The sequence below is a fragment of the Mustela putorius genome, unplaced genomic scaffold (genome assembly GCF_011764305.1).
Source record: "Mustela putorius furo isolate JIRA1106 unplaced genomic scaffold, ASM1176430v1.1 tig00003845_pilon_pilon_pilon, whole genome shotgun sequence".
In the NCBI taxonomy this organism is placed as follows: domain Eukaryota; kingdom Metazoa; phylum Chordata; class Mammalia; order Carnivora; family Mustelidae; genus Mustela; species Mustela putorius.
The window spans coordinates 85,856,481-85,927,070 of NW_025421998.1; the positions used below are offsets into that span (position 1 = coordinate 85,856,481).

A 70,590-nucleotide genomic window follows, 5' to 3' on the forward strand; every position below is an offset into this window, starting at 1 on the left:
AATGAAGGAGGAAGAACACTGATACACACGTGAGAAAAGATCCAGCTGGGATCACTACAACAGCCCAAGGTCACCAGGATCCCCCTCTTCCTTCCTTTCAGCTTCTCCCTTTCTCTTTCACTCTCTGCACCCCCTAATTGGGCAGCGCCGCCTAAGAGCAGAGGACGCTGCCCTCGCTAGAGCGTCGGCCACGAGCTCGCACACACGTGAAGAACATGAGCCAGTCAGTCAAGTTCAACGGGGCTTGAGCCAGCTTACACAAAAGCACTTTAATTGACAGTATACAGTTCTCCAAAATATAGTTTTGTAAGAAAATGGCAATAATTAAGTATAGTCTTTACAAACAAGTTTCCCAGTGAATTCCAGTGTACTTCAGACCCCTGTCCGCGAAGACACACGCTCCTGCAGTCGCCTGGGCAAACTAACATTCACTACTAACAAAAAAGACACACATCAAATCGTCCTCCCCTCCCTTCCACTCAGTGCTGGGTTTTCACCAAACCTGAGCCGATCAGCTTGTGACAGTGATAAAAGAGAAGTCATTGCTTTACTCTTGCCCCCTCTGCCTTCCTGGAGCTTGTTTCCTTTGATCCACAGCCCTGCTAGGAGAAGATCTGTATGTAAAAGCTCATTCAAAACTGTTTCTTGACAGTAAAATATCAGTCATGTAAGTCTTAGACCTGAATAACTCCGAGCAAGCGTAGACCGGTATGGTTCCTATTGTGGTCCTCGGGCTCTCCCTAGCCTTGCAGCAGGACATGATTTGAGAAGGGAATTCTGTCCTTTGTGTCGTCCTGGTGCCTGTTCTTAATTTACGGGGATTCATTCTGAGGCCCACAGCACTGGTGTTTTAATCCTCTCTCTCACTAACCATGTGATTTTGGCCAAGCCACTTCTGTCTTTCTGGGCTTCAATTTCTTTTTCTATAAGAACAAAACAAAGATTGGACTAGGTCTCTAAAAGCCTCTCCCTAGGACTAGAGTGTCTCCAAGCCTTCCTGTAATAGGCTAGGACTTAGCTGGGGAGGGGGATTGAGGATCGCATTTAAAAATAAAAATGCCTGATCTCTAAGACAAATACTCTGTCATCAGCTTGTCTTATATTTCACTTTTCGTAGGAGAAAAACAAACAAAAACTTGTCATTTCTAGTGAAATAGACATTTACATTTACATTCCTGTTCAGAGAAAAAAAAAGCCACCTCAACTAGCAAATGTTTTTACAGTGTATATTCGCTTAAAGCAGTGCTGGGTAGATTACCATGTGGCTGTGGTATTTACATTATTAAGAACTATGTATGTATGTATCAGCTTGGACTTGTTTTCCAAAGTTTCTTCAGTATATTGTCAAAAAAGGGTTAAAGCTCAAGAAGTGGTTTAAAGAAACTTCCTGCTAGCTTTCCTTATAACAAGGGAAAAAGAGAATCTGGCATCTAGACTAGATTAAACCCGTATTCTGTCCTACGATGCAAAGCCTATTCTGTACCTCCTTCATAAGCACTACTGCTGCCCTCCCCATTCACAGAACAGCGTGCTTTCCCACTGGGTTTCCATCCAGTCATCAGACTCCTGATTTCTGGCCTTTTATGCAGCTTAGGGAAGCCAGTCTGCCCCTGATCCCAAGTTGATAATCTCTCTTTGGCACAACTTGTTGGAAATCCTGCCGAGTTCCTGGTGTTCCTCTTCTTTCTTCTCAGCCCCAAACTCTGACTTACCAGACAGCACTGATCCCAGTGCAGTTGTGGGATGAAGGTGACCTCTGCAGATGCTTGGCTGTATGTCCTTGACACAGATGTCTAGTGGCAAGAGCAAGCCAAGGCAAGGTACTGGATTCTGAAGTTACCCTCAAAGGCTGGAGCCACCCAGCCTGGATGCACCAGAAGGAGCATCTGAACCAGCCCAAAGCTTCCCAAGGTTCTCCTTGGACGGAGCCACCACAGTCATTCCTCTTGACCAAGTGTGATTTTACGCTAGTCCTTGCCGGTCATCATCTCTCTGCCCAAGAAGCTGTGGGGCTTGAGCCTTCGATCAGTTTATGGGGGTGTACTTGCTGCCTCTGTCCGAAGGCCTGGCTGATAAAATGTGACCCAGAATCAGCAAAGGAGTGGTAATCCAGTCTGGCCTCTTCCACAGAAACCCACAGGGTGGAAAGAATCAAATGCTGGGCAGGAAGGAAGCAAACAGAGCTCTTCCAGTATAACAAGATTTCCTTTTTTCCCTCCCAAGCTAGCATTGTTCTCTACCCTGCCAACCTCCAGACGCTAGAGAATCAGGGCAAGGACTTGTGGATCCTTGTAAGTCCACCATCTCTCTAGCTCTTGGGAAACTCACTGGAGGCTCTGCGCTCCAGAACCCTAGGATATCAAAGGGCAACGGCCATGAATGAATAAGGAATCAAGGCAGCCAGGGAGGGACAGCAGTTCTGCCCATCCTCCTCATTCATGCCAGGAGATTTACACCCAGGGGCAAGAGAGACCGTGGGCAATGTTGCACAAAATCTGGGATTTGGGCTTCCCAGAAAATTGGATTGAACCCCACTCTGTCCAGTCCTCAGGTGCCTTCGCTTGGGAACTAGTGGCTAAGCTCCCTCAAAACCCCTTCCCAGTACTGTTTCCCTGAGATGCCACCAGAAACTGCAGAAGCAGGCAGGCTGCTAGGAACACAGAGGAGGGGACATGGCAAGGCCCAGCTGCATGCCCCAACAGTGAGAGGTCACTGGGAACCCCACAGGCACCCCCAGGCTGCTCCTGAGCACCTTAAAATGCATCGCACTTTCTAGGCCTTTCTAGCCCTACAGCACAGGAGAACCAGGAGTCAATAAGATTAGTTAACTGAAAGGTCTCCCAGCAGTTGGAGCTTTGGCTTGTGGCAGTAGAGGGCTGGACAAAAAACAAACAAATACAACAAAACTCTCAGCAACTTGAAAAGTCCCTGAGTTTCCTCTGGAACAGAGAGTAAAGCCTATCCTTCCTAACCGTGTCGATCGATTGTCCGGTGAAACACCACTCTGTGGACTGGGCCCTGGGAACGTCTGCCCTACAGCTGTGGTTCTCTCTTGCTGGATCTCAGGGGGATCTCCGAACTTGGGCCTCACCCCACCGACCGAGCAATGAACGACAGAAACACTTCTTCATAGCTGCTGCAGATTCCAGTCCCCGGTGGGAGTGGGAGGCCAACGGAGTTCCTGCCCTGGTGATGGGCCAGGACCCATCCTGGGGGTGAAGGGCCTCCCCTTTTCTCTTCACCTGCAGAAGGATCCCTGAAGCAGACCTCGTTCACACTGGAGTCTTGTGTGGGTTAAGTCTCAAGGTCCCGAAGCAGATGCAAGGAAGCCAGAATCTGGAGCAAGGGCTTCGAAGCCACGAAGCGACGGTGTGAGTCCCAGAGGCCCTACGACAGAGCGGGGCTACAAACTGTGTGGGGGGCGGGGCAAGCACAAAGGGGGCAGGACACACTGGCAGGCGAGGCTGGGGGCCTGTACTTGGAAGGAATCAGATGCCCCAGAGACAGGATCTGGCCCTGCTGTCCCTTCCGTCCCATCCATTGTCACATCAACGGCGAGCTTCACCCCACTGGGAGCAGCTCTGAGGGGAGGCGCGAGCGACGGCAGCGGTGGGGCGTGGCGGGAAAGCCGCCACACCGAATCGGGGATCTGTGTTTCCATCAGGCCTCTGTCCCCTCGGATGTGAGCTGAAGGGATTCTACCGGATGACCACGTGGGTGCGCCTCCCTCTCGTCTTCCAGCAGCACTGAGCTCAGGCACTAGTGGGTTATTTTACAAGAGGAATCTAGACAGGATGTGATTGGTTCAGTTTGAAAAGGGAAAATTAAGGCCCCGTGGGGATTGGGAGGAGGGGCCCTCCGAGTCTGCTTCCCTCCCCCACCTTTCCCTCAGCTGGGAAGGATGTTCCTCCCCTGTCCAAATGGCACTTGAGGTGGTTCATTCTGGAGCGCTGTGGTCCTGTTGGAGGCTGCCCGCGGACCTGACTAGAGGTGCGTGTCTTCCTCCTCGTCAAGGTCATCCTTGGCCAGGTTGTCCAGAGGGACGATCCAGCTGTCCCCCAGCTCTCCATTAAGGTTGACCACCTTTTTCTCCTGCATCTCGGATGAGGTCTCCATCACTTCCAGTGTGGGATTGTCATGGTAACCATTCTCCACTGTCTGCAGCTCCTCTGTTAGCCGTTGCTAGGATAGGGAAGACGACCCAAGAAAGGGTAATTTTTGAGGGCTCATGGGCTTAATATTAGACAAGTACCCCTACAATCGAGGAACCCCAGTTTGGGTAGAGTGCACAATAAATGCTCTTGGAGGCCATCGTGGCTGCTGGCCCGGCATCCTAGAATTCCCAGCTCGCTTGACCTTTACCCTGTTGGCAGATCCATGAAGTCAGCAAAAATGGACTTCTGTTTTCCAGAAGCCTCCCGGCTCTTTCCTCCATTTCTCCCCCTCCCCAAACTTACTCTCCAGCCACCTGCCTCACCCCACTGTCCTGAATCAGGAAGGACTATAAGAAAATGACATTCATCAGGTCAGGACCTCTCTTAAGCCTAAGTAAGATGGGTACAGCCGGACCTGTGCCGTCTCTGTCATAGAGAGGAGCCACCTGGAGGCAGTGTTTTCTCTGGTCTTTATTTGAACTACAACCTGGGTCACAGTCACGTCACCCGGGAAGCCTTTAGCTAATACTCAGACCCAGAGATTCTGTTTCAGTCGGTGTGTGAGGAGGCAGGCGTGGGACTTTTCCTAACCGTCCCCGCGGTGCACAGCCCGGGCTGAGGACTGCATGTGGTGGGAATTCGGGGAAGGCGGGTAAAGAACTTCCGGTCAGCCAGGGATGCCCCTACCCATTTCTTTCAGGGAATCCTCACAGCAACTCTGCAAGGTGAGTATTATCCCCACATGCGGAGAAGCTCAAAGATGACAGGTGGTGCTCAAGGTCACACAGATAATCGGAGGCAGAGCGAGGGCTTTAATCCCCGGTCTTCTGGACTCCAAAGGCCACGACCTTCCCTTCCCTTCCCCCACACGCCTCTTCCGTCTGCCCTGTAACGGTGCAGTTCCCTCCTATAAGGGATGGTCTCTGCCTGTCTAAAAGGGCCCATGGCCCACTCCCTTTCCTCTAATAGGGGTCACGGGCGGAAGTCATCTGGCGAACTGGTCTGTTTGCTCACCTGGTCCTTCCTCTGGGAGAGGCGCTGGTGGCAGCAGCCATAGAGGGCGGCGACCAGGAGCAGGAAGGACGCCATGCAGACAATGGTGATGATGAGAGGCATGCTGAACCGGTCCTCGGTCTCTTCGGGGGGCCCTTGGTCCCCAAGCTTCATGTTACTGACTCCCACCTGCCAGGAAAGAGGACGTTATGTGGCAAAATACAGAATGGGGGCCAAGCCCATCACCCTGCTGTCCCCTCTCTAACCCCCCGCACTCCGGCTGCTCGCAGGTGGCACTCTTCCACCAGGAGAGAGGCTGCACAGCAGAGGAGCTGCCGAGCCCCGAGAAGTGCTTACCTCTTTCAGCTCATCCCATTTGTCTTTCAGCGATTCATACACGTCACCAGGCAGGAGGTTGGCTGTGGAGGGGAGAGACGCTGCTGGTGGTCGGGCTCAGAGGGAAGTGTAGGGGACGGAGACTGGGCCCCAAGAGGAGGACGTGCCGTACCTCAGTCTCCTGCGTGCTGGCTCTCTCGGGGCGCCCTGCCCTGACCCTTCGCAAGAAGCACCAGCCCTGACCCATCTTCATGGCTCCCAAGTGGTCAACCCCTGGCCCATTCCCTCCCCACTTAGACCCCAGCACCCCCCACCCTCAACTCACTCTGCACCGTGATTTCTTTGATCGCCACTGCTTGGGAGTCTTGAACAGGTACCAGCAGGATATGACACGTGTCTTGAGCTGGGTTGAAGGTGGCTTTTGCTGCTCGGCACAGAAGTGTGACCAGTTTGTCATCCGAACTGCTGTTCCCCGCCTATTGTGGGGAGACCACAAGTGAGTCCTCAGGCATCAGGACAGCAGCCTCGGCTTGTGGGGCTGCCCTTCGGAGCCAAGGTCAGGAGGATGTTATTGCCTGGTGTGAACCTATTTCCCTCTTCCTTCAAGTGGGGCCATTCCCGGGCCTGGCAGGAGTCACGGGTTATGTGCTGTGCTGGGCTGGTCCCTGCCTTCTCTGACTCCTGCAAATCTCTTCCCCCTGGTCCCCTTACCCTGTTTGTCTCGTCTGTGGCTGAACAGTACCTCTCACCTGAGTGCCCCACCCTCTCTCAGAGCTCTTCAGGGGTCATGTCCTAATGCCCTTCTCATCTCCCTAGGAGGGACTGAGGGGGCACTGCCCAGCAGTCTGACACTTGCCATGTTCTGATGCCCAGTTTGAAGACCTCAGGAGGGGAAGCCCCAGCTCTCAGCCAAGGGTTATCTTTCCCAAAGTTGCAGCAGGCGTGCCCTTCCCTAGACTAAGACTCTAGCCATGAAGCCAGGAAAGGCCATCACTGAACAAGGGAATATGGGAGAATCTTGAAGATGCACACGGGACCATCTAGGAGGGGAATCTTCTATACTTCCCACCAGACGGAGCGTGGCCGACATGGCCTTAGGGCTGAGGGTAAGGAAGCAAAGTGTAGACAGCTTTTACCTGGTCCTGCCATGTCATCTAGAGGTGCCCCAGGCTGTGTTTCTCTAACCTGATTTTGGAATAGGGTACAGAGGTGAAGGAAAGGACTTGGCATGGCTCACCTCAGGACCCCAAGCCATCCTGAGTTTTCTCTCTGGGACTTCCTAAGCTTACTATTTCCTCTGCCTCACACTGACAGGGCTCCAGGGCTTCCAACCTTGCTTTTACGGCACACAGAAAAAATGCTTCTCCCACCCAGTCTCACAACCTGGCACGTTTTAGCCCAAAAAGAGAGTGTGAGGATGGCTGGGCATGCATCAGTGTGATTCCTGCCTTGTCCAATAAGCCCAGCTCCAGGGCAACATTGTTCCCTTGAAAAATACAGTCTAAATGCATGCTTTTGGAAAATTCTAGCAAAATGGGCACCCAGAAGAAAAGAACTGTAAAAAAAAAATACAGGTGGCATTAAAATGCTATAAAGCCAAGTTCTCCATCCTTTAGAAACCCTATTGTGGGGCGCCTGGGTGGCTCAGTGCGTTGAGCCTCTGCCTTCGGCTCAGGTCATGATCCCAGGGTCCTGGGTTTGAGCCCTGCATCGGGCTCTCTGCTCAGCGGGAAGCCTGCTTCCTCCTCTCTCTCTGTCTACTTGTGATCTCTCTGTCAAATAAATAAAATCTTTAAAAAAAAAAAAAAAAGAAAGAAAGAAACCCTATAGTTCAGTTCTATTTCCTAGGGGGTGTTTTCAAAAGTAGTCACTGACCAGGAGAGGGCAGCCATGAGCCACCCATAATCCTCAAAGACTAGAGAGTGGCAACAGCAACTGACGCCCCCCACCGCCCCGCCAACACAGCACAGCGCTCCCTCCCAACCAAATGTCCGGGTGCACAAGCAGACACTCCCACCCCAGCACACACACACACACCCCCAATAGGAGCAATGGCTGCCCCGATGCTCAGGAGCTCTGACTCCACAGGCTGGAGAGAGATCATGTCCACGCTATTCTTCCACTGAGACTGTCAGATGAGTCCATGGACCCGCGGACACACAACCCCAGATTATCAGAACAGGGAACCTTAGTTTGGCTAACTGAGCCTCTTGTTTTCAACCGGGGCCTCTGAAGGCCAAAGAGATCAACTTAGCTTAAACCACAGCCTGAACTAGGAAGGAGGTCTCCAGACTTGGAGAACATGTGAATCCTCACACAGTGCAAGCCCAGGAGACCTGGGCTGGGGCCTTCTGGCCCCGCAGCAGCCCTGTGGGACTTGACTTAGGGCAGTCTGAACTTCACTTTGTCTGGCAGTTGGAAGGGGCCACTTCCCACAGAAAGAGCAGGGGCAGGAGAGTGAACACATTCCTCAGTCCGTTTTCAGAAGGAACACTCCATGCCCTCCTACCTTCCCTACCCCTGCTGCTAAACCACAGTTTGGGGGTGTCGATCAGGGTGGAGCCTAGACTGACAGGATACTCACACAGAGGCTCCTTTTCGTCAAGTTCAGGATGAGCATCTTGTCAGTTAGCCCTCCGGGAGATTCGCACTTTATCTACAAGAAGCAGGCACTGGGATTCAGCTTCAGGCTGAGCCTGGCAGGGTCCCATCCCTGACCCCTCCCTTTTACCCCCTGGGTGGGAGACACAAAGGAAGGGGCTCCTAAGAAGCTGGGGGGTGTGACTGCACAGAGTTTTATAGCCAGGTGTGTTGCTGGCTGGCCAGTTGTCTAAGCCAGAATCTGGCAAAGTCAGGGAGAGGGGGTGAATGGGGGACAGTTCCCAGCAGCCCTTGCCAGGGGCTCTGGGCTGGAAGGGCGGGTAGAAACACTTTTTAGAGCCCCTTCCATCTGAGGCTGGGCTCTCATATCTGTCCCACCCCTGCTGGAAGTACCCTGTCATCCACATGAGCCGAGGAAGGAGGCACGCTGGGGACTCGGGGGGCAACTGAAGTCAACTGGGTGCTGGGGCTTCTGGATCCTTCGACAGGAGACGTGGCCACAGGTCCTGATGAAGGGCCTGCAGGATGCGAAGTCTCCAAAGAAGGGATCCCAGTGGTGGAGGAAGAGGTCCCAGTGATGGACGAAGAGGTCCCAGTGACAGCTGGCATCACGCTGGATTTCTGCAGATCTCCTTGTAAGGGACCCAGTGATGCTGTAATTAGGAAAGCAAAGGCTCTGAGAAAAGATGAGTGGTACCTTTAAGAGCAGAAGGCAGTCTTGGGGCACCTGGGTGGTTCAGTGGGTTAAATCCTCTGCCTTCTGCTCGTCATGATCCCAGGGTCCTGGGATCCATCATCTGGCTCTCTGCTCAGCAGGGAGCCTGCTTTCTCTTCTCTCAGCCTGCCCCTCTGCCTACTGGTGATCTCTCTCTGTCAAATAAATAAATAAAAATTAAAAAAAAAAAAAAAAGCAGATAGCAGTCTCCCTTGTTCTTGTTCTTAGTTCCTGGGGCTTCTTTGGCCTTACCCCCCACCGAGCCCACAAGCTAGAAGAAGCAAACAGATGAAGTCATTTCCTGTGCCGTATTCCAGGGTGGGTCAGACTGTGCAAGCCAGTGTGAGCCCCGATGCCAGTGACGCAGCAGCAACAGCTAACACTCAACGGGCACTCCATCTAGGGGTCTGTCCTCAGCACCCCCACGCTTACTTTCTTAGTTAATCCTTACAACACCCTGATGAAGAAGGTACCATAAATAAGCCTCGTTTATAAATCAGGAAACCGGGCTCAGAGGGGCCGGATGATTTGCCCAAGGTCACATGTGAAGAAGCGGCCCATCAGGGACTTGAATCCAGGTGTATCCAGCTCAGAGCCCCTGCTCTGACTGCAGGATGAGACCACCTGCAGGAGAAGCAGGTGCACTGAGCACCAGTACACATTCCAACCACCTCCGGGGTCCCCGACTCAGGTCCACACAGAGAAATTCTGATTCCATAGATCTGCCATCGGTCCATGATCGTGAGGCCCATGATCCACCCGTGGGTTTTAAAATTTATTTAGTGGGTTAAGATCAGCACTTTTAGGGGCGCCTGCGTGGCTCAGTGGGTTAAAGCCTCTGCCTTCGGCTCAGGTCATGATCTCAGGGTCTTGAAATTGAGCCCCGCATCTGGCTCTCTGCTCGGCAGGGAGCCTGCTTCCTCTTCTCTCCCTGCCTGCCTCTCTGTCCACTTCTGGTCTCTGTCTGTCAAATAAATAAATTTAAAAAAAAAAAAAAAAGATCAGCACTTTTAAGGGACATGGGATGGAGCAGGAAGTATTAGGGCCCATCACATACAGGAAGAATCAACCCTGGTCAGTGAAACTATTATTATCAGTTACACGTGTTGTTACGTGTGTGTTCTTCGTTTGTATTCCTGGATTATGGTGTAAAACTACATAAAATATATTTCCTGCTGGTGATTGCTAATTTGAGAAACACTGTTCTGGAGTACTACTGCCCCACCAACGGCGACCACCCAAGTCTTACCCATGAATAGACTGCTGGGTTGTTTGTGTTCAACTGGGCAGGCCAGAACACTGGCCCCTCCTCAGAAGAACCCAGCAGTGTTGGCCAGCGCCTGTCACGGATGGGGGAACCTGGCCCGGAGTGAAGGTGCTGTATTCACAGAATTTAACCCTCAGCATGAATTCCGTCTTCCAGCTTAGCAACTGGATAGAACATAAGCATTCAGAAGGTTCTTGCTTGGGGGGGGGGGGGGGGGCGGAACAATACTTGGGATGCCTAGTTGGCTCAGAGAAGCACGTGACTCTTGCTCTCAGGGTGAAGGGTTCAAGCTCCAGGTTGGGTGTGGAGCCTACTTAACTTAAAAAAAAAAAAAAAAAGAAAGAAAGAAAAAGGCATGACTTACTTGCTGTGGGAAGTGTCCCCCGAGATGTGGAGCTGGGGCCCACCTTCGTGCCTGAACTACTGGGAGCTGCCGTGGGAATTTTGTCGGAAGGGCTCACCGGAGGCTTCGAAGGACCAGGGCTTGTACTTGCTTGGTGAGGGCTTGTTGGGCCGGCGCTGGCAGGAAGAGAAGAAGCGGGGCTGGAGGTGCTGGGCGCGTCTGCAGGCGTAGCAGCAGCCGGTTTCCCGCCCCCAGGGGTCGTGCTGCTGGCGGGACCACCGTGGGCCTCCCCGGCTCCCGCTCCGGCTGCCGGGCTGCCGGTGGCTTCGGGCTTCACGGGGTGAGTGATTGAGGAGACTGTCGTCTTGTCTAAACCTTGGCCATCCTCTGAGCCATCACTAGCTACAGTGGGGTTGCTGGAGGCCTTCGCATCCTTGTCCGCGGAGGTTGGCGTTGTGGCTGTGGTCGTCCCTGAGCCGCTGGGTGCTGTTAGGGATCGTCCGCTGGTGGCGGCGGCCGTCGTCGCTTGCACAGTGGTTGCTGCGGCTGTGCCTGATCCAGGATCGTTCACCTGAGTCCCCCCTTCGATACCGGCTGCCGGTGCTACAAGGGGCTGAGCTGCGGTTGTGGCTGTTCCAGCAGCTGTCGCTGTTCCAGCTGCTGTCGTTGTTCCGGCGGTTGTCTTTGTTCCTGCGGTTGTCTTTGTTCTGGCGGTTGTAGCTTCTTTGGTGTTAGATAATCCTGTTCACAAAGACCCCACAGAAGCAAGTTAGGGCATTACTGAAAGCGTTTCTGGCCACACGTTCTCCTGCTCTTCCTCAGACCTAGAGGCCCTGCTCCCATCTGCCTTGGCTGAAGGCCTGGGTCTTCTATGTGCCCAGATTCTCTCAAGTTCAAGAGGCCTCTCTGGTCAACAAGAGTGAAGCAGAGGACATCAAGGGAGATTCTGCGGACGACTAGGACCAGGCCTGGCAATCCCGCGGCACGTGGAAGCCTGCGGCCAGTGCCCTGCTCCCTCCCCCCACCCCGCTCCAGGCGCACAGCCTTATTCTTTTCCATATGCCACCACAGAGGCGGCCACCAAGGTCCCCTCTGCCTCCTTCACCCCAGCTCCCAGCCACGTGACCCTGCAGAAGACTCAGCTTTTCTTTCTTTTTTTTTTTTTTTAAAGATTTTATTTATTCGTCAGACAAAAAGAGAGAGACAGAGCACAAGCAGGGGGAGGGGCAGAGGGACTCATGCCTACTGAATTGTCCTGTTGTAGGCATGACAAAAGAGCCATGCCTCTGTTCCCCAGGAAGTAAAATTTAGAAGGAGAAACTGAGAACCGTGACAAGACACAAATTGTTGGGTGGCTCAGTGGGTTAAAGCCTCTGCCTTCAGCTCAGGTCATGATCCCAGGGTCCTGGGATCGAGCCCCGCATCGGGCTCTCCGCTCAGCAGGGAGCCGCTTCCCTTCCTCTCTCTCTCTGCCTGCCTCTCTGCCTACTTGTGATCTGTCTGTCAAATAAATAAATAAAATCTTAAAAAAAAAAAAAGATTATATTTGGGGGGCACCTGGAGGGCTCAGTTGGTAGAGCCTGTGACTCTTGATCTCAGGGCCATATGTTCAAGCCCCACACTGGGGAAGAGCTTACTTTTTAAGACTATATTTTGGAGACAGAATCAACTATTAATGTATTCCTAAGTGAGGACGCGAGGGGAATCAGGATTGTTTCTGGTTTTCTGTTCAGAGCAGAAGGGAGAGAGTGGTGGGAAGAATGTAGTCGACCTTTACCATTTCTTTTTTTTTTTTTTTTTAAGATTTTATTTATTTGTCAGACAGAAAGAGAGAGATAGAGCACAAACCAGGGGAGGGTCAGAGGGAAAGAAGGCCCCCCATTGAGCAAGGAGGCTGATGCAGGACTTGTTCCCAGGACCCCGGGATCATGACTCCGCCAGAAGGCAGATGCCTAACCAACTGAGCCACCCAGGCGTCCCATGGACCTTTGTTCTTTGTAGCCAATCAGAACCTATGCCATTTTTCTCTATTTGTGGAACCCCCCACATAATAAAACGTTGATGACAGCAGTATGTCTCCTCCTTGCTCATTATAGGTACTGAGGGTGACAGATACTTCCTTTCCACCCTCCCTTGTGACTAGAGCACAAGCATGTGCTAAGCTGTCATGAACTAGACACTTCGATCCCAGCCACTGAGTGAAGAGGCAGTAGATGATGAGGAACTCTGATGGCGGTAACCATGACCTCATGCTCAAGGGCAAGCAGCGGTGGAGATGATGCTAGAGTATCCACAGCCAAAACTCCAGCACCAGGTGCTTGGCGCTGCTGAGCCGTACCGCCCTCTTTGGACCACTGCTATAGCCTAACTTGGGTGATTAAAAGTCGCCCTAAATGTGGTCTCCAGCAATCCCTGTTCCTCCATAAGCAACACAGTAACCCAGTATATTTCACACATGCATGTGCACACACACACACAAACACACAACTTTGCTACTGAAAAGCAGAAATTTATGTCAGGAGTGGTTGTAAGCAACAGGACTTCAAGGATTCATTTTGGGGCTTACTGGGGTTAAAGGCAGAATTCTGCAAGTATGAGAGGACACGACTCTAGTGTCCTATGGCATCTTGTGGAGAAGCAGTCACATTATCATCTGTCATCTGGAATGAAATGTCCATGAAGTGGCTTGGGTATTCGCTGACAAGAGTAGGAAGGGCATGCATAAAAGGACGTGTGTTAAAAAATCAATGTATGGGGGAGGAGGTCGGAGTTGGATGGCTCAGTAAGTTAAGCCTCTATCTTCAGTTCAGGTCATGGTCTCAGGGTCCTGGGATCAAGCCCCTAATTAGGCTCTCTGCTCAGCAGGGATCCTGCTTTCCCCTCCGTCTCTCTTCCTGCCTCTCTGTCTACTTGTGATCTGTCAAATAAATAAATAAAAACTTAAAAAAAAAAAATATGTACCAGGGGCGCCTGGGTGGCTCAGTTGGTTAAGCGTCAGACTCTTGGTTTCGGCTCGAGTCATGATCTCGGGCTCCTGGGGTTGAGCCCCGCATCAGGCTCCCTGCTCAGCGGGGAGTCTGCTTCAGATTCCTTCCTCACGTCCCTCCCCCAACTCATTCTCTTTCTAAATAAACAAATAATCTTTAAAAAAATCACTTAAAAAAATCAATGTACCATTATGGTTTGTCAGTGGTTTTTCCTTCTTAGCAGTCATAAAATAGCAGTGCTCCCTCTCACTGGGCATACTTTTTTGACAAAAGAGATTGCTGAGGGAAATACCAGCACATTTGAGTAATTAGGGAATGTGGAATAGGGTGGTTACTTCGCACTATGGTGAACAGCTTAAAACAGGGTTCCTAAAACCCCAGAATTACTGACATTATTTGGGCTAGGATGTTTATTTGTTATGGGAGGTTGTATGCATCGTAGGATATTTAACAATATCCCTGGTCTCTATCCAGCAGATGTGAGGAACATATACACACGTCTCTCCCCAGTTGTGAAAAACAAAAATATCTTTATATATTGCCAAATATCCCCTAGAAGAGATAAAAATCTCTTTCTTTAAGCCAATGAAAACTGGCTTAAAGAAAGAGAATAATGTTCAAGCCTTATAGTGGGCATAGACCTCACTTTAGAAAAAGAACAAATTCTCATTCTTAAATCCTCCTATCCAAGCACAGACTGAGGGGCACCTGGGTGGCTCAGTGGGTTGAGCCTCTGCCTTCGGCTCAGGTCATGATCTCAGGGTCCTGGGATCCAGCCCTGCATCAGGCTCTCTGCTCAGCAGGGAGCCTGCTTCCTCCCCTCTATCTCTGCCTGACTCTCTGCCTACTTGTGATCTCTGTCTGTCAAATAAATAAATAAAATATTTAAAAACAAACAAACTTTCTTTTAAAATGGGGCAGGGTGTGCCTGGGTGGCTCAGTGGGTTAAAGCCTCTGCCTTCGGCTCAGGTCATGATCCCAGGATCCTGGGATGGAGCCCTGCATCGGGCTCTCTGCTCAGCAGGGAGCCTGCTTCCTCCCCTCTCTCTCTGCCTGCCTCTCTGCCTACTTGTGATCTCTGTCAAATCAATAAATAAAATCTTTAGAAAAAAAAAAAAAAAAAGAAAAGGCAGACTGAAAACCTGAGACTTTCTGAGACTATAGTAAAGGAATCTTACTGTTTGCAGCCGGAGAGCAGAGAAGACCAAAAGACAAAAGGAGAAGTTTGATCCCATGAGTTGCCAAATTACAGTGTTAGTTTAATTCACAGCTTCACCAGGTCTTTTATGTGAAAAAGGGGCCTTGGGAATTGGAATGGTGACATATGAGAAAATGCAGATGAACCCCAGTATCTGGAAGTCTCAGTCTGCAACAGAACTCATCGCTGGTACCCTGAGCTGCTGTTCTCCTGTCTGCTGCGGCAGCTCCCACCTTGCTTGAAAACGCTGCCATAGGCTCACCTGAGCTCAAGGACACAGAAAGCCACATCTCCTCACCTCTTCAAACCTTCACCTTTTCCAAACCTGTAACAACAGTCAGACTCCAGTACGCCCCGGAAAGTCAAATACAGAGTCTGCCCCAGGAGAAGGCTTACACACAGAAGCGTCTGGCACGATTCTAGCAAACACGTGTGGTTATACAATTGGAGTGTGCTAGATCAAGGATGGGAAGCAGAGCAGGCTGAATTTATCAACATGGGTCTGCATACGAGAGAGTTTGGCGTCAATGTGCTGACTTAAGCAGTTAGAAGTACAAGTTCTCCACGTTTTCTTCGTTGGTGAACTGAAACCTGCACTCAGTGGTAGTCTGCCTTAAGTACAGTTAAGTTCCCCCAAATTTCCTGGAATAACGAGTAAGACGAAATCCGAAATCTTAAGAGAGCAAGAAGTGTTAGAACGGGGGAGTATCACGGCAGCGCCTGGGTGCCTTCGTTGGTTAAGCCGCCTCACTCTCGGTTTCAGCTCGGGTCATGGTCTCGCGGTTGTGGGATGGAGCCCCACATTATGTTCTGCACTGGGCAACGGAGTCTGCTTCCGACGCCCTCTCCCTCTCCCTGTCCCTCCCCCACCCTGCTTGCATGTGCGCTTGCTCGCTCTCATTATGTTTCTCAAATAAGTAAATTTTCTTTTTTTAAAAAAAGAAGAAGAATCGGGACACCTGGGTGACTCAGTTGGTTGAGCGTCTGCCTTTGGCTTGGGTCATAATCCCAGGGTCCTGGGATCTGGTCCCGCATCAGGTTTCCTGCTCAGTGGGGAGTTTGTTTCTCCCTCTGCCTGCCGCTCCCCCTGCTTGTGCTCTCTCTCTGACAAATGGATAAATAAAATCTTAAAATAAATAAACAAATGGATAAATAAACAAATAAATGTCTATCATGTATAATCTGCTCACTTACACTTTTTCTGTTAGAAAAGCTCCAATGACACCTGCTTCACCGAGGCTTTAAAAAATACTGTATTTCATGAGTTCTAAGACGCACATCTGTTCAGGTCTGTGAAATGAGGATTTTTTTTTTTAAGATTTTATTTATTTAGTTGACAGACAGAGATCACAAGTAGGCAGAGAGGCAGGCAGAGAGAGAGGAAGAGAAGCAAGCCCCCTGCTGAGCAGAGAGCCAGATGTGGGGCTCAATCCCAGGACCCCGGGATCATGACCCGAGCCGAAAGCAGAGGCTTTAACCCACTGAGCCACCCACGCACCCCTGAGGATGTTTTATAAGTTACTATAGGTCCCATTTTGACAGTGGTCTTTTTTTTCTAAGTGGTTTATAAAATAATGGATCATCTTACCATTCATTGATAGTATCTTGGATTTGATTAAATTTGGGATATTATTTTTTTTTCTAAAGATTTTATTTATTTACTTGATAGACAGGGAGAGCGAACGAGAGCGGGAACACAAGCAGGCGGAGTGGGGGAGGGAGAAACAGGCTTCCACCGAGCAGAGAGCCCGATGCGGGGCTTGATCCCAGGACCCTGGGATCATGACCTGAGCCGAAGGTAGAGGCTTAACGACTGAGCCACCCAGGCCCCCCGAATCTGGGATATTGTTGAGGAGACCAGTAGCATATCCTAAGAGAACACTGCGGCTGTTCTTCATTGCCAGGTGTGCTATAGGCGGTAACGTGGATTCCAGTGGGGATGGACACTAGGTTCCTTGGGTAGCAGTACAGGCAAGAACAGAATTCCATTTCTAGGAAAAGAGGTGGGCTAGTAATGCCATACTGGATGGCAGGGCCTGCATGGTAATCAGAATAACCTAACGAAAGGCATTTCGGACACGGGCTAATAACCGCGTGTTCTTCAGGAGAAGCCCACTACCATCCCACCTCAAGGCTCAGCAACCTGTGACCTGGGTCAAGTCACCACAGTGGACGACACAACCGGCCGCACATCCAATTCCCAGAACTGAATCTTTCCACAGGTACATTGAACGAAATATGTATTTGTTTCCAAGGCTGCTGTGTCAAATGACCAAAACCTGGGTGGCTTAAGACAACATAAATGTATTCTATCATGGTTCTAGAGTCTAGAAATTCAAAATCGGTAGGGCCATGCTTCCTCTGAAGGCACTCGGGGACAATCTGTCTTTGCATCTTTGCAGCAATCTTCGGTATCCCTGGCTTGCGGCTATATCCCTTCAATTTCAGGCTCCATCATCACAGAGCCTCTCCCCCGCGTGTCTCCCCTTTTAGAAGAATGCTAGTCTTTGCATATAGGGTTCCCCCGACCCCGCACGACCTAACCCAGGATGACTGTAACTTGATTATATCTGCAAAGTCCCTATTTCCAAATGAAGTCACATTCACTGGCACTAAACACTGGGGATTAGGGCTTGAACACATCTTTCAGGGAGCACACTCTTCACCCTCCCAATCTGCTCTCCCACCCCCACTTCTTCACTATAAAAACCAGGGTTCTTCATTTCAAACATTAGAGATCAGTTCCGTCTGCCTCCAACAGAAAACAGAGCCCTGGGCGCACCTCCGTTGAGGAGTGGCTTTCCATGGTCTCCTCTGCAAATGGGCTCTGTGCCTAGCATCCCTGTCCCCGCCACCCACGAGCACACGCCCGGGCTTCTGCCAGCCCACGACTACAGCGGCCGCCCACAGCTATTACTGGCGCCGCCTGGGCTCCACTTCCAGTAACAGCTCCTGCGGAAGTGCACAGTGTCCCGGGGAAGCCATCCCTCACCACCCCGGTTTCCCCAAGGCCGATCGGATTGCTGGCGTGCAAGCTTCTTTTTGGGGAAGTCTATTCTCTCATTCGTGGCTACAACATTAGAGTCCCCAGAAGGCGTGGACTCTCCCCACGCCTGCAGGAGCACGATCTCCTGTGACTTGGCTCCGGAAACCACGGGGAAGCAGCCTGGTGGCCAGCCTGGCAAAGCCAACACCGGGCCCCAATCCTGAGTCGCCACCACCAGCCACCAGGCTTCAGGAGCCACTAGGCTCCTCAGAGGCCCTCCCCTCCCCTCCCTTACCCTCCCCTCCCTGTAGACCAGGCAGGCTGCAGCGAGCAGAAACAGTTGGGTTCTTTTTTCTTTTCTTTTTCTTTTTTCTTTCTTTCTTTCTTTTTTTTTTCCCAGTTGGGTTCTTTTATATCAAAACAGCAAAACACCAAAAAGGAAGTTGAGAGAACCCCATTCTTTACTATCCAAGCCACACACAAGCAGTTACACCCTGTAACTGCATGCCTTCCACCAAGTGGAAAATAAACTCCAAGCACCCAGGAGAAAAGAATATTAATAATCATTTTGCTAATAGAATCACTTAAGATAGCTAAAGAATCACGCTTAGGGGGCACCTGGGTGGCTCAGTTGGTTAAGCACCTGCCTTCAGCTCAAGTCATGATCCTAGGGTCCTGGGATCGAGTCCCGCATCCAGGGAGCCTGCTTCTCCCTCTCCTCCCCACTTGAGCTCTCTCGCTATCTCTGTTACCATCTCTGGAGAAAAAAGCTACCTGATAGGCACAATGAATATCTCACCCATCTGATTATCAAGAGCAAGATAAAAGTGGGATGCCTGAGTGGCTCAGTCATTAATTGTCTGCTTTTGGCTCAGGTCCTGATCTCAGGGTCCTGGTATCCAGCCCCACATCAGATTCCCTGCTCAGGGAGAGCCTGCTTCTCCCTCTCCCACTCATGTACTCTCACTCTTTCAACTAAAATCTTGAAGAAGGAAAAAAAGTGTAAAGAGTGCGATAAAAATCCTTGCATTCCAGATCTATCTGAAGAAGTCCATCCAGGGGCGCCTGGGAGGCTCAGTGGGTTAAGCCTCTGCCTTCGGCTCAGGTCACATCTCAGGGTCGTAGGATCGAGCCCGGCATCGGGCTCTCTGCTCAGCAGGGAGCCTACACTTCCCCCACGGCCTGCCTCTCTGCCTACTTGTGATCTCTGCCAAATAAGTAAATAAAATCTTTAAAAAAAAAAGATATCCATCCATATGCCTCCTCCCTAAAGTTCCTTGCACTGATTCTCTATTCTTGTTTCTTCTAAGTTCTTAAGCTTCTCTCCCCAAATCATTAGCTTCTGCCTGTGAATCTGGCCAGATCCTCACCTCAATATAGCTTGCCTTCAAAAAAAACCTCCCCAAAACCAAACAACATCAACAACAAAAACTGACCATGAAATGTACCATTTAAAGCCCTCCCTGGGGGCACCTGGGTGGCTCAGTGGGTTAAGCCTCTGCTTTCGGCTCAGGTCATGATCTCAGGGTCCTGGGATCGAGTCCCGCATCGGGCTCTCTGCTCAGCCAGGAGCCTCCTTCCCCCTCTCTCTCTGCCTGCCTGTAATCTTTCTCTCTGTCAAATAAATAAATAAAATCATTTTTAAAAATAATAAAGCCCTCCCTGTTGGAAGAACTTTCTATCCTTACTATACCTCAGTGTCACCCCTAAACAGGGCTACCATCCCACATCAGTCCACTCCTGCCTGGCTCCAGCATAGTACATACATAAACCTAACCTGGCTTTATTCATGCCTCAGACAACTGATCACCGTGAACTACTTTCTTTGGGACCTTCGGGGAGGAGTTGACGGAAAGGCGGCGGTACGGCAGGAACAGGCCGCATTGCAATTTACGATGTGTCCTTCCTCAGGACCTGCTCAGATCTGGTCCTATATATACTCTTCAATTTCATAATGGAAAGCTGCAAACCCCCCCCATCCCATAGGAGGAATGAAGTAACAAAGATAAAAGGAGAAATTAGTGCAACAGAAAACAAAATACAATAGCAAGTATCAGCAAAGTCAAAAGGTATTTTCTCTTTCTTAATATAGGAAATTTATTTTTTTATTACTTATTTTTTCCTTAAGTAATCTCTACATCCACCATGGGGCTCAAACTCATTAACTCCAAGATCAAGAGTTGGATCCTCTAAGCTCCCCAGATGCCCCCAGACTTTCTTTAAAAACTAATAAAATAGTAAAGTCTTTGGTGAGGTTGATCAAAGGGAGAAATAACCCAGAATGCATAAATACAAAATATGAGGTATAAAAATAATAAAATATATTTATAGTACAAGCTATTATGAGCAATTGCTGATAAAACTGAAGCAGATTAAACGGACACATTCCTGAGGAAATACAACTCACCAGAGTGACTTAAGAAGAAATAGACATAATAATCTGTCCTATACACATAAAGAAATCGAGTTATTAGTTAACACCTTTCTCAGATAGGAAATCTAAGCCTGGGTTCAAGGGTCCAATAATTCTAGCCTTTTACGTGAACCTCTCTATAGCATAGTATCTTCTGCCTTAATATGTGTCTGTTAAAGGAACTAATTTTATATGCAGTGGTCAATCAACAAAACACAAGTACACGCCAAAGAAAAACTGATAAATTTGGCTTCATCAAAACGAAGAATCTGTGTGCATATAAACACACACACACACACACACACAAACAGGGGGTGCATGGGTGACTCCGTCAGTGAAGTGGCTGCCTTCAGCTCAGGTCATGACCCCAGGGTTCCTGGATCGCCCTGGAGCCCCACATCAAGCTCCCTGCTCAGTGGGGACCCTACTTCTCCTTCTACCCCCAGCTCATGGGCTCTCGTGCACTCTTTCTCTCTCTCTTTCAAATAAATAAAATCTTTTTTAAAAAGAGCCCCAGGTGGGCGCCTGGGTGGCTCAGTGGGTTAAGCCGCTGCCTTCGGCTCAGGTCATGATCTCGGGGTCCTGGGATCGAGGCCCGCATCGGGCTCTCTGCTCAGCAGGGAGCCTGCTTCCCTCTCTCTCTCTGCCTGCCTCTCTGTCTACTTGTGATCTCTCTCTGTCAAATAAATAAATAAAATCTTTAAAAAAAAAAAAAAAAAAAAGAGCCCCAGGACTTCCAGTTTCAGTCAACGAGAACAGAGAGCCAGAAAGAACACTGCTCCTACCCTTACACCAAGAAAAAAGCTGGAAAAAACAGAAAATTTATGACTTTTTTTGAACCACTGGAGAACTGAGATCATGGGCAAACAACTCTCCTGAAAAGTGGCAACTGGCAACCGCGGGGAGAAATGGGACACAAGCATTTGTGTGCACAGGACCAGTGTTTGGTAAGAAAATATGGTTGCTAAAGGCTGAGGATGGGCTACTGTGAAGCCTGGCGGGCTGCAGACACGGGAAGAGCCCCCCCACCCTGTGTAGGCTTTCTCCCGCCAGGAAACCCACCGGGAGCTCATGAGGATGCCTGGCGAGAACCCTGAGAAAGTTCTCCCGTGCGGCCGGCTAGGGGAAGAAAACAGTAGTCACTGCTGAAACGCCATACAGCCCCATGCCCACTAGGGGAAAACAGCCTTACTCCCCGGGAGAAGCTCAAAAAAATCTGTAGCCTGAGGAAGCTGGAGGAAACCCAACAAACCTGGGGAAGCAAAATGCCAGCCACCAATGAGACCCTGCCCAGATTCATCTCTCCTATTTCATCGAGGAAACAGAAGCATTAAACTGCAGGAGAGGGCGCCTGGGTGGTTCAGTGGGTTGACCCTCTGCCTTTGGCTCAGGTTGTGATCTCAGGGTTCTAGGATCGAGCTCCGCATCGGGCTCTCTGCTCAGCGGGGAGCCTGCTTCCTCCTCTCTCTGCCTGCCTCTCTGCCTGCTTAAATAAAATCTTTTTAAAAAAAAAATAAATAAACTGCAGGAGAAAGGCAAAAATCTTTTATCCAGAGGGTACGATGGAAACCCATTGCAGCTGGGAAAGGGAACAGGAAAAATAAAAAAGCCCTTCTCCCCTGGGGAGGGCAGGGATACGTGCTAAGTCCAGCGTAGCTTCTAGAAAAGAGGCTGGGCACCAATGACGGCCACACCCTCAAGCCCCAGGTTCCAGCGCCTTTTAAGAATCACGTTTATCAAAACATCAGAGAATGTCCTTCTCCCTGCTACTAACGCAAAGTGCTAGCGATAGCAAGTGTGACATAAATATAAGTTGGATAGGGGCGCCTGGGTGGCTCAGTAGGTTAAGCATCTGCCTTTGGCTGAGGTCATGATCCCAGGTTCCTGGGATGGAGCCTGGCATTGGGCTCCCCGCTCAGCAGGGAGCCTGCTTCTCCCTCTGCCTCTCCCCCAGCTCATCTTCTCCCTTGCTCTCTCTCTCTCTCTCTCTCTCTCAAATAAATAAAATCTTGGGGCGCCTGGGTGGCTCAGTGGGTTAAAGCCTCTGCCTTCAGCTCGGGTCATGATCCCAGGGTCCCGAGATCGAGCCCCGAGTTGGGCTCTCTGCTCAGCGGGGAGCCTGCTTTCCCCTTCTCTCTCTCTCTGCCTGCCTCTCTGCCTACTTGTGATCTCTGTCAAATACATAAATAAAATCTTTAAATAAATAAATAAATAAATAGAATCTTAAGGGAAAAAAAAAAAAAGATGAATACAGCTGGAGGGAATTGTGGTCCCAGCAGCATGAAGGAAGACTTACAGCCAAACAGGGAGGCAGACAGAGGGGTTACTGGGGGATTTGCAGCCTGTGGCGCAACAAGTTTAAAATGAAGGTCAACTCTTCACTGAATTAACACAAACCCTCACCCGGAAGACGCAGCAGAAGAAAAGCTGTGTGCTGGGCACACACCCATCCAGCCTTTGTCTCTGTGGATCTGCCTGTTCTGGACATTTCCCAGAAATGGAATCCTACAGTGAAGAGTCTCTCATGACTGGCTTTTTCCACTATAGTTTCCCCCAGGTTCAAGCAGGTGTCAGTCCTGTATTTCTTTTTATTGCTAAGTGACGACTCCATGTTGGGACAGACCACAGTTTGTTTATCTACTTATCAGTCGATGAACATTTAGGTCGTTCACCTTGTGGTCATTTGAATAAAGCTACTACGAACATGTGTGTCCAAGTTTCTGTGTAGACACAGGTTTTCATTCCTCTTGGATATGGACCCAGGACTGGAATTCCCAGATCATATGGTAACTCTGTATTTAGCATCAAGGAACTGCCAAACTGTTTTCAAAAGTGACTGCACCGTATTTCATGCCCACTTACCCACGAGCAGTGTATGAGGCCTCCAAGGTCTCCTCCTCCTCACCAACAACTGTTATCATCTGTCTGTTCCATTGCAGACATTCTACTGGGCATGACGGGGTATCCAGTTGTGGCTTTCATTTGTATTTCCCTAATGACTATCCAAACCCAGCAATATATTACAAGGATACTACATCATGATTAAGCAAGGTTCACCTCACGGCTGATTCAGTACTTGAAAAGCAATCAACCCAATCCACCATATTAACAAGAAAAGGAAAAACCATATGATCATCTCAATACGTGCAGAAAAATCACTTGACAAAATTAACCGTTCACTTATGATTTTTTAAAAAAATCTGAGCAAACTAGGAACAGAAGGGAATTCTCTTAACCTAATAAGTGATATCTGCAAATTAAGCCAGTAGCTAACATATTTCATGTGGAGAGACTGATGCTTCGCCCTTAAATTTGGGAACAAGGCAAGGATGTCCCTGTCACCGCTCCTACTGAACACCGTACTAGAAGCCCTAGCTAGTTCAGTAAGGTGGGGGGCACCCCTTAAATAACTTAAACTCAACAATACAGAGATAACTCAATTTTTTTAACATGCAAAAGATCTAGAAGAAGTTACCAAAGACGATATACAGGCAGCAAATAAGTATATAAAAAGATGTTCAATGTCATTAGGCAAATGCAAACTAGAACTACCCTGTAATGTCATTACAAGCCTTTTTTTTTTTTTTTAAAGATCTTATTTATTTATTTGACAGACAGAGATCACAAGTAGGCAGAGAGGCAGGCAGGGGGAGTGGGGAGAAGCAGGCTCCCTGCTGAGCAGAGAGCCCGATGCGGGACTCGATCCCAGGACCCTGCGATCATGACCTGAGCCGAAGGCAGCGGCTCAACCCACTGAGCCACCCAGGCACCCCTTACATGCCTCTTACCTGGCTAAAAACAGTCTGACAAGCTCACATGTTAAACAAGAACTCTTACACACTGCTAGTAAGAGTCCAAAACAGGACCACCACTTTGGAAAACAGTGGAGCAGTTTCTTTTAGTTAGGCGTACAATCACCGTAGAACTCAGCAAGCGTATTCTCCGTATGTACCCCCCAAACAACTGGAAACGTGTGGTCACTCAAAAACCCAGCTGCAAATGTTCATCACAGCTTTATCCATCATTGGCTGCAAACAACCAAGATATCCTTCAGCAAAGGAATGGATAAAACAAACTGTCATACATCCATACAAAGACTACTTCGCAATAAAAAGGAATGGACTGACTCACATTGCAGGGAGGAATCCAAAAGATAAAATGTTAAGTGAAAGAAGACACAAGACTACAAGTGTTTGAGGTCATTTATAGGTCATTATGGAAAAGGCAAAACTGTAGGAATAGAAAAGAGGTCACTAGTTGGAGGGAAAGAAGAAGTGACTTAGGACAATAGAACTGGTTTTGTTTTGTTTTGTTTTTTAAGTATCTCTACACCCAATGTGAGGCTTGAACTTACATCCTTGAGATCAAAAGACGCATGTTTCACCTACTAAACCAGCCGGGCAACCCCAGAACTATTCTATATAGTACTGAAGTGACGGACACAAGACTGTATTTGCTGAAACGCACAGAACTAAATACCCCAAGGAAATAACTTTACTTAGCACAAGTTCAGAAGAAAAACAAAAAACAGAGATATTAGGGAAATCCTAGGATGTAGCGAAGACTATGAAAATAAACTTAACTCTGTTGCAAATGTATAACATAGCCTCGGGATGGGGAAACACAGTTGACCAAAGTAACTGAAAAATACTTTATTGACTGGGTATTGTAAAGCTAAAAACAAAAAGAATAAACAGTGCTCTCAACAGGGTAAATCTCTTACCCAGAAGATTATGGGTTGTCAGTTAAACTTTAGAGGGAAGCCTGGGTGGCTCAGTTGATTGAGCGTCTGCCTTCAGCTCAGGTCATGGTCCCAGGGTCCTGGGATCGAGTCTAGCTTCAGGCTCCTTGCTCAGCAGGGAGCCTGCTTCTCCTTCTGCCTACCTCTCTCCCTGGTTGTGCGTACTCTCTTTCTCTCTCTGACAAATAAAATAAAAATAAAATAAATCTACTTTATGGGTATGCCAAGGTTGGTAAATAAGAAAATAAATGGTGAATAACGTAAGCCAGATTTCTCACTGTCACAGAAAGAAGTTGCAAATAAGCAAGAGCAGGTGGGGAGAAAGCTATGTGAGCTCTGTGATGTCGGATTAGTGACAGATGTCAGGATGAACGCATATGTTAACCCATGCATACAGACATATAAAGAAACACACAGACAGACAGGTGCACACATGAGTAAGTACAAACATGTATTTCTTAGGCTCTCCACTGAGAGGGTCTAGAAGCACTGACACACCAGTGATATCAAGGATCCCCAACCACTCTCCAAAAACCATTCTCCTTGGAAAAAATAGCTGGATTCTAGCACTGAGGAAGGGAAAGCACAAGATAAGCCTGGAACAGCTTGTAATGCCAGAAAGTAAAGAAGTGCTTAAAAAAAGAAGTGGGCCAAATCCAAAAAACCTAGGGAGCAAACTAATAGACATTTCCTAATGCCTATCGTTGTTGAATCACTGTGCTGTTCACCTAAAACCAATACAGAGTTGTACGACAACTCTACTTCCATGAAAAATAAATAACACAAAACCCCCAGTCTAATCATGGAAAACAAAACAAAACACCAGCAGACACACCTAAACTGAAGGGCCATTCTACAAAATATCCGGCTAGTACTCTTCAGACCAGCAAGATGACAGACAAGAGGGAAAGACAGAGTCACTGCCACTGGCTGGAAGAGACTAGTGAGACAGGCTGATGGAAGGCGATGGATTCTGGAGCAAAAAAGACCATCAAGGGGAAATAATGGTAAAACAGGAATCAAGTCTGTAGTGTAGTTAACAGTATTGTACAGTGTCGGTCCGTTGCGATACATGTACGGTGGCTGTGTAGGATGGTAGTATCAGGTGAAGTTGAGGGAAAGGTACATCAAACTCTACATCATCCTTGCCACTTTTTGGCAAATCTAAAATTACTTAAAAAGGGGGGCGCCTGGGTGGCTCCGTGGTTAAGCCTCTGCCTTCAGCTCGGGTCATGATCTCAGGGTCCTGGGATCGAGTCCCGCGTCAGGCTCTCTGCTTAGCAGAGAACCTGCTTCCTCCTCTCTCTCTCTTTCTCTCTGTCTACTTGTGATCTCTGTCAAATAAATAAATAAAATCTTAAAAAAAATAAAATTACTTAAAAAGCAAAGATTTTAAAAAAGAAACCAAAAGAAAAATGAAAAAGAATCAAAAGATAATTACAACATATTTAAGCATAAAAGATTTGTATCTAAAATATATTTCTTGGGGCACCTGGGTGGCTCAGTCAGTTAAGAGTCTGTCTGTTGGGCGCCTGGGTGGCTCAGTGGGTTAAGCCGCTGCCTTCGGCTCAGGTCATGATCTCAGAGTCCTGGGATCGAGTCCCGCATCGGGCTCTCTGCTCAGCGGAGAAGCCTGCTTCCCTCTCTCTCTCTGCCTGCCTCTCCATCTACTTGTGATTTCTCTCTGTCAAATAAATAAATAAAAAAAAAAAAAAAAAAAAAAAAAGAGTCTGTCTGCGTTGGGTTCCCTGATCGGCGGGAAACCTGCTTCTCCCTCTTCCACTCTCCCTGCTTGTGTTCCCTCTCTCGCTGTGTCTCTCTCTGTCAAATAAATAAAACCTTAAAAAAAATTATATATATATATATATATATATACATACACACACACACACACACACTAACTAAAAGAACAGGAATACTTAATATGATTTATATAATAGTTTTGAAACATTTTATTTACTTATTTATTTGACAGAGAGAGAGTACAAGCAGGGGGAGCAGCAGGCAGAGGGAAAGAGAGAGAATCAGGCTCCCCGCGGAGCAGGGAGCCCAACTCCAGGCTTGATCCCAGAACCCTGGGATCATGACCTGAGCCGAAGGCAGACACTTAACTGACTGCGCAACCCAGGCATCCCTATATGCTATTTTAATAGAGCTCAAAAATGGGCAAAGTGAAACCATATACTTTTAGAGTTGGAAACAGAGAATATATTAATACTCCACAGACAATTTAATACTCCTGTAGGACAACGGCTACTGCTAGAGGGCGAGAGGGAGGTACAGCAGGGCTCCGGGTCTCTCTCTGAAATGGGAAGAAGATGGGTAAGTACATTTGTCATTCTGGTAGCAGGAAGATTACAGATGAAGTCATGTGCAAGGGAAAAGTACCAAATTCTCATTTTGGAAAGGGGAATAGTGAACCTACCGGAAAATGGTTCTCGAACTTTAGTGACCATCAGAATCACCTAGAGGGCTTGTTAAAACCCCGAGAGCCAATCCCAGCCCCAGAGTTTCTGATTCAGCAGATCTGGGACACAGCATGAGAATTTTAGGGGTGCCTAAATTTAGGGTGCTCAGTGGGTTAAGCTTCTTCCTTCAGCTCAGGTCATGACCCCAGGGTCCTGGGATGACCCCTGGCCGGGTGCCCTGCTCAGCGGCAAGTCTGCTTTTCTCCCTGACTCTGCTCCTTGCCTGCCAGTCGGCTCGTGCTCTTTCTCTCGGTCTCTCTCCCGGTCACTCTCTCAAATAAATGAATAAAATCTTTAAAAAAAAAAAAAAAAAAAGAATTTAGACGTCTCACAAGTTCCTGGATGGTTCTGCTGCTGCAGGTCAGAGGACTGCACTGTGGAACCAACCGTACTAAAGAACGAAAGGATGAATGCCAAGTAGTTTTGGTGCCAAACAGGGACTTGGAAACATGATGTGAAAATTCAACCCATCAGCCAGCGTGTGGTTTCGCCCCGGCAGTTTCCTGCTCGCGCACGGAAAGGAGACAGTGGAGGCAGAGTCCATCTGGGAGCAGGGTTTGTAGGTGAGTACACCGGCGGGACAGGGTGCAAGGAACCGGATATCTGGGAGGTCAGAGTTACCGTGGTGGGGAGGGAAGGACAGGAGGGCAAGGTCAGACGGGGGCCACACGGAGGGAGGGATGCTGTCTTCGGTTCAAGCATTAGGTCCCAGCACCTGCACAAAGGATCTGGAAGGTAGAGAAACTGTGATCCAAGAATGCAATGCTTCAAGATTTCAGAGGTGGTGCAGCTTTTGGGGGGGGGGTGGTCACGGCCAGGGTGTGGAACAGGAATGACCCAGCGAAGTGGAGATGGGAAAAAGTCTCGAAAATGGGAGGCCAGGGTATCTCACTGTTCATACAAGTGGGTACGGAGGTCACCCAGAATCGGGGAGAGTGGGAGAGGGGGGGCTGCCGAAGAGGGCAGAGGTAACCGCAACCCGGAGAGACCCTGAATCGGGTCTGGAAAGAAAACGAGCAGGCGCTGGATGCTGTGCCAGCGAGACGCTATTCCTCCCTCCAACCGCCCGCACCACCCCGTGCGCTGTGGGGTCGCGGGGAGGAGAAGCCAGGCCTGCCTCCTCCCCTGGCGAGAGGAGAACACCGCTCCCAGCCTTTGGTGAGGGCCTGCTTCCTCCCATTCCTGGCTACTGACAGACCTGGGATGACTCGAGGCTATTAATAGCCGGAAAGGAAACTGGAAAGAATGCCCCAGGAAGAGGGCGTGAGGAGGGAGAGCAGGAAGGCAGGGGCCGGGGGCGAGGCCCGCCTGGACACCAGGGTCCACCCCTCCTTCCTTTGTTACCCCCGGCTCATCACCCCCGACTATACCTATCTCCGGGGAAATAACACCAAAAAGCTAGGGGGGGTGGGGGACAGGGAGTAAGATGGCAGAAACCAGGTGAGATGAGCTGGCGTCTTCCCGGATGGGTGGGATCAAAGAAAGCAGGCGGACCGGGAATCCAGAGATCTGAGCTCTCTGGTCCCGGCTCTGCCTCGGATCCCCCATGGCCTTCGCCCCCACGGAGCGCGTCTGTTAAAAGGACAGGATTTCTCAGGTGGAGGCGCTCTCCTAAGCATGACCTAGGTTAAGTCCACCTTTGCTGGGACGACAGAGCCACCCTAACCGGCCCCTTTGGAGGCCTTGCTCTGGGCGTCCTTTTCCAAGAACAGACAGACCTCGAAACTCCCGTTGCCGTCTGTGCCACCTGTCCTGAGCCTCTCCCCTCTCCCAGGAGCCCGATGCTACCGCAGGTGCAGCCTGGCTGAAGTCTGAGCCCCCGCCAGCGCGCTAGAGCCCACCTCTCTCGGACCCCCGATCCCGCTGCCCAGGCTGCATGGGCCCGCTTACCGCCAGGCGCCGGGGGAGTCGCTGGGACGTAGGGCGATGTGGGGCGAATGGGGAGCTTTAGGGGCATGCAGACCCACACTCCGACACCCTCTCTCTACACCACATTCACTCCTTGCTCTCCCTGCCGCGCCCCCATGATGTCCCCACCTCTGTGCTTCGGGGCACCTGTCATTCCATGTGGGCCTTCGCAAGGCCCCTTCCTCACTCCATCCCGTCATCCGTCCCTGTCTCCCACTGAGCTGGGCGCGCACTGCCTTCCGCCAAGAGGTCCTTCTGGATGCTGCCCTCGGCCCCCACGTGGCTGCTATCCTTGGAGGCTGTTTGCTCTGATGGTCTGCTCACCTGTCCTGTGTCCATGCCTTCTAAATGCTGTGGCTTTCGGAATGCCCGTCTCCACCCCCCATCCCCCGCAAGGTCCTAAACAGGTGTTGGTGGGGATGGGGAGGGCGGGGAAGCCTGACGTGGGTGAAGAGCCCCAGCGAGGGGCTTATGGGCAAGAGGACGGCGGCTGCGAAAGGTCAGAGCGAAGCTGACTCCTCTCACCCCGACCCACCAGCTTCATCCCTCTCCCCAGGCGTGCAGTGGGCGCCGGGGGAAGCCTACCCTCTCTGTGCCTGGGGTCCTGGATTAGTTTCCTCTGGCTGCTGTAGCAAATCCCCGCAAACTGGGTGATTTAAGGTACCGCAGGCCTTCACTCCCTCTGCAGGCTCCAAGAAGGACCCCTCTCCCCAACCCCCCGGACCACCCCCTCCCCGCGCCCCTTGAAGCCACTAGGGGCTAAGGGCATTCCTGGGCCAATCCCTGCCTCCTGGTCCTGCTGCTGCCGCCTCTTCTCTGGGTCTCCTATAAGGAAATCTGCTGTTGGACTTAGGGTCCACCCAGGTATTCTCACCTTAAGATCCCAAACTTAATTATAGCAGAGACCCTTTATCCAAATAAGGTGATAAGCACAGGTTTGAGAATTCCAAGTGCCTTTTTTTTTTTTTTTTGGCGGGGAGGGGGAGCGGGGGGGAGTGGTCTCTGGGGCTGTTCTCTATACCCCTCCAAACCGCCCGCTCCTTGGGCCCAAAATGCATCTGGTCAACTGAGGGGTGCTCCGGACTGACTGGCTGTGTCCCCCACCCCAAAGTCATCGGTTGAAGCCCTACCCACCCCATGGGATGGTACTGGGTGGGGGTTGGGGGGCTTTGGGAGACAATCAGGATTAGATGAGGTCATGAGGAAGAGACCAGTGCTTCGCCTCTCTTTGTCATGTGAGGACACAGAACATGGCCATCTAGAAGCCAGGAGAAGGGCCCTCACTACAACCCGACCCTGCAGATCGCGGACTTCCCGGCCTCCAGGACTGTGAGAAAGAAATGTCTGTTGCCGAAGCCCCCCGGGCTGTGGTACTTTGTTGTGGCGGCTCACACTAGGACGAGGGGCTGGGGGTGAAGTTAAGAAGAACAGAGAACAGAAATGGCAGGAAGGGCTGCTCCTGCTGTCTGGGGAAGGGCAGGGTCCGCGTGCCCTCCCCAGCCCACTGGGGCAGGGTGGTGAGGCAGACGTGCGGCCACGGGTCCTGGTCCACCCTCCCTGCCCCTCCTCCGGGTCCCCACGGTTCTGTGGGCCCCGCTAGGAGCCTGTCTTCTTGGTGCCTCTTGACGGCAGGACGGTACCCCAAGGGGTTATCAGGCCTGGCTCCTCAGCACCGGCTCCCCCAAAGGGGCCCAGGGCTGCCCCCTCAGGGGAGATAATTCCGGGCATTCTTCAAATCTAGAATTGTTCTGCCCTTATCAGCTTGTTTCAGCTGGCCTGCCCCGACACTCGCGCTCAGGGTGGGGCCCTGTCTGGCTGTTTCCCTGGGCAGGAGGCTGCCACTGTCCAGCCTGGAGGTCTCGCCGCGAAGGAGAAAGGCGGACTTCACGTGGTTATACTCCTCCCCGCAGGGGGAGGCACCACGGCCAGAGGACCCCATGCCACCTCTTCTGCCCCAAGCCAGCAGATCTCTCTTCTTTCCCCTCCCCTACACCAGGAGTGCAACCCAGAGCCAGAGGGTAGCCAGCTCCTGCCTACACCCAGCCCGGCCCAGTCCCACTGTGACCCCTGTCCCCTCCCCGCCAGGCCAGCAGTACAGGCTGGTGCCTGAGGGCACGCACTCAGGGGCCGGGCATCTGGATCCCGGTCCCCATTCCCCCGCACGCTGGTTGTGCGCCAGGCAAGTGTCTCACTCTGTTCCTCATCTGTCCCAAGTGAAGAGGAGCGTAATCATAGTAACTAAATCTCTGCAAGTATTCAGAGCAGAGTGCACATAGAAAGTGCTCGATTAACATTAGCAAAGATTATATTCTAAGGGACCCTGGGGTCATGCCCACACCCTGACTCCCTGTGACAGAGCCACGCCATTAGCCTCTGGGGATACTGGCCCCTCTAAGGCTTTGACACAGGGGAGGAGGCTGGCAGCCTCCAGGTCCGCCCTGACAGCACGCGCAGGCTGTAGTCTCTCTCACCGGGTAAGGCCGGGCAGCCCAAGCCTCTTCCCTTCAAGCCAGCCGGGCTCTGGCACCGGCAGGCAGGGGACCAGCAGGGAGATGCCGGGTGTGCCCAGCTCTCCCAGGCCTGCGTTTCCTCCTCAGTGAACCCAAACGACATCCCTTCTGCCTCTCTCCCCATCCACGCCCCCTTGAGGGGTGTGGGCAAAGGTGGTCAGAGTCTGGTTGGGGGTCTGCCCCTGGAAGACGGTTGGGGACTCACACACCGAAATGTACTGACCACCTGCTGAGGCCCCAGGGCCTTTCACGTGGTATCGACGCCTAATGCTGGAAAACTCTAGCAGTTTCTGCGGATCAACCGAGGTCAGAAGAGGTAACCTGTTCAACACCACAGAGTGCGAGGGGTCGGGGGCTTGGCGCAGTCAGACCGAGGACGGGCATTCTTCCCAGGGCCTGCTGTGGTGCCGAGGAAGACCAGCAGGGTCTTCCGAGTCTTAGCTGAGGACTAGGCCAAGCCGCTTGAATTTCTTGGGCCTTGCTCTCCATTTGCAGAATAACGACACTGTGGGTGCCGGCCTGGGTGGCTCAGTCCTTGGGCGTCTGCCTCCGTCTCAGGTCATGACCCCCGGGGTCCTGTGATCGAGCCCTGCATCAGGCTCCCCGCTCTATGGGAGTCTGCTTCTCCTTCTCCCTCTCCCCCTCCCCCTGCTCGTGTTCCCTCTCTCCTCATCTTTCTCTGTCAAATAAATAAATAAAATCTTTAAAAAGATAACACTTAAAAAATAAAAAAAAAAGAACAGAGTCATCTTGCCACAGTAACGTCTAATGGGTCATTAGCAGGCTTTCCCTCAACGGCCACTACGCTTCACTATAGCCGGAAAAGCACGCACAGCGGTCGGTCCGTGAGTGCCCGGGTGTGGCCGGGCCCCAGCACAACTGTATTTACACAAGCTGGCGGTAGAGCTGCGGTCTGTGGACCCCTGGTGTCCATGAGCCTCCTGGGTCTGGGGCGGGGTGCCCAGGTCTGCAGCCCACTGTGGACAGGAGGCTGTGATCTCCCCGAAGGATCCGATGAGAGCCGCCTGCACCCAGCAGACTAGCAGAAACCAAACCTGTGATGGCAAACTGGCAAAAAGAATTTGCAGCGCGTGCCACCAAAAGTAACACCTGAATTGCTGCCTACTCAAAGAACAAAACAGAAAAAATCGGAGACAGCCCTGTCCTGGCAGGGTCCCCTTGCATCCGGAGCTCACACAGCACCCATCCCCAGCAGGTGCTGGCCATGTTCCCGAGCCTGGGGCCACCCAGCCCCGGGCCCCCTCTGATCCCTGCAGGAATGGCCAGGGCAGAAGACAGCCTACAGACACGCGGATCAGGGCACCTACCTCCCTTCCCTTCCGCTTCTCCTCCGGGCTGGTTGCTCCTGGTCCACAGAGCCTCTCTCCCTGGGCCACCCCCTGAACTGTCTGGGGTTTGGGCTGCAGAGGTGAGTCAGGAGACCCTCAGAGAACAGCTCCTCCTTTATCTTCACAGTGTTTCATTGAGGAATTACACACGTTCAGAGAACTGCACACGTCACAGGCGTCAACAGATCACAACCCCGGCCCCAGATCACCCACCGAACAGGATGTCTGATCCTGGAAGCCCGCTGTTCCCTTCCAGCCACTCTCCATCCCCAAGGGTAAGTTCTCCTCTGACTTAAATATCCCGGGCTAGTGGTGTGTCTATCAATAGCCTCACACACCACTGACCAATGTTTGCGCCTGGCTTCTATCCCTGGACGTTCTATTTGCACGATTCATCCTTCTCGTGTTCTGACTGTTCTGGCACGTGGACATCCCATAATGGGCTTACCCTCCTCTACTGCTGGTGGGCACGCGGGTGACTCACGGCACAGGGCCAATCCGCACGAGCTCAGTGCAGTCCATGCCTTTGCACAGAGCGGTGTGCAGGGGCAGGGCCCTATGGGCAGGGCCATTGTCACAAGTCCTGCAGAGTGTGGGGAGAGAGAGGAGCCAGCAGGGCTAGCCCTAGGCCCCGGGGCCTGAGCTTCCCCATCTCCTGTTCAGATGCTGCACCCAGAGGGAATCTCCCCGCTGCTTGGGCATCCCAGACCCACACCTGGGCTGTCACTCCCATCTAGAGCAATGCTACTCTCTCCTTCCCTAGGGGACCAGCCACGGGAGGCCTTAGTTTGCACACCATTCACAGAAGGGTGGCTCTAATGATGGCACATCCACACCCCACCCTCATCAGAAGCTCTCCAGGTGGGGGTCAGAAGGTAGAACCCCCCACCCCGACCCTGTACAGGACTGAGCTCCTCAGCAGGAAGCTTCTAAAAACATTCTTTGGATTACTCATTATTCTCATTCTGCGGCTGAAGGCAGAGAGGTAAGAGGAGAGCCTGGAATTCAGTCAACTGTGCTACCAAGACGGCAGCCCCACCTCTGCCCAAGCCCCCACGGCCCCCCCACCCCCACCCTGGTTCCTCTCCCTACCCATGCAGAGGTCCCTGTCCTGGGCCTGCTACGAGCCTCTGAGCCACCTGTCATGGCTGTTCCTGATGAGACGAGCACGCACATGCTGACCCCTGGAGGTTTGGGGCAGGGGCTTCAGGCTTCATGTGAGGGCAGCGAGGGCAGCCAGCCAGGCCAGGAAAGGGGCCGGGGCTCTTCCTGAGCTGGAAAGACAGTCCAGCCTCCTTAAAACAATACCTTTCCCAGGGCCTCCTAATCCCTCCGGCCGCTGCAGACCATGTGAATCCTGGTCTGTGTGAGCCGGCAGCGTGCCCGGGAGCTACCAACCAACAGGCCAGCGAGCAGGCAGGGGTGATCCCCAGCCAGCCGAGCTCACCTCGCCTGCCAGAGTCAGGAAGGGCTCCCGTGCAAAGGTCAGGACAACAGGACAGCATCCTGGGGAGGACACAGAGTGCCCTTTGGCCTGTCTTTAGTACCGGCTTCGGGGACCCTCTGTGTGAGGCCCAAGAAGCCCCCACAACAGGAAGACTGAGCTCTGGGGCCTCGGGCTCCTTGTCACTCCAGGGAGAGAGGAGTTACCTGGGGACAAAAGGAACACTCAAAAAATGTATATGCTTTGGGGGGAAATGTCAAAATATTCCAAGTCTGCAGAGGACCGGGTCTGGTCGGAGGAGAAGCCAGACTGACAACCTTGCCAACGCCTCCCATATGCCGGAGAGGCCAAAGTCAGCGCCAGGGCCACACGGGAAAGCAGGGCAGAGCGCTGTGGGTCCCACTGGGCTCACGGCCAGCCTGAGACCATGGGCCACGAGTACGTGCTTCCTCTCTCCGAACACGGTGGCGTGTTCTACAAACCCACCCATCAAAACCAGCTTATCACATCCCTCGAGCTTTTATCTAGCACTTAACGGAAGCCTTATCATATGGGCCAGACACTGCACTGAGAGCTCTCTGTTGGGTGAGCCCACTGGTGTCTCCCACACCCTCTGTGACAGTCTCATCACTGGGCTCCTTGCAGAGCAGGCGGGAAGGGCTGGGGCGGGGGTGCGGGGGTAGGAACAGAATCGGTTGGGGCTGTCCATGGAGGCAAGGGCCCAATGATGACAACAAAACACTGTCTAGGGCTCCCACATGCCCGCACAACTTTGCAACTGACCCCACCGCTTCCCCCGGGACACCTACTGTTCTCTAAGCGCCCGGGCACACACAGACTTCCCGCCAAAGCAAGCGCACACTTGGCACCCGACTCTTCCCTTCGTGGTCAGTTCAAAAACAACCTTGTAAATATTTTTCCGAGGGAGCGCGTTGTCATTCCCACGCCACCTTCCCCATCCCGAAACCATGAAAATAACCAGATGTGTACAGATTTCTCCACGGCCCTTGGAAACCTCCACCAGGGCCCGGTCTCCCCGCTCCAGACGGGAAACAAACAAGAGCCAGAAGCCAGAGGGAAGTCCCGCATAGAAGGTGGGACAGCTGCCTCTGGGAGCGGAATGAGAAAGTTCTGGGCGACAGGGCCTGTGAATTTCCCCGGGAATGACCGGTTTCCGCCTGCTGGAAGCTGAAGCAGAGCCTTCCAAATTTCCAAACTACTTTTTTCCCCTGCCCTGGAGAGAACTCTCCCCTTCCAGGAATAACACCTGCGTCCTTCTCACTGCAGAATGATCCGTGTCAGGACATGCCCCCTCCGTCTCACGGGAAACCCCACTTACTCCGCAAAGCAAGTTAAAAATAAAGCCCAAACTCCATCACCCAAGACCCCCTGCTTGGCCCTAAGAAGTAGGGAAAGAAGCATGACGACTCCGCGGTCAAGCTCAAAATCTACACCTCTTTGGTGTTTAAGGACCAAGGCGGGCCGCTTGCCTGTGGGGACCAGGGGGTCTGGCGGGGGGGGGGGGGTGTTGCTGCAAAAGAAACAAACGAACCTCATGAACAAACAGAGTTAAACAATTGAGGGCTAGCTCTCTCGGTCCCCCCACCACCGAGGCCTACAGTGCGGGGAAAGTTAAAAGCCGCGTTCCTTTCAAGCAAAGCCAAGTTGTCCCCGTGTCTGAGATGTTCGAGCTCGTCAAGGAAGCACCGCTTCCTATGGGCTCCGCCTAGGGAAGTGAGTGAACCACGAATCCCAGAGCCGGCCTGGTTGGAGCCAGGTGTCCAAACAGCTGAAAATTCATCCTCGAAAAGTAGTCGAAGAGGCTTGGATGACATCAGAGTGGACACAGAAGGTGGGGGTGCGCCAAGACACACACACACACACACACATACACACACACACACACACACACACACATTTCAGAGCTCTTCTGTTCAGAAGAAACTTTAAGCAACATGGAATGTTTCCCTCTGAAGCTTTTTCAGGTCAGGAAAGGGGGTCAGGTTTGTTTAGGTCACACAAGATTGAAACCAAGGTCAGACCTGGGGCTCTGGAAGGGGTGGAGGCCGGGGAGGCACCATCTCCCGTCCAGTGACCTCACGTGTTCCCATCCCCTCTTGCCTTGTCCACTCTATTGTGTTACCCGTCCTGCTACTACGCGAGGTGGGTACAGAAGGAAGGGCTAGGTCAAGTTTATGTGGCCACTCCTGGGCCCAGAGCACTAAGCTAGACCTAAAAGGGAAGGGGCTGGGGCGCCTGGGTGCCTCAATCAGTGAAGCATCCAACTCTTGATTTCGGCTCAGGGTTGGGAGATCAAGCCCCACTTTGGGCTCTGCGCTGGGTGTGGAGCCTGCTTAAGATTCTCGGTGCCTGGGTGCCTGGGTGGCTCAGTGGGTTGAACCTCAGCCTTCCACCCCGGTCATGGTCCCTGGGTCCTGGGATAGAGGCCCGCATCGGGCTCTCTGCCCCGCGGGGAGCCTGCTTCCCCTTCCCCCTCTCTCTGCCTGCCTCTCTGCCTACTTGTGATCTCTGTCTGTCAAATAAATAAATAAAATCTTAAAAAAAAAAAAAAAAAAAGATTCTCTATCCCTCTTTCTTCCCCCCACCCACGCACTTACTCGCTCTCAAAAAAGTAAAAATAACCCAAAAAACAAACAAACAAAAAAACCCAGAAGAGGCTAATTGGAACCTCGAGACTCCCAGATTTACCTCAAGACTGGGTAATTTACCATCACCCTCCCACCTCGGAGGTCCCATCTGGAAAGTGGGTACAGTCCTCTGGCTTGTGGCCTAACCCAAGGCCACAGGACTTCAGAGACGCTGGCTCTAGAGACTGTCGCCTTTTTCATCTTCCCTGACAGCCTGGTCTTTGCTTTTCCAGGGAGGATCTCACGCTGAAGACGCTGCCGGAAGAGGAGCTGATGTCCGCCCCTCAGCTGAGGAAGCAGCTGGGAACGCAGCGGCCAGAGAGGCAGTGAGCACTGAGGGCCAACGTGTGGCTGCGTCCACAGCTCTGCATGACCCAGTGGCGGAGCATGTCCCCCGCTCTCGAAGCCCCACGGACCTCACTGCCCTGCATACCCCTCGCTCATGACAGCAGAACTAAAGGGACCAGAGACATCACTTCATCCCGCCCCAATGAAGGAGAGACAGGTAGATGGTCAAGAGTTCTGGGCACTGGGTCCCACCTTCCTTGGGTTCTAGAACGTTGCGGTCCAGCTCCTAAAGCAGGCTCTCTATCCTGTGGGGTACATATATGCTCCTGGTTCCAAGCCCCTGCTTCCCCTTCTGTCCCTGGAGAGGGTTGGAGGCAGCTGACCCATACTGAGATGAAGAGGGAGGAGGGCCTAGGCCAGCAGGACCCCCGAGAGCACCTGGTGCCCAGTCGAGGCACCCCTCCCTCCAATCCCCTTCCCCCAGGCCCTCCTAGATACATCCACACATGTGCACCCAGGGCCATCATGTTCCCAGTTCTGGGACCAAAATCATCAGGCAAGTCAGGTCTTTCAGATCACCTGAAATACTAAACAGGAGGGTCCTCAAGATCTCCTGGGCCAGGCCCTCATCCACAGATGAGGAAACGGGAGGCCCACTGGGAGGATTCCTGGCCCCTGCGGATGGAGCCCCTTCCTCTTCCAAACCCATTTTCTTATTTCGCCTTCTCTTTATTCACCCCCCAACACAGGACCCTCCTGGGTACCTGCTCTCTGCCCCCCCCCCCCCCGTCATCCCACACACAGACACACGCGTAAGCACCTACGTAGGCCACAGCTTCATTCACAGGAGGCCCCAGGGGCCACCGTAGCTGGAGTGCTGACGTGACTGCCCCAGGGCACCCACGGAGTTCAGAGACAGTGTGCCGTCAGGACCAGACTTCCAGATTCTCCCCAGGCCCTGGGAGGAAAGCCAAAGTGTTTTTCTAGCCAAGTGCAATGCAACCTCCCCGGATGTTGAGGGGAGAATGAGAGCCCGTGGACAGGGTCCCACCCTGCCTCTCCCTGGGAGCCAGCTGTAGACAGCGGGCACTCTCCAGAGCCTTGGCTCTCTATGGCCGCTGAGCGGTGGGGACCGCTCCTTCCTGGCGGGGAGAAAGGGCGTGCTGGGGACCGGGCTGACAGCACAGGGCTGCTGAGTGCGAGCTCTGGCAGGCGGAGACCCAGCGACACGCTACTCAGCAGCGCCCCCTAGGCCTGGGGTGTGGGGCTACATCTGCATGAGCAAGGGGATGGCGCACTCCCGGACCCGCCCCTGTGAGGGTGCCCTATGTGCTCGCAGCAGTTTGGATAGCACAGGCAAGCTGGGGTCTCCACCAGACAAGATGCATCCCCTCTTTCCACCCTTCGGCTCCCTGACTCCCAGAAAAACGACAGCCTGATGAGATCTACAAGTAACCAGGGCTGAGAACAAAGCCCAAGTACCACTGCCTCCGGTGAGCCACTCTGGGGGTGCGGGCTGACGGGACATCCTCCGGAAGCCCCTTCTCCAAGCCCCCAGGGACAGGATGACAACCTCAGACGGAATTTACAACAGAAATCACGATGCTGTCAGGAACAGGGACCCGAAGCGGCAGGGGCAGAGAGAAACACCACAGGAAAAGAGCAGCCAGAATCCACCAGCAAACCACGCATGCCCCCACCTGAGAGGAGAGCCAATGTCAAAAACACACACGCCCACCATATTCTTAATAATGCCTTTGACTTCTATCTGAGAAGCAGCACCAGTACCAAGTAGCCACGCAGGGCTGCTGGCCTGGAATGGAACCTGTTCCTACGCAGGCGCTGCTACCAGCAGCTTTGACTCTGGCCACAAGCTTCCATGTGGTTTTCTGCAAATCCCTTCAGGAAGGAGGACGCTGTAAGACTCCATTTCCATTCCAAGAAGATCGTACGCAGCAACGCCCCGCACCTCGTGTGCCTGTCCAGCTCCTCACGAAGGAGTGTGCGGCTTCTAGCAGAGTCCCACGTCCCCGGGTCCCTCTCTGTCCTGGCAGACAGGACAGGGGGTCCCTCCGCCTTTATTTACATCTGCATTTCCCAGCAGAATGGAGGAGAAAAGATAAAGTTTCCATGATTCAAGTACATCTGGGGAATGCTGAGTTAAGCGGAAGCAGTAAGGGGCCTTCGAGATCTGGGAGCATTTAAGATCATAATAGGCACTGATTTTCCAAGAAGGGGTAGAGTAGGCAGCCTTTCCCAAACTATTTGGAACATGTTTCTCTTTTATTCATGAAAAGCTTCCTATTCATTTATCAAACAATTACTGAGAGCCTGACTGTTACTATCTTAAGGACCACTGGTGTTCTCTTTAGGCGTACTCTGAGACACAGCTCACTTTACCGAGTTACCGAGTTTTTAACCAAGTAAAAAACAAGGGTGTCTGGGTGGCTCCGTCGATTAAGCATCCAACTCTTGATCTCAGCTCAGGTCTTGACCTCAAGGACATGAATTCAAGCCCCAGGTTGAGCTCTAGCATGGAGGACCCCCCCCAATAAAAAGGTAAAGAAACAAAGCCACACCAAAAAAAACAGGGTGTGAACCCTGGTTTACCATATGGGTAAACTGAGGCACAGAGCAATGCCCCCCTGGGGATTATTGTGCTGAAAGCCAAATGCAGTTCTGTGAGTAGCTCCTATCCTCCTCCCATTTGTCATCTTTGGGAAGAGAAACTTGGTTCCCTGGTTTGTATCTGCTGCCAGATTGCAACCTCCCCGAAGAAGGAAACATGTAGAGAAGCTGTGAAGACCGCCATCACGCTTTGTTGCCCGGCCCAGATGGTGCCACCAGGAATTTGGCGCTGGAGTCAGGTAGGGGTGATGGAAGAGGAAGGAAGCTATTCAGAGGGTGATACGCAGATCCGTGGCCTGAACGGGGTCAGCGGAGCAGGCGAGGCCGGAGGATGCTGATCTCGGCAAAGAGCAAGAGGACGTGACTCTCCATTTTACCATGGAATGGGCCGAACCTCAGAGGCTGGCACAATCAGGGTCTTGGTGGCTTAAAGAAAGCCTTAACTTGCATCCTCAAGTGAAGGTCAGTGCATCCAAGAAGCAGAGCGAGAAGCACCAGGCGGGATCCAGGAACGCGGGCCGCCCTGGCCATGGACTGAAGCCCCTTCTTAGCGGAGCCCACCCCCATCTGCGGGTATGGTCTACACAGGCTCATCCTCAGGAACCCGGCCCTGGGCCAGAGACTAGACGGGCAAAGGCTGGGCCCAGAGAGGTCACCGCACGTGCTCCAGCTGGGGAAGGGGCACCGGCCGGGTCCCTTTCATCAGCCTCCCCCGGGATGAGAGCCAAAGCCAATAAAAGAAGGAAAACCAAAATGCACCGGCACCTACTAAGTGTCAGGCACACCACCGAAACGACTGTCCTCACCCCTCCCTTGTGCAGGAAGGCGTCAGGCCTAGTTTACAGCTAAGGGAAACAGAGGCCAGGGAGCACGCCCGAAACCACAGGCTGGCGAACGTCAGAGCTCAGACTAAAATCCAGGCTTCTAACTTCAAAGCCTGGGGCCTCACGCCAACCGACCGCCAAATTTTTCTCAAAGGAATTCTTCTGTGGAGATCTACCCTAAGAACTGATAAAAGAGCTGCCCACAGGTGGAGGATGCAGAGTCCCCCCCAAATGGGCCTCCTCTTAGCTTTCCCCTCCCGGTGTACCCCAGCCTCACGGTGGCCAAGGCAGCTCCACAGAGGCCCGCCACTGGGTCTGAAAGCCACTGGCCTCCAGCTGCTGCTCTCCTGAGTGTCCAGGAAGAGGTACCCACCTCCGCCCTGTACTCGCCCCTGCTGAGCTGGGAAGGGAAGGCGCCAGGTGTAGAAACACTTCTTTCGCATTCTAAGGCCAGTGAGGGGAAGCAGGTCTCCTAGGGCCAACCCCAAGGAGGCTTGGCTCATGGGAGGTCCCCAGGCAGCCCGGCTCCCTGGTGCAACTCCAGGCGAAGACACCTGAGTGGGAGGTGGCCAGGTTTCCTAGTGTGTGACAAGGAACTCCACCCAGCCCACCGAAAGCCACAAAAAACAAGGGATAAGCTGCAACTGGCTTAGCCAAAGTGGGGGCAAAGCCTTAGGCCATGAAGGACAAGTGCCTCTGCTTCCCTCGTGCAGAAACACTTGTGATTGACAAGATGAGGACTGCAGGCGGCTGCAGAGAAACCCAAGGTTTGCAGGGACCCGGCTAAGGCAGTATTCACCAGTGACCTACTCCAACACCCATTCTTTGTGACTTCTTTATTTTTTTAAAGACTTTATTTATTTATTAGGGGTGCAGGAGAGGGACAAGCAGACTCCATGCTGAGCATGGAACCCACGACCCTGAGAGATCCCACAACCCTGAGACATCATGACCGAGCCAAAACCAAGAGTTGGATGCCCAACCCACTGAGCCACCCAGAGCCCGGTGACTCCTCCATAACTGAACCACTGACTTTTGGGTTAGCCATATGGGTGCCTGAAGTGAAAATGACTCTTCCCCAAGGGAAGTATGCTTCCCTGCTTCCCTTGCAGCTAGGTGTGGCCACAGGACCAAGTTCTGTTCAACAAAATCACTGGAAGTGTGGCACATGGTTTCTGGCAGGTACCCTCAAAAGAGAAGCCACAGCCATCTTGTTCTTTTTTCCTGTACCTGAAGCCCCAGGAGACATCTTGGACCACAAGGCAGCGTGCTCAAGATGGCAGACCCACCGTTCCTGCCCTCTGAACATCCATCATGTGAGAGAGAATGTCTGTCTGTCTTGGTCCATCCAGTATGTTTTAATGGCTAAGAGCAGCCAAATCAAGTTCTAGTCACCAGAAGCCCTAACCTTCAACAGAAGGGTCCTCTGGGTGGGGGAAGCTCGGAAGCAGGTATGAGGCTGCTGCATGTCCCACGGCGCTCCTGCCTCCCCGTATCCTGCTCCCCTTCGTGCCCGGCATCCATCCCTCCTGGGCGCAGGGCTAGCCCCGCCGGCCACCTGCCTCTCTTCTTCTGGAAGAACTGGGTTTGAAAAGCTTTGCACGTGGACAGCACAGAACTGGCAGATGAGACTCTGGGTTCTAAACCAGCCCTGCCACTGACTCACTCGCTCACTCATTCATTCATTCATTCATTCAGCAGTTACTGAATGAATGAATACGAGGGCTTGGGCTGGGGGCCCGTGGGAAGTGCCGAACCAGGCACCAGCAAGCATTGCTGTCCACTACATCCCAGGTCCTGTTTCAGGATTTGTAGCAACACTGGCCAGAGGAACTTGCCGTTATGGAATTTGTCTACCCAGGGAAGAGGCAAAGAAAGAAATGAATATGGACAAGGTAATGAGTGCTTTGGGGAAAATAAGGCAGTGGGGTGGGGGTGTGTTTTACGAAGCAGCCCAGAAGCCCTCTCGGAGCTGGTGGCCTTGCGGCAGACAGTGGACAGAAACGAGGGAGGGAGGCATGTGAAAATTTGGAGAAAATCCAGTTGTGCCGCCTACTTTGAGTGCTTGGTGCTGTGCCTCAGTTTCCCTTCTCTGGAGTGACTGTGAGATAAGAGCTGTCCCAAGACAACCTCGCGCTATCCAGGTTGGAGACTATGGCTCCAGTGGGCATGTCCAAAGCAAGTTAGCATGGAAATCAGACTGGATGGGGACGAAGGGGCCCCTTAGAGTATGTAAATTTCAGGTAAGAGGCGGGGTGAGGCTCTAAAGTGCCCTCCTCCCAGGCCTATCTTCCCCACTGTCCCTTCTATGCTGAAAGGTAGAGGTGAGACAGTTGTGGGCTCCTGGTCAGTCCATGTGTCTCCGGGGGCCTGACCCTGGGAGGGACCCCAGCATCCCAACCTGGGGCTGCATGGTTAGCCTCAGTCAGCCGGTCCTCAGAATTCTCTTCCCCCTGGGCTGAGGCACACAGCCTTCCGGCCATGACAATTGGCGGACGGGGTGCCACCCAGCGCCCTGGCCATAGGGAAGTTCGAGGTGGCTGACCCGAGGGGGATAAGGCTATAAAGGAAGAGAGGGTGGTGGTGGTTTGTCAGAGAAAGGGGTGGGAACAGAGGGAGGATGGGTGGCCGGGAAGCCGAGCAAAGCGGGGGGTCTGCACTGGGGATCACTGGAGTGGTACGGGTGGGATCATAGCCCCGAGCCAATACGAGGGCTTGGGCTGGGGGCCCGTGGGAAGTGCCGAACCAGGCACCAGCAAGCATTGCTGTCCACTCGTGTTCCAGATTCTGGCTGGATTTGATGGGGCTCACAGACAATGGGAGACAGACAGGTACAGCGTAGCCAGCATGGGGGCCAGCACTGGGACATGGTAGGGATAGCCTTTGGAGAGCCTAACTCCAAGGAATAAAGTAGCTCCAAGCCTCAACTTACCCTGAAGATGGTGGTACGGGGAGAGTCTGGGCACAGTACAGTGTTGTCACCATCATGTAATCCTCTTTAAAAGGGTTTTAATAGGTTTCCCCAGTGCCCAGGAGAGCATTAGCAGAGAAAGGCTCGGTCCATTTCCATGGCGGCATACCCGCCCACCCAGATGGCTCTGGGGGCGCCATCACCGGGAATCTCTAGGACTTGGGCAGGTGACCCCACTCCCTGGTCTGCATTCCCTCATCTGCAAACTGAGTGCATATAGAAGATTTCCACAAAATTCCCAGCTCTAGGGGCGCCTGGGTGGCTCAGTGGGTTAAAGCCTCTGCTTTCGGCTCAGGTCATGATCTCAGGGTCCTGAGATCGAGCCCCACATCGGGCTCTCTGCTCAGCAGGGAGCCTGCTTCCTCCTTCTCTCTCTCTGCCTGCCTCTCTGACTACTTATGATCTCTGTCTGTCAAATAAATAAATAAAATCTTAAAAAAAAAAAAAATTCCCAGCTCTAGAATTCTGCGTTCTATGATTTTCTAGGTTATTCAGAAGCAGTGTGGCAAGTACCCTTGGCCAACCAATTCCATTTTGAACAGTTGCCCAAAGGGGTCTCATGGCAAAGGCTACTGCAAATACTCACAGGCTCCTGGAACAGTATCCTCCATGGAGACACCTCTGGAAGGCTTTCCATAAGGGAATACCTACCGTCATGAGGAATGTGTGGCCCACCTAGAGTCACAACCTCCTTGACCTTCTAACTCCCTCACGAAGTGGGCAGGACCCATGACAAGGAGGGACCCTGAGCAACCTCACCCGTGTTCCTGGGAATGGAACATGACAGGAAACGCTGCCAAATGAGCTCCCTGCCCTTCATCACACCCTCAGGCGCAAACCGGAAGTGAGCCCAGAGCTGAGGAGAGAGCTCCCTGGCCTCTAGGTGTGAGGAATTCTCCAGGCAGGCCGGGGCTGGGGCTGGGGCTCAGGCTGATGGGCAGGGGATGGACAGAAGAGGGCCATTCTCCTCCAATATGCAGCTTCCGTTCAGCAAACTTGCAGAAGGCTCCTGGGAGGCCTCCACACGGATAATGTGAAGGAGAGAGTATGTCCCAGAGTAGAACCTTCTAAATCCCGACCCCTTTCCCCAGAAGTGTGGTGGGCTGCCCCGAGGGTTCCTCCCACCTTCCCGAGGAGTGCTTGGCCTTGAGCTAAGTGCTGAGCTGTCCTCACAACAGCCATTGGTCCAGTCTGGGATCCCAAGCCCGGAAGCCCCAACCTTCAACAGTTGTCCCTGTCGGTTCTGGCTGCTGCAGAAGGAGCCCACCAGCCAGCGTCACTGTCCAGGTTGTAAACTGGTCTAGGGCTCCCCTTTCCGAAAGCCTGAAACCAGGGCTTAGGGTCAGCCCCCACCCCCACACGTCAAGTGAATGGTGCAGATAAAATGTCGAGCCACTGCTCCGTGCCCATTGCTGCAGGGGACTCTGGAGGTGGAGACTGAGGCTGCCCCTGCCCTAAAGGGGCCCCCTGCATGTCAGCAGAAATGCCCAAACACAATCCGCTTCCATCTAGAAACACGGGAAACCTTCTCAGCAGAAACGATACCTGAGGACAGACAGGATTAAACCTCCAGTCTTCCCTGCTCAGAGGAATTCTAACCCGGTAGGGGCCGCTTCCTCCTCTGCTGGTAGGGGCCGCTTCCTCCTCAGCTTCCGGAGGGCGGAGGTCTCAAACCCCACCGGGCAGGAGCCCCTCCTCTCCCTTCAAGTATGGAGGCCTCAGGAAAAGGCAGATGTGGTGCCCTGGTGACCACCAGAGGACACCCCGTCCAACAAGGGCCAAGCCCCACTCCTCTGCCCCTCCCGGGGTGGCCATTCCCTAAAGCTCTGGCTGAGCTGCCACCAGAGAGCTTTTCGACGCCCTGCTCCTCATCTTTTCCCACGTCTTCTCCCATGAGCTGAGACCAGTCTGCTCCTAACCCCCATGGCTTGCTCCCTCTTTCCTCAGAGCCACGCCCAAGCCCCATGATGCTAGGAATACCCACCAGCCCCAGCTTCATCCCATGGAACTTTCCCTCTGGGCTCTGAAAGCTCAGCTCCTCCTCCAAAGCCTTCCCACGGCTCAGCCCGCATCGTGACCCCCAGCCTGAGTCTCCCCTCCGCCCTGCAATTCACTCAGCTCCAGCCAGCCCCTGAAATGGTCTCACCACCCCACCTGACCCTTCTGTTTTCAAAGATTTGTTTGAGAGAGAGAGAGAGTAACCAGCCGGGAGGGGCAGAAAGAGGGAGAAAGAGAATCCTGAGCACGTTCCCCACTGAGCACAGAGCCCAACATGGGGCTCGAAGACACGAGCCCGAGATCATGATCTGAGCCAAACCAAGAGTTGGACACTCAAGCGACTGAGCCACCCAGGTGGGCCCACAGTGACCCCTTTCATCTTAAAATCCCTGTATAAACAAACCCCCACCTCCTTCTGGAAGCTTTGCCTAGGTCACCGCTATACCTACATCTTACTGCTTCTTTCCCACAAGCCTCCTTCCCCCCCCACCTTGTGGCTCGAAAGCTTCAGCCGTCGCTATGACATACCAGCCACCACCCACAGACACTAGCCGAGTCCTGCCGCTCAGCCGACTGAGACCCACCAAATTCTCGATGCACACACATGCTTTATTCACCATCACAGCCAGGACTGGCTGAGCTCTGTCTGGGCATCCAGCACACTGTTGAGCTCACTCCCTATGTTCTCCTTCATCTTCAGAGCTGACTACAAGGTCGCTTTGTCATTATTTTATGGACGAAGAAACTGAAGCTCTAGAAGTTCACTATTTTGTCTACAGACTTGCGGGCGTGTCTGACCCAAAGTCCGAGTGTTGTCCACCACAGCGAGCCACTGTTCCCTTCCAGAGATTCATCCATGGACTAACTTGATCAGACCAACAGTGCAATCCAGCCTGTCCCTTCTGCAGCTAACGGGGCAGAAAACCCTAGAAATGTCACATAACGAGAAACCAGAGGTGCCCTCTTCTCTTCTGTCTTATAGATAAGGAAACTGAGCTCAGAGGTGCAATGGGCCATGTGGCTCAACCGGATGGAGAACAAACCAAAATTACTGAGAAGAGGTCTGTCTGGACTGCCCGGCCCCTGGATTTAATGCTGCATGATCTGCCTGTATTAAAAGGTAAGCTCCGTAGGGGATGGGGACGTGGGTGGGGTAATTCCTTTGTTAAGGAGCTCAGACCAGTCTGCTCCTAACCCTTATGGTTTAGAATCATAGGATTCCACCAGTTTGGGGGTTACCCCATCTTGCATGACTACAGCCCAGGCAGCTACACCTTCAGAAGGGCAGAGAGATGGGAGAGTCCGTATTGACTCCCTCTAGGAAGGTATTATTAAATCAGCACAGCCACGGATATCAGGCGGCACCCCTCCTGCCTTTTCTGCCTCAAGGTATACAAATAATAATAATGAGACCCCCTGTGCTTTGCCAGTTTCCAGACATTTACCTTTAACCCCTTATTATATATCACGATAGCATTTTAGGAATTGGGCCCTGGGGGCTTGCAAAGGCCAGGAGACTTGCTGGGATGAGAGTCCGGTGCTGGTCATTGTTGTTCATTTGTTTCCCATGTATCAAGGTCTTTCCACATGCCGTGCCCCATGCTGGAATTGAGGAGGGCTTCCTGGAAGAGGCATGGTTTCTGGGCAATGCTCAGAGGCTAGGGAAGGTAGTGCCAGCCTTGAAGCCAGCAGCAAGTTGGACTTGGAGCTTTTCCCATGGGTTGTTCCAGAGCTTCTCTTAGTGCAGAACAACACCCAGCTCCTCCTCAAAGCCCAGTCTCTAGGTTCTGGCGCCGGGGGAACTGGCCTATCCTTCCGGACACAGCGCATCCCCGTTCTGGGTGGCTCCCTTCTGGAGGGTGCTCAGAGGGTCTCACCAAAAAGGTGCATGTCAAGGCCCACACTGAAGCCCAGTTGCTCTGAGAGCAGGATCAAGGAGGGGTCACACTCCAGCATCTTCTTAGTCCTCCCAGTCATGCAAGGTGACAGAGGCAACAATCATCCTCAGAGCTGTTCAGACCACTTTTCACATCACAACATACCCTTTGGAAGCACACACCTTCGCCCACAGAAATCACCCTCTCCTTTTAGGCTGAGCGGTGGAGTGTCCGGGCTGCCCAAGGCGGGATGCTTGCACCCGCGTGCCCTCGGAGAAGCAGCCCCTTCCCACTGATGGTTCCATGCAGTGCCGCGAAGAGGCTGGGATTCCATCCCATCCTAAATTCCCCCTAAGAGGACAGCCCCAAATACCAGGGCCTGCCAGCAGCAGGGTCCCTTCGCTCTCTGAGCAGTCCCCAAAGTCCTCCTGGCCCTAGGGTAGGAGCACCCCCTCCACTCTTTCTCCCCGCAGACATGTGCTCGTGGGGGCCACAAAGAAACGCATGTCTTTCCTGGGGCTGACCCTCCAGCTGTTCTCAGGGGCTTTGGGACCCCTACTTTGGCTGTGTTTGTGGCCACCTCCTTGTCCCCCTAAAAGAGTAAGATTTCACCTTCAGAAAAAAATATAGGGGTTGTTTCTAAGGTGCACCCAAGCCTGTTTCAGGAGATAAGTGCCTGTTTATAGGAGGGGAGGGTCTCACCTTTCTGGCCATGTGATAGAAGGGAACTGTTGTTCCTTTGGTAGCATAGGAGACTGGGATCCAGCGGAGCCAGGTGACTGGGACTGTGGAAGGTCCACTTACTCCCCTTTTACCTGCCCCAGCACAGGCTCAGGTGAGCCGAACTGCTCACGCTGCTTGGAGAAACCTCTCTGCGAACGCGGAACATCACCCGCGTGAGCCGTTGCCAGAGGCTTGTCACCTGCTTCAGGGACTTCCTCATGCGCTTCCAGCCTGCTGTTTTGCTGGAATAAACGACTGCACAATACCGTTGCTCAAACCCTCCGGCACCGAGAAAAAGAGCGATCAGACTTGAGGGGGTCCACAAAAGCGTGGAGCCTCGCGGTGCCCCAACTCCCTGCTCGCTTTGCCAGCAAACCCATTCATGGCCAGCGCGCCACCGTTTGCCCCACCACGATCCACCTCCCATCCATCGGAATGGAGACCCGGGACGATCCGCGCGCGGGCCCGGCACCTGCAGTGTTCTCGGGTTTGGAAGAGGAGTAGACGGTTCAAGGTCAGGGCTCCGCATGTGGCCCCCACGGGAGGCGCGCGCCGGAGCTGCTCCGGGTCCCGCCACGAGGTGCGGCCCGGCTGGGGACGCAATGGCACTGCGCGGTCGCCGCGGAGCGCGGGCCACCACTCACCTCCCTCGGAGAATGACCGCGGCGGCAGCAGCAGCAGCAGCAGCAGCGCCGAGAGCGCCAGCGCAGAGCGCATGGTGTCCTGGCCTCCGGCCGGGAGCAGGTGGCTGCGGGTCCGAGCGTCCGAACGGCGAGAGCGTGGGCGCCGCTCAGGGAGGCCGGGCTGTGGCTTCGGCGGCCGGGCGGTGACCCCGGCTTCCCGAGTCGCGCTCCAGCGGCCCCTCCTCGCGGCCGCTGCGGCAGAGCTGGGCTGAGGCGCGGCGCCAGGCGGCGGAGGAGCGGCGGGTGGCTGCGTCGCGGGCGGTGTCTGCGCGGCTGGGCCCGGCCGACGGCTGCAGCGACTCCCGTCCCGTCCGCGCCGGCCCCCGCCCCCTCTCCTACCCCAGGAGCGCGCGGGAGGCTGCGGAGGGGCCGGGCGGGGCGGGGCGGGGCGGGCGCTGGACCGGGAACAATGAGCAGCGGAGGAAACTCCGCCCTGGAGCGCGGCGGGCGGGGGAGCGCGGGCCGGCCGCGGGCTCCGGGCGAGCGGCCCCCGGGCGGGCGGGGTTGTGAGTGTGTGTGTATGTGTGTGTGTGAGTGTGCGCCTGGGGCGTCTGGGGGGCTCCCCCGCCCGCCCCGCTGGTCAGCCAGCCCCGGCGCACAGGTGGCGCCCGCAGGGAGGGCGGAGGGACCCCCGCGGGTGGTGACCCCCGACACCACCAGGACCCTCGCACGCCCCAGTCCGGAGGAGGCGACCCCCAGCCTCCTTGTTCGCTAAGGATCTTTCGAGGCCTCCGGGCTGCGGCGCGTAGTGTTGCAACTCCGGAGAGACACGTCTCCCGGCTGCCAGGTGCAACTCACCTGCGGAAGGGCCAGCCTTCCGCACCGCTGGCAAGCAGGTCTGCGCCGCAGAGTGTGCACTGCGCAATCTGGACCCATTCGTTGCTTCATCTTTCTAAGCCTAGGTTCCTCATCTGTGAAATGGAGGTGATGGTTTAAAAAAAAAAAAAAAAAAAAGGACTTTTTTGAGGGATAGATATGTGCCCGTCTGTGTTGTCAGGGCTTCACCAATATTATTTCATTTACTCTTCACAACAGCTATATTTTTAGTCTCATTTTGCAGACAGGGAATTGAGTTAAAAAGAGGTTAAGAAATTCGCTGAAGACCCAGTAACTGGTAAGTGGCATATCTGCCTCTGAGAGTAGTTTGAAGAAATACTTGACCACGGTGCCTGGCAAATACTAATTGCTCCATAAGTATCCACTACCATCCTTATTCTTGCGGTATACAGAACAACAATAAAGATTTAGGACTCTAGGGCCAAACCTGATGTGGGTTCCAAATCCAGCTGTGCCCACCTAATGAGTAGTTAAGACCCTGGGCGAGTTGCTCTTGGTACCCAGTTTTCTGTATCTGTAATACAGGGACCACACCACCGATCTCAGAAGCTTGCCCTGAGATTTAACTAAGGCAATACGCGAGGAGCACTTAGCTCAGGACCGGCCCGGCGCAGTGATGCGGCCAGCACTTGACGGGATAGTGAGAGAGCTCTGCGTACTTGGGATGGGGGTGGGAGTTGAATTCTATAAACCGAGTTAACCCAGTGAAAGAACAAAGAAGAATCCCCTTCTTTTGTTATTGTTGTTTTATGTTGTTTTGTTTCTGCAGAAGCTGTCGGTGCGCGTGTTGGGGAGGAAAGTGAAGTTCCCGGAGCCCCCTACAGAGGAGGCGCAGCGGCGGCGCCTGGGCGGGGAAGTGGGGTGAAGCGGCCCTAGAAGGGGGGGCTGATTAACCCTGGAGGCTGGGGGGAGGGGGAGCAGCCTGGATCTGGTTCACGAGACTCCTGGGCTGATCATCTGGAATGTCTTTCAGCTGCGTCTGGGAGGGAAAGGAGTGCCCCTGGCCCTAGCTCCGTTGTAGGGACCTTGGACTCCTTGAGACCCTCGTGTGGGATGCACGCAGGCGCTGCAGGATTGGCACAGAGTCTTCGCAGCAGCGAAGGAAGCTCTGGAGCCCCGGCTGGAGTTCCGCCCGAGCTGGGTTCAACCTTGGGAACGGCTGATCATGCTGTTTTCATCGGGAAGTTTCTGCAGGATCGTTCTGACCCTGTTTTCCACGCCGCATATGGGAAAGACAGAGGGTGTTCCCTGTAAATACCGTGGGATGTGTATGACTATCTTTGATGTATTTTAGTACTGTTCCCCTAATATCCATGTCAACAAAAGCTTGTTTCTCTGAAACCAAGCAGTACAGTTAAAAACCTGGGAATTTAAAAACTTGCATTATAGGCTCTATGATTTAAACAGTGCTTTGCACTCTGTGAATCGATTTCTCTCGAAACCTGGAAAGGAGCATGTTAGTTTTGTAAAGGGAAAATGTATATTTCAAAACTTGGGGCATTTTAAATTCCTATGATTTGGGATGGGATTACCAGATCATGCAAAATTTAAAATGAGAGCAGACATCCGGGTTTAGGAAACAGAACCTGTTCTTTGAAACTGAAGACTTAGCAAAATAAGAATGTTCTGGACCCTCCCAAGTATCCAACACTCCGCCCCTCCCCCCCCCACACACATATGCACAATGGGACTTTCAGGAGTAAGGCCTGAAGCTGGCTGGGCTTGGGGGGCGGGGGTCACCTATGGTCACTGAGCAGATCTGTCCCCAGGTAACTGGCCTGTGTCCTTGGTCCTATTTAGCAGCTTGTTCCCACTAGCAAGCTCACTGGCCCAGATCAGCTGAGCTTACGGTGGAAACTAAAAGCACTTTACAAATGCTATTCGACAATCCTTCTGGGATTTATTACATTTTGGTTATATTTATGCATGAGTTAGCTCCCCTAAAAGATTGTAAACTTTTTTTAGAAAAATTTTTTAAATTTATTTGACAGACAAATATCACAAGAAGGCAGAGAGGCAGGCAGAAAGAGAAGGGGAAGCAGGCCCACTGAACAGAGAGCCTGATGTGGGGCTCAATCCCATGACCTGACCTGAGCCAAAGGCAGAGGCTTTAACCCACTGAGCCACCCAGGTGCCCCGATTTTAAACTTTTTTTTTTTTAATTTTTGTTTATTTATTTGACAGACAGCAAGAGCAGGAACACAAGCAGGGGAAGTGGGAGAGGGAGAGCAGGCTTCCTGCTGAGCAGGGAGCCTGATGTGGGGCTCTATCCCAGGACCCTGGGACACGACCTGAGCCAAAGGCAGAGGCTTTAACACACTGAGCCACCCAGGCACCCCCCAATTTTAAACTTCTTAACGTGAGGTCTTTCTTATTCAACTGACACTTTTTTAGACCACCCAGAACAGCCTATCACATCACAGATGTAAATCCAGATTCAGATAGAGATCATCGAATCCAAACACGAATGTCACCTGGGAGATATCACACAGGGGCCTGCAGCACAAGGTGTAAAAGGCTTTTTCCAGTAGTTCCTGTTAAGGTGAGGCGGCACCACCTGCAATTCGGTGATGCTGTTGACCACATTCTTATGGCAGGTTTGGTAAAGTCCTCTTCGTCCTCATAGGAAATAACTTAAATCCCCAGTCACAGATCTCAGTAGAGGGATGGGACAGAACCACAGCAAACAACCCCTCCCCCCCGCCTCAATAAGAGTCAAATGCATACAGTTACCCATCCTGAGGCCGTAGGATCTGCTCATAGGTGCTAAGGATGCCTTTACTTTGGTTTTCCAAAAGGATCTCCAAGTTCCTTGGGGGCCCAGAGTGGTATTTCATTCATCTTGGAATCTCAGTGCCTCGTCCAGGGCGCCTAACTCTCTCAATACACAAAAGCTGAGTAGATAAAGTGATTGGATTATAGCGACAAGGTTGGGCTTTATCTCTGACTGCCAAGTTGTATGATTCTGTGAATACCAGCTAGGGTTCAAGTTGGGCACCTCTCCCCAAAGTCATGTTTTAGCATAATTATTCGTCAATATCTGCTCTAACGTGCATAGGATGCCGGGCTCTGTGCACAGTGCAGAGCAGGCAAGCCTGATGCCCAGCCCCTGCCCTCTCAACACAAACACAGCTAATGTGGGGTAGAGGCTATAGTAAGTGGCACGGAAGAAGCACAGGGCAGGATGGGCTCCCTTGGCCTGGGGAGGTCCTGGAAGTCTCACAGGAAGAGCAGGACTTCCCCAGGGGAAGAGCAAAATAAAAGGTATTTGGGTGCAGGTGGAGTCAAGAATTTTGCCTTAACCAGAGGGCAGATGCGAGACTGCAGGTGGTCCCAGCACTTGGAGAGGCCAGTGCATCTGTCCCTGTTCCAAAGGACCTGAGCTCAGCGGTGCTGGGAGGGAGGAGGAGGGATCTGACGCTAGAGGGACTTGGAAGTCAGAACTGATAGCGTTGGCGGCCCTTTGGATGTAGACATGGTACATAGTGTGGCATGTGTGGTGTGCTAAGGGACTGAAGGCATGGCAAGGCGCCAAGGGCTCCAAGCTTCCCACTTGTGTTACTGGGTGGATTGTCTGAGAGCCATGGTTGAATGTCACTAACCGAGACGGAGAACACAGAAGAGAAGCAAGTTTGGGAGAAGAAAATGATGAGCCAAATTTTGAACACGCGGACTCTTGAATACCCATGGGGCACTCAAGGGCCATACCTAGAAGTTACACCTGAGACACTGAAACTCCGACCTGAGAAAGGACTAGAAGTGGAGACTGAGGAGCCATCGAGGTGGGGACAGGAGCTATGGCCACGCACCTAACTGATCCCTTGAATTCCCAAACTCCCGAGACCCAGAGATAGCCTGGGGCCCAGCGGATGGTTGAGCCCACCAGCAACCTCATCACGTGGGAAGTAAAGGCCAGGATAGTTGGGCTGCCCTGTCCCCACTCACACAGCTAGTAAGCAGGGCTGGTTCCAGAAGCCGACTAGCTCTCCAGCCCCCTGTGTCCCTTGGCGAGATTATCTGCGTTCGTGCATCAGCGCATCTGTGTCCTGGGCTGTTGGTCTCTCCACTTAAACAACCACAGGTCCTGTGGCAGGAACAAAAGAAGATGAGCTGGGGAGATGGAACTGCTAGTTAAACTGGAATAAAAGAAGCCCAAGTCATCAGCTTTAGCTGCCTTCAGGACATGTTCGCCCCAATCTACTTTCCAATCTCATTTCCCGCTTAGCTCCTGCCCATCCCCTCATGGCTGTGCCCCCCTGTGTGATAAAAACAGCATGCAGTCAGCTTCTTCCGCCCTGGAGGCTGACCAGGGCCCGAGCAGACAATTGGACAGTATCACACGGAGCTACGCCTATATTCTGGGCATATGGGAAACACTTTACTCTCGCAAAACGACTTAATAATCTCCCTGCTCACTGGGGAGCCTGCTTCTCCCTCTCCCTCTGATCCCCCCAAAGGGGGCCCTCTCTCTTCCTCACTCTCCCAAATAAATAAATAAATCTTTAAAAATAAATAACTAATAAATTAATAAATAAATTAAATAAAATTATTTAATCCTCACACAAGCTGGAGAGAGAAATATATTTCTATCACCCCATTTTATTTTATTTATTTATTTTTAAAGATTTTATTTATTTATTTGACAGACAGAGATCACAAGTAGGCAGAGAGGCAGGCAGAGAGAGAGAAGGGAGCCGGCCTCCCGCTGAGCAGAGAGCCCATTGTGGGTCTCGATCCCAGGACCCTGGGATCATGACCTGAGCCGAAAGCAGAGGCTTTAACCCACTGAGCCACCCAAGCGCCCCATCACCCCACTTTACAGATGAGAAATCAAAACCTTTATTTCTCAGGCGTCCACCTGAAGGCAGAAGGAGCTCTGCTACGTGGCCTGGGTATTGACCTGCATATGTCTAATTTTCCTGGTGAGCTCTGAAGTCCTTGAGGAAGGAGCTGTGTCCTTCGGTGCCCTGGCACCCTTGGAAGCCTCCAGCTCAGCATCTCGCACCCTCCCCTTCTTCATCTCCTGTCCTCCCTCCTTTTGCCCCCAGAGTAGTATTTTCAGAATCAGGGGGGATCCTGCCCCTCACCCGCTCACATGCCTGTCTGTTTCCTGGTGAACAAAATCCCGGACATAGCGTTCAAGGTCTCCACAGTCTGGCTCCAGCTAACCTTGCCACCTTCATTTTCCACTGAGAGGGACAAGGCTCTCTAGATTCAACTGCGACAGTCATTTTCATCCTCAAGTCTTTGGTTTGCTTCTCCTTGTGCCTGGAATTTCTACCTGTCACAGGTTGGAAGGCTCCAACGTCCTGCAGCCCTATTCTGGTCTAACCTCCACCAAGGTCATAAACACATGCTCCTCTGGGTTCCTGTTGCCTTGAGGTGATGCCTTCATTCGCTGACTTCTAATGGTTTTTACCAGTTACAGACACAGGCAGACCACAAGTCCTTTGAGGGCAAGAACCTCACTTTATTTGTTCATATGTCCCTTCCATAGTTAGTTAGCATGCTTGCAGATGATAAAACGGGATATGAAGAGCCCCCGCAGCCTGCTGGTCTTACCGCACGGGCTAGCACAGAGCTAGGTGTTTCACGCATACAAGCCTCATTTATTCTTTTACTGATTAGGAAACCGAGGTGTTTCCGGAAATTGAGTAACTGGCCTAAGATCACCCAGTTATTAAGTAGTGGAGTCGGGATTCCAATCTGGCAGCCTGACTCCCAAACCTACACTAAACCCATACTATTCAGAGAGAGAATAAATGCATGAATGAACAGTGATATTCGTTATACTATAATTTTGCCTGCTGTGTTTCATAAACATGGTTAAGATGAAATGTCTACCCCAGGGCAATCTGGAATAACAGCGCACATGCGGCAGAGTACTCATGTGTTTCTCAGTTCAAGAAATGATTGTTCACCCACACAACCTCTCCTACACTTGTCAAAGCCCCTACTTTCCCGCATCCCCAAAGAAGTCCACCCCACTCAGAAACTGACATAGACTGCCTTCACAGATTTCAGTCACTGAGACTTCATTATTCCCAGAGCTGTAGACTATGCCCTGCATTTAAGTGAAATACACCCAGAACTTCTCACTGACTCACATCTCAGGGTTACTCGCTCCATCTGCAAAAATCAGAATTGCTACACACCACCCCCCATCCCCGCCCAGGGTTTTAAACCCTTGTGTCCAGCTCCTCCCTTTAATGCTCCAAAGATCTTGGCTGGGATTTTTTTTTTTTTAAGATTTTATTTATTTATTTGAGACAGAGATCACAAGTAGGCAGAGAGGCAGGTGGGGAGGGGGAGCGGCCGGGGGTGGGGGTGGGGGAAGCAGTCTCCCTGCCGAGCCCAATGAGGGGCTTGATCACAGGACCCTGGGATCATGACGTGAGCCAAAGGCAGAGAGAGGCTTTAATCCACTGAGCCACCCAGGGACCCCTTGGCTGGGATTTTAGTCACTCTACTTCATTGCTTGATTCACAAAAGCCCAGGTTTATCCAACCCCGATATTACTTCTGCTTCTTGGTCTTGTGTCTCCAAGAAAAGTATATAGTCCAAGTGTTTTTCCTTTTTTAAAAATATTTATTTATTTATTTGTATGACAGAGAGAGAACACAAGCACGGGGGAGCTGGAGAGGGAGAAGCAGGCTCCTAAATGAGCAGGGAGCCCGATGCAGGGCTCCATCTCAGGATGCTGGCCTCATAACCTGAGCCAAAGGCAGACGCCTAATGACTGAGCCACCCAGATGCCCCCCCAACTCTCTTTTCTTGCCACAGAATGAGTAAAACTACCGCAGCCCTCCCAGGACCCATGGGGACAGGACTGCAGACCCGTGAAGATAAACAAGCTGGCCCAGATACGGATGAACGACAGACATGGGACAGGGCCAGGAGCGGCTCTGGAGGTTCCCATGACTTCATTCACCTCTGAGGCATTGTTCTTCCCCTGTCACCAGGGCCTGTAGATAACATTTACACACTCAGTGCACAGCTGGGGGTGTGCGCTCGGCCTCTAGGCAGCAGGGAGACCGTGCAGAGTCCCGAGCCCAGAAAGGGCAAGTCTACGCAGGGGCGGATGCAAGGGCTGAAGACAGAAGGGAACCTCCCCACTTTGCACAATCACAGACTCTTGTTGGTGAGGCCACGTGGGAACTCCTGAATGCTCCAACTGGAAGGAATCCCGACAGTCCTGTAGCCAAGAGGCTTGAATAAAATCCCAGGTTCAGGGAGTCTTACAGTATAAGGAAAGGGTCTCCCCGGACTCCTTCTGTTCCTTCATCGCAGGGATGGTTGGGGCGGCTCTAGATTTGTTTTTCTCTGTGAATGCAGATCTGGCCTTGCCCCTGCGCTCAGAGCTCCATGAGGACACAGGCCTTTCCTCTGTGTTCACTTTTTGCATTCTCAGGGCCTAGCACTGTGCCCGACCATAGTAGGTGCTTGGTAAATACCGGTTGTATACATGACTCCTTCTACACCAGCAATTTAAAAAGTTGTATTTCTATTCTCTGGTCTACCATCAACTAGCTTATGACACTCTCCAAGTGATCGTTTCCTCAACGGCTAACAGGAGTTAAAATAAATAAATAAATAAATAAATAATAAAAATAAAATCTACATAACTCCTTTTCAGAGATAATTCAAAACCCTGGAAGCAAAGGGCATATGTCTGGCTCAGTCAGTGGAGCATGTGACTCTTGATCTCAGGGTTGTAAGTTCAAGCCCCATGTCAGGTACAGAGCTTACTTTAAAAAAACAAAAAGACAACAAAACAAAACAAAACAGCTCTGGAGGCAAAAATTTTTGATGAGCTTTGAAAAATATAATACTCTGGGGTGCCTGGCTGGCTCGGTCAGTAGAGCATGCGACTCTTGGTCTCAAGGCTGTGGGTTCTAGCCCCACGTTGGTTGAGGAGAATACTTAAACACAACATCTTAAAAAAGAAAAAAGACAAATATAATCCTCTTTGTAGTTATTTCTCCTGCTCCCTTCCTCTTCGTAGTTATTTTCTCAGTCTCTCGTAGCCTTTGGACAGGCTGGTATCTCAGACTGGCCGTGGTAAATCCTTTGAACCCTAGGAATGAACACTCCATGTTATCTCATGAAGCGCCTTAAGTTTGTTGCTTTTTTAAACCTCCAAATCTCAGGGGATAATTTATGGACACCTTCCCCATACCGCTTTTTGAGAAGCCCTGTAAGCACTCCCTCACCCCAGAGATAGTGAAGGATGTAGGAGGGCACGAGGGTCAAGACCTAAGGCGGGGAGTCAGTCCGCTGTGAATGAGGTGGCTTCCTTTCCACCCTCCTACGAGACACCGGAGGGACTCTCACGGATTCCTTCGGCCCTCAGGGACGGTCCAGCAGTCCCGTGGGCACCGAGTTCTTGCCTCCGAGTCTATCCAGAACCTGAGCTTCATGGGCAAAACTGTTCAGACTCTGTAGAAAAAGGCCTAGGCCAAAATAGAGGGAGAAAATGTCCCTGGGGACAACCTGTCACAAAGAACATCCCCCTTCCCCGAGGACTCAAGGGGCCTTGTTCTGTTTGTTTGTTTTGGGTTTTTTGTGGTGTTGTTGTTTTTTTAAGATTTTATTTATTTGAGATAGAGAGAGAGAGAGCTGGGAAGAACAGAGGCAGAGGGATAAGCAGACTTCCCACGAGCACAGAGGCCCACACGGGCCTCTGCGATCACGACCCCAGCTGAAGGCAGACATTCAAAGGACTGACCCACCCAGGCGCCCCTCAAGGGGGCTTTATAACAGCAAACTCCACCTACAGGGTCAGAAGACCAGACTGTGGGGGGTCTGAGTGGTGCAGTCAGTGGAACCTGCTACTCCTGATCTCAGGGTCATGAGTTCAAGTCCCACACGGGGTGCAGAGGTTACTTACAAATTAAAAAAAAAAAAAAAAATCGGATTTTCTCCGTAGCTGTTGCATGCTGCCTGCCCCTGTTTCTGGACACACAGACCTAGGCTCCTCTGTGGCCTGCCTTTCTGTCCCGTGTCCCCACACCCCCAAACTCCGAGCTCAGCATCCTCATTCTCCTCCAGGGGTTACCTGTGTTTGTCTCCACTTTTTTTTTTTTAAGATTTTAAGATTTTATTTATTTATTTGACAGAGATCACAAGTAGTCAGACAGACAGGCAGAGAGAGAGGGGGAAGCAGGCTCCCCACTGAGCAGAGAGCCCGATGGATGCAGGCCTCAATCCCAGGACCCTGAGATCATGACCTCAGCCGAAGGCAGAGGCTCAACCCACTGAGCCACCCAGGCGCCCCTCTGTCTCCACTTTTGAAACCAAAATCTGCCAAGGCGTCACAGTGTTACTTGGGAACCCAGGTGCACGAACAGCATGGGGACTCCTTGGTCCTCAGAAAGTTGGGGAGCCTGGAACCGCCCATATTTCTAACCAGGACTCAAGTCTTTTCTTTTTAAAGATTTTATTTATTTGTCAGAGAGAGAGAGCGCGCACAAGCCAGGGAGCAGCAGGCAGAGCGAAAAGCAGGCTCTTCGTTGAGCAGGGAGCACAATGCAGGACTCCATCCCAGAACCCCGGGATCATGACCTGCTCGGAAGGCAGCCTCCGTCCTAAAGATATTTTCTTCTTCCTGCATCGAATAGGTCTCAAATCATAGGTAAAGTTTGCGGAGCCCTTACTTTGTGGGAGGCCTTGTTTGGAGTGCTTAGTAAGCATATCTTATTTCCTTTTCTCCACAGACCTGTGGGTCTATTGTCTTCCTATTTTGTGGATAAGCAAACCCCCTGATTAACTTGCCCAGAGGCATACGTCCCATCAGTGGCTTCCAACCCGACTCCGGGGCAGACACTTGCGCATGCTCAGAACCGTTCTGCCGGGACTATCTGGAAGAAATGCGCCTTCAGGTGAAAACCTTTTCCACGATTCTTCAAGGCCGGTTCAGAGACACCCCACCAGCAAGCCTCTGAGTTTTTCCTCCCCTGTGGCACTTTATTCACATGCCACCGGAGCTCTTGCCGCACTATGATAAAAGGGAGCACCTGAGGGGCACCTGGCCGGCTAGGTCAGAAGAGCAGGCGACTTGTGGTGTCGGGGTGGTGAGTTCTGGACCTGTGTTGGGTGTAAAGATTACTAAAGAAATAATAAATTGGAGCACTTGGGTAGCTCAGCCGATAAGCATCTGCCTTTGGCTCAGGTCATGATCCCAGGGTCCTGGATGGAGCCACGCATTGGGCTCCCTGCTTGGCAGGAAGCCTGCTTCTCCCTCTGCTTCTCCCCCTGCTTGTTCCCTCTCTCGTTGTGTCTCTCTCTGTCAAATACATAAGTAATATCTTTAAATTTAAAAAAAAGAGAGAGAGAAATAATAAATTAACTTTAACAAAATGGTGTCAACCTGAGCCTTTCCCTCCCACCTCCGCCCTAGCTTTAGAGGAAGGGTGTTACCTTGTATCCATCACGGGCTTTCCAGCTTCTAAAGACGCTCCACTAGTGTTTCCTGATAGAAACAGAGGGCAAACACTGGTGGTGGATTCTGTCACAAGCGGTTCTGAGGACCAGGGGAAGCGTCAGGCTTAGGGGCTCCTGGGAGGATAGAAATTGAGTGAAAGAAATGATCTCAGACTTACAGAAATTTACCATCAAGCAGTGCCTGGCTGGCTCAGTGGCAGGAGCATGACTGTTGATCTCTGTTTTTAAGTGCAAGCCCCACACTGGGTGTAGAGATTACTCAAATAACTAAAAACTAAAAAAATTTAAATAAAATTGAAATATATGATCTAGGGGCACCTGGGTGGCTCAGTGGGTTAAGCCGCTGCCTTCGGCTCAGGTCATGATCTCAGGGTCCTGGGATCGAGCCCCGCATCGGGCTCTCTGCTCAGCGGGGAGCCTTGCTTCCCCCGCTTCTCTGCCTGCCTCTGCCTGCTTGTGATCTCTCTCTCTCTCTGTCAAATAAATAAATAAAATATTTTTTAAAAAAGAAAGAAAAATATGATCTAACTAGGAAGTTACATGGGCACCCTTGAAATACAGAACTTAAGGCTTGTGAAGACACAGCGGCAAGGGCAAAGAATGGATATCTGCATCTTCAGTATGGACATAGATAAACTCAAAACATTTTTAAAAAGAGTTATTTATTTATTTTAGGGGGGCAGGACAGAGGCAGAGAGAGAGAGAGGCTCTCAAGCAGAAATTTACCATCACACACACCTTGGCCCCCAGCTCAGAGCCCTAGGCAGGGCTTGATCCCGGAACCCGGAGATCATAACCTGCTCCAAAACCAAGAATTGGATTCTTAACCAACTGAGCCACCGAGGCACCCTGACATTTTTGGAAATAGGTAGCAAGTCGTGTGAATCAAAAGTCTTAAATTGGGGGCGCCTGGGTGGCTCAGTGGGTTGGGCCGCTGCCTTCGGCTCAGGTCATGATCTCGGGGTCCTGGGATCGAGTCCCGCATCGGGCTCTCTGCTCCGCAGGGAGCCTGCTTCCCTCTCTCTCTCTCTGCCTGCCTCTCCGACTACTTGTGATTTCTCTCTGTCAAATAAATAAATAAAATCTTAAAAAAAAAAATCTTAAATTGATTATAACGACTACTCTCCTCTTCCTCCTACCCCAGCTACTCAACCTCTTCCATGCAGATAACCAACTCTATTCCTTTGTGTTCTTCCAGAGATGTTCTATGCATGTGCCAGAAAAAAAAAAAAAAACATGTTTTGGTTATAATTGATTGCACATATATGTGTATATATTACCTATATATTAGTTATCTATATTATAGCAAAAATATATAACATAGGTAATATATATGCCTTTTTTTTTTAAAGATTTATTTATTTATTTGACAGAGATCACAAGTAGGCAGAGAGGCAGGCAGAGAGAGAGGAGGAAGCAGGCTCCCTGCTGAGCAGAGAGCCCGACATGGGGCTCTATCCCAGGACCCTGGGATCACGACCTGAGCCCAAAGCAGAGGCTTTAACCCACTGAGCCACCCAGGCGCCCCTATATATGCCTTTTTATGAGTAGATTTTGGCGGGGATGCCGATCATATACTAGGCCGTCAATTAGAACCCATCAGTGATATAAGCTTACTATGTGCACAGGCTTCGTTTGAAACCAGACCCCAACATGAATATAAGAGAATACTTAAACCCCATCTGTAAATAGCTCCCACTTAGGATAGTGGAGACCTGTCCTATTTCAGCCTGCATCCGGGAGTGGGCTGGGCAGGGATTGGGGACCGCGGAGGTCAGTAGAGGAGGTGGGGTGGAATTCAGCTTTAAAGGAGAATTAACCACTTTTCTCTACTTTGTGCCCCTGGAAGCTCACCATAAAGTGAGTAATTATTAAAGCAGATCATATTTTCTTCATAAAAATGATGAGGCAGTTGAAGGGTACATCCTAAGTAGGGTCTTGGCATCCAAAAACACAGGTATGACTGGAGATGTCATAAGAGCAAAGAACTAGAAACCTTCATAGTCATTTAAAGTAATAAGATTATGCTCCAAAGTATTTTACAAATGTACATAAATGTACCGATCATATTGATTACAAAAGGGCCCCAATGAACCATAAAATGTACATGCAGTACATAAAAAGTACAGCATTTCTGCCTCATAAATCTTCCCTAGGACTGATAGATTGCTTATGATAAGCATTAATTTAAAAATTAATTAACAATAATTCTCCCTGCCCTTCACAGATGTTAGAAAGGCTTTTGAGAATAATTTGAAGATATTTTGAGATAATAATTAGGAGACATTTTTGATTTAATAATTCAATAAATTTTGAGATACCTTTCAGGCATCCAGAGCTCATTAAAAACTTATCCAAGAACGTTTGAACCACTGCCTAATTGTTCTCCCAGTAAATCTTCTTTGATGGAAACAGAGATGTTCAAAGGAACCCCTTTCATCTGAACACTGCCCTCAAAATGGTAGCAGCTCATTCAGCAGGCAAAAATCGCTAGCACAAACTGCATTAAGCACCAAGGGATTGAAAAGAAAGAGGAGTAAGGCGTGGTCTCCACCTGGGAGACCTCAGAGTGGGCTGGACCCTGTAACAGCAGCCGCCGCCTTTTGTAATGTTTATTAGGTACCCTGCTACGCTAGCCAGGAATTCATTCCATTTTCACACTAAGAAGGAAGGTTCTCCTTTGTATGGGATTCGGAGAAGAGGACACAGATTCAATTTACCCAGGTGTTATGGGTTGGACTACATCTCCAAAAAAAAAAAAAAATTTTTTTTGGTTGAAGTCCTAACCCCCAGCATCTGAAGATGCAACCTTATTTGGAAAGAGGGTCAATGAGGATGTAATTAGGTAAATTAAAAGGCGTTCACACTGGAGTGGGCTTGGCCCTTAATCTCATCAGCCTGGTGTCTGTATAATAGGACAGAGACCCAGAGCAGAATCCCTGTGAAGACCGAGATCCTGCGGGAAGGCGGTGTGAGGAGAGACACAGAGATTGGAGCATAGTGACTGCAAGTCAAAGATCGCCAAGGATAGCCAAAGATGGCCAAGGACGGCCAAGGACGGCCAGCCATCCCCAGAAGCTAGTGGAGAGCCATGGAACAGCTTCCCCCTGGCTCCAAGTAAAAATCACCATTACCAACGCCCTGATTTCAGACTTCTGGCCTCCAGAACTACGAGGCAAGATATCGCTAGTGTTATTAAGCTGCCCAGTCTGTGGTGTTTTGTCAGAGGAAATTAAAACCTCGGGTTACACAGCTAGTGAGGCGGACCCAGGCTGGGTCTGCCTCTCAAGCCCATGCTCTTAAGTGCCATCTTGAGGGTTAGGAGAATCGGGGCAGAGGGGGCAGAGGAGGACAGGGAGGAGCAGCCTCTGCCCAAAGACAAGAATCTGGGAAGGCTTCTCAGAGGAGGGAAATTTGGAGCTGGATCTCAGTGGTTAAGCAGGAGTAGGCCAGGGCCAGCAGGGGGGCACTAGGTCATGCTGGGCAGAAGGGTCAGCATATAGAGGGAGAACTGACTGCACTGGAGGGAGCTGGGGAGATCGCAGCAGGTGCGCCTTGTTGGTGCAGGTGCTAGTGCTACTTTTTGCTCTTAAAAAGAACTCCTTAGGGGTGCCTGGGTGGCTCAGTGGTTTAAAGCCTCTGCCTTTGGCTCGGGTCTTGATTCCAGACCCTGGGATCGAGCCCCGCATCAGGTTCTCTGCTCTGCAGGGAGCCTGCTTCCTCCTCTCTCTCTCTGCCCGCCTCTCTGCCTACTTGTGATCTCTATCTGTCAAATAAATAAAATCTTTTTTAAAAGAAGAACTCTTGGGATGCCTGGGTGGCTCAGTTGGTTAAGCAGCTGCCTTCGGCTCAGGTCATGATCCCAGGGTCCTGGGATCGAGTCCCACATCGGGCTCCTTGCTCGGCAGGGAGCCTGCTTCTCCCTCTGCCTCTGCCTGCCTCTCTGTCTGCCTGTGCTCGCTCGCGCTCTCTCCCTCTGTCTCTGAAAAATAAATAAAATCTTTAAAAAAAAAAAAAGAACTCTTTGTAGGGGCGCCCCAGGGGGCTCAGTGGGTTCAGCGTCTGCCTTCAGCTCAGGCCCTGATCCCAGGGTCCTGGGAATGAACCCCACATTGGGCTCCCTGCTCAGTAGAGTCTACTTCTCCTTCTCCCTCTACTGATCCCCCTGCTTTTGCTCTCTCTCTCTGTCAAATAAATAAATAAAATATTTTAAAAAGAAAAATTTTGGAGCTAGAAAAAATATATTTTTAAAAAAGATATTTTACTTTTTAATTTATTTGCACAGAGAGAAATGGTGAGAGAGGGGACACCAGCAGGGGGAGTGGGAGAGGGAGAAGCAGGCCTCCCGCTGAGCAGGGAGCCCAATGTGGGGCTCAGTCCCAGGACCCCGGGATCACGACCTGAACTGAAGGCAGATGCTTAAGGACTGAGCCACCCAGGTGGCCCCTGACTTTATTTTTTGAAGTAATGCCTACACCCAACACGGGACTCAAACCCACAACCTGACATCTGGAGTCACATGCTTCACTGACTGAGTCAGCCAAGCACCTGGGTTGTAACAGATTTAGATGTTACAGACTTGAAAGAGAGTTGCTACTCTGGATGGGTCTATAAAGAGTGGTCTAAAATTAGCTTAGAAAGGTAGGAGAGAAGGAAATCTACCACAAATGGTTGTGAAAGAGTCATCTGTGATTTAAGTTGTGGGGGAAATGACCTTATCTTCCTCAATAACTTTTGTATTGACATCGCTGTATGACCCCACAGTACATAGGCCAACCCCTGAGAGCCAGAGAGGGAATGTAACTTGCTCAAGTTTGCACAGCTAGGCAGGTGGACGGGGTGGCACCCAGATCTCCTGGCCCCACCTGGCCTAGGGTTCCTTCCACTGTTCACACTGGGCTCCTAACCAAGACTCCAAGTTCCCGAGAACACCTCAAGGTCTTTTCAAGGTCTTCTGTCCGAAACACCGGGAATGTGTGTGACTACTTTTCGGATGAATTCCATCATAAATGATGATGACGGAGTAGAGATTGGGACGTTCGAGGGGTCCCGTGTGCACTGTTGCCCACAATACACCAGCGATCTGGAAGCAAAGATGAACCCTGAGGAAGTGCATGGCAAAGGTTTTGCTCTGGAACAAAGAAAGAGTCCCCTCCTTCTGACTTTGAGGGTCAGGCCAAGGCCGGGAACCAGAGCCAGAGGGTGGTGTCCACAGGAGCACTGATGGTGGGGCAGGCTCGCGGTCCCTTGCGATGTGCCAGGGGCGCGTGCAGAACATCTCAGGTATATAAATACCAGACCGGCTTATTATTGGGTGTATACGGCCACATTATTTTAATTCAGCGCTCCTGCCCCCGGGGGTGGGCATCCTGCCAGTCTGCGTTCCCACATCCTGCTGCCGACTCTGGGCCCACCCGTTTCTATATTGAGGAGCTCGTCTCCATAAATAAAAAGCAGGAGTCAGGCACGAAAGAAAGGCCATTTAGAGCACTGGGAAGGCTGTCACATGGGCCAACAAAGGGCAGGAAGTGCCGGGCGGTGGCCCTGTGTCGGTCCCCGGGCCCAGCTCACCTGGCTGGGCTATAGGGTCTTTGTGCAGCAAATGTCAGGCCCAAGTCCTGAACTTCCTGCCATTCGTCAGGCTGTGCTGTGATCCAGAGTTCACCAAAACGCTTGCTGCTCCCAACAATACACGAATACATCCTTTGGAAAAATTCTCTCTCTCTCTCTCCTGTCCAGGCAGTGATGGCTTTTTATGGAAGTAGCTGGGGGGGGGGGGCGTCCAGGGCTGAGCCACGGAAAGTTCTGGTTCTATTTCTTTTCTGAAGAATCCGGGCTCAGACAGAGCAGGGGAAAGGGCAGAATCCCAGGGGCAGGAGACAAGTTCTGGGGTCTCACCCCAGCTCCGCTCTGGGCTGGTTCAGAGCTGTGAGGCCACGGGGTAAGGGTATCTACATCTGTGACCCATTTGTTTTCTGCTCCTGAACAAGACTCCAAAGTCTCCATCCCACCTACCTCCCCTGGGACCCCAGGACTTCTCTGCCCCCGAGTAGGCGGCAGTCAGTGTTCAAGATACCTGTGTGCCTACGGAGGCGAGCTTCCTAGAGCAAAAAATCAGGCCAGGTGTCTGAAGCAGAGGAGACAGGATTGGGAGCCATGTCCCTGGCTCCCAGCTGCATCTTGTGTGAGGAGGCTCGGGTTGCTTCTCCCGGCAACAACCAAAGACATGAACCACCGGTTCTGCTCACTGGAGCTGTGCTCAGCCGGCAAGGGGCTGGAGACCGGGGCTCCCAGACGCCGGGACAAACATTGGTAAAGTGGTCACCTGTCCCCTGTGAATTGAAAAAAAAGAAACGTGATATATCCTCCACAGGAAAAAAAAAAAGAAAAAAGAAATGTGATATATTTTCCAGCTTGCTAAATTTATTCCATTGAAAGCACTGCCTTTCGTTTGGACATAATGTTCTGAAATGGAGAAAAAGAAAAATGTGAATTTCCCCACACGGCTAAGCGTATTCAATTTTAAAGATCATCCTTTATGCTACCATTATGCTCTTCCTTCTTTCCTCATGTTACTTAGTGTTAAAATGTACTTTTGGGGCACCTGGGTGGCTCAGTCTGTTAAGCATCTGACTCTTGATTTCAGCTCAGGTCATGATCTCAGCGACCTGGGATCGAGTCCCCAAGTTGGGCTCCCTGCTCAGGGAGGAGTCTGCTTGTCCCTCGGCCACTGCTCCTCCCGTCACTACCCTCCCCCAACATGCTCGCTCTTTCTCTCTCTCTCTCTCCCCCCCAAATAAATAAATAAATAAATAAAGTCTTTTTAAAAACTGCTTTTGTTTATGACATCACAGAAATTTAAAAGTGTTTTTAGTGGGGCGCCTGGGTGGCTCAGTGGGTTCAGCCCCTGCTTTCGGCTCAGGTCATGATCCCAGGGTCCTGGGATCGAGCCCCGCATTGGGCTGTCTGCTCTGCGGGGAGCCCGCTTCCTCCTCTCTCTCTGTCTGCCTCTCTGCCTACTTGTGATCTGTCTCTCTCTCTCTCTCTTTGTCACTGTCAGATAAATAAATAAAATCTTTAAAAACAATTTTTAAAAAAGTGTTTTTATCTGATGAAACAAAGAGTTGACAATTCTGTGCTAGGCCTCCAGACAAAAACAAAACCCCCAAAACCACCCCTGCCTGTAGGTTGCAAAGTTTGAAAGTCTGAGGAGCCATCCGGGGCGGAGAAGGAGGTGGATGGGGTGGTGCACGGGAGAGGGACGCTGTGATGTGACACCTTCCAAGGTCTCAAGAGATTCGGTGCCAACGTGTGGGGCTGAAGTTACTTGTGTTGTTGGAGCTCGGAGGAAATGCGGGTCAGAGAGAGGCTGTTCTGTAGCACAGTAAGTGCTCAGTTAACATTGGCTGAGCAGGTGAATGACTGGGAAGCACTGACGGAGCAGACTGAACACAACTGGAGCCGGGAGGGAGAGGATGTCTTGGCGATGGGAGGAGGTAGGGCATGGTGGTGCCAGTCAGAGGTGTGAGGCCCCGCAGAGCGTGCTTGTACGGGAGCTGCGGGTGCTGCGGAGACGGTGCTAATTGGAGTAGTAGGCTACGTGTCAAATAAGTGGAGATGCACGCTGAGAGTTGGACAAGTGTGTTTAGACTCTATGCAGGCATTAATGGGGAGCCATGGCAGGTTCTTGAGCAGGGCAATGCCAGGATCAAATGCTAGATGAAGGCTATGACTCTAGCAGCGATGTGTAGGATGCTTGGAATCCAGAGCCCGGGGAGCAGCCAAGGGATTCTGACCTGCAAGGGCAGGGGCTGGGGGTGTGGGCAGTAGAGCTGGTGAGGGCACTGCCAGATGGGAAGTGTCCAGGAATATGGCTGAGATTTTAATTCAGGAGTCTGAGAAAGTTTTGATATCCCCGAACAATGAGAATGTGGGAGAGCTAAGAGGTCTGGGGTGAGACAGGTGAGCTTGCCTCTGGGTTTGCCAGTTTTGAGATGGCCAGACTTGGGAGCGCAGGTGTCCAGCCGCCCAGGGCTGGGAAGGGCACCCTCAGCTCACTGACCCCCGGCCACCTTCCCAAGGGAGGGGAGAGGAGAGGCCACCTGGTGCTTCCATGGCTCAGGCTGCAGCTGGGGGGACCCCACGGGGGTGCTGGCCCTTTCCAGGAAGCCCTCCGGCATGGCTCAATAATGTGCGGAATTTGGGCCTGGATTAAAGAGGTTGAAAGTGGCCACTGTCTCCGGGAGGGGGACGGTCAGGCAGGCCAGACTGCCCACTCCAGCAGCTTAGATAACCCTGAGCTATTTCAGGAAGAGAGCCCTAAGAAGATAAACAGGCTAGTGGCCAGCAGATGGACAGATAACCTGTGCTTCCCCGAAGAAAGGCCAGAGAGGGCCCTCTGGGACCGGGTCCTCCGAGACAGGAAGGTGCCAGAGTACGTCACAGGTGGGGGATGTGGCTCCCCCTGGGGAGGGGGCTTCTCATCACCCTGGCCCTGTCACACCCCAGGAGCAGGCAGAAGTCCCTGTGATTCTGATGGGAAATGGAGACAGGGAGTTCCTTCAAATTCAGGAGCCTTGAACCTTATTAGAGGTCTAAGTGCCCAAAACAGCCCGGGGATGGTGGGCTCTTTGTTTTTCACACTTCCAAATTTTTCACAAGTTAGTTGCCTGCCTGCCTCCATGTACTAGAGGCACAACCCCAACGTGGTGTAGTTTGTGCGCGTGTGTGGTGTGGTAGGTGAGTGTGTGGGTGCCCGGGGTGGGGGGCGGTTGGTGGCTGTAGACACTGAGTGTGTGTGATGTGTGGGTGTAATGTGTGTGTGGCGTGGGGGTGGTAGGGGGTTGTGGTATGTGTGGTGTGGGTATGTGTATGTGCAGTATGTGTTTGCATTGTGTGGGTGTGAAGTGTGTGTATGCGGGGGGGAGTCTGTGGGTTCAGTGTGTGTTTGTGGACTTTGTGTGTGTGCAGTGTGTGTGTGTATATGGTATATGTGTATATGTGGTGTGTGTACACTGTATGCATATGGTGTGTGCGTGCACTGGGTGTGGGTTTGTGAGCATAGTATATTGTGGGGTGTATGTAGCATGTGTGTGTGGTGTGTGTGTGCAGTGGGTGTAGGTTTTTTTTTTTTAATATCTTATTTATTTATTCGACAGAGAGAGACACAGGGAGAGAGGGAGCACAAAGAAGGGGGAGTGGGAGAGGGAGAAGCAGGCTTCCCGCTGAGCAGGGAGCCCGATGTGGGGCTCGATCTCAGGATCCCGGGATCATGCCCTGAGCCAAAGGCAGATGCTTAACGCTGAGCCACCCAGGCGCCCCTGAGTGTGGGTTTGTGGGTGCAGCATATTGTGGGGTGTGTGTAGTATGTGTGTGGTGTGTGTGTGCAGTGTGTACATGGGAGCGTGTGTGTGCAGTCCATGTATATAGTACGTGTGGGCAGTGCGGGGTGTGTGCACGTGTGTACAGGTTGAGTGGCCTGAGTGTGCGGTACCTGGGGGTGGGGGCCGTGTGCTCATGGCGTGACTGGAGGGGAATAACTGGGGGGACCGGCTCCTGGCTCGGCTCCCACCCTCACCCCCTTGGAAACAGAGCGAGCGGTCCCTGTCCTGGGGTAGCAGGGCCTGTCAGTTACTGTAGAACGTGGGCTGAGGCGGGAAACCATCACGGAAGGCCTTCAGGGTCCAGTTCCAAGGCTCTCGCAGCCACGTTGCCCACCCAGGGACCTCCTCGTCTCTGTGCCTTCCTGTCTCTGGGCCCTGTTTACGCTATTTCCTCTCTGTGGAAGGCCCTGCCCATCCTCTCCACCTCAGAAAGCATCTTTGTCCTTGAAGGCTCAGCTCCCAGACACTGGACAGTCTTCTGACTCAGGCCCCCTGCCCACTGACCTCTGCCAGCTCGAGACTCAGAGCTTCCTGCAGAAGCCCGCGCACCCTCCCCAGGCTCACGGCGGCGGGCAGGGGTCTGGCCCTGTGCTGCCCCCCACCCCTGCAACAAACCACCACAGGGATGAGGATGGGGAGCCGGGCCCAGGCTCTGCCCCCGCTCAGCCTAGGATTCCTTCCTGGGCTTCCTGACAAGGCTTGGCTCCGTCCCCACTCACAGGGACCTCACTGCGGCCCATTTTCCCGTGGCTGTCTGGACAGGACCTCACACTGCATTCCGCACCCAGTCCCTGACCTTCCTGCTGGTGTCACCATCCTACCTGCATCCAGACTGGGAAACTGGGCCTCCTCCCACCGCCCTGAGTGTGCGTGT

The 70,590-nt window shown here is 52.0% G+C and overlaps 1 protein-coding gene across 1 annotated transcript; it reads right to left on the bottom strand.

Moving 5' to 3' along the window:
* Positions 1-233: 233 nt before the first annotated feature.
* PODXL (podocalyxin like) lies at positions 234-49,536 on the bottom strand. The gene is made up of 8 exons (XM_004741738.2): positions 49,015-49,536; positions 10,431-11,150; positions 8,478-8,737; positions 8,068-8,139; positions 5,809-5,959; positions 5,505-5,566; positions 5,169-5,336; positions 234-4,182 (listed from the first exon to the last, which is right to left on the bottom strand). The coding sequence occupies exons 1-8, from the start codon at positions 49,085-49,087 to the stop codon at positions 3,985-3,987; spliced, it is 1,704 nt and encodes a 567-aa protein (XP_004741795.1). The 5' UTR covers positions 49,088-49,536; the 3' UTR covers positions 234-3,984.
* Positions 49,537-70,590: the final 21,054 nt, after the last annotated feature.

Coding starts and splice junctions, on each gene's coding strand:
- PODXL (XM_004741738.2), bottom strand. CDS start 49,087: ATGCGCTCTGCGCTGGCGCTCTCGGCGCTGCTGCTGCTGCTGCTGCTG. Junction 5,960..8,067: donor TGACGAAAAGGAGCCTCTGT/GTGAGTATCCTG, acceptor TCCCCACAATAG/GCGGGGAACAGCAGTTCGGA. Junction 5,567..5,808: donor CAAAGAAATCACGGTGCAGA/GTGAGTTGAGGG, acceptor TCCCCTCCACAG/CCAACCTCCTGCCTGGTGAC.